We start from the raw sequence: 72,089 nt of genomic DNA on the forward strand, positions 1-72,089 counted from the left end.
GAACGCCACTGATCAGTTCAATAAGTTCCATGATTAGAAATGTCACATAATGGAGCTTCATGTCTATAGTTAAGGAAACTTTTATTTTTTAATTTTTTTTTCGCGCACCTAACTCTACTGTGTTTCATTTGAAAAAAAAAAAAGTATATATCCTTTTACCCGACGATCCGTATAACTTGGCTTATTTAAGCCGACTAGTGGTAGTTTTAAAGAGATATCATACACAATGAAATTGTATGCAACCCTTATCGTTTTCATTTGATTATCATAACTGTTTTAAACCTGCAATACAGTTGTTCTCTAGTTTTGGCATTAATGCATGGTCTAGAAAATAAATGAAGTTATTTTGTTATAGCTGCCTTTGTGCCTTTGTTCTTTATAGCAGATAATGCCTACTCTGTTGTAGCATCCGTGTTGAAAGAACCAACGACTGCAACGTCTTTTTCTGACCAAGTGGGTAATGTCTGTATACTACAGATAGTGACTGGGAGAATGACCAATCACACGTTTACGTTATCATAATATAAAATATAAGTGTTTTCTTGCTAAATTGGAATGTCCATCTCTAAATTCGTTCTATTTGTTTTTCAGTCACACTAGAGAGAAAGAAAGCTGCAGATTTATTCATTGCTCAAGTAGATGAAGTGTCCACTTGTCTCTGCAACTACGTTCCGTTTGTTGTCGTGTCACAAAGAAAGATTGTTCCACTTAATAACACACATGTTGGTTTGGTTATTTTTTACGAATTATAACATTATAACTATTCCATCTCAAACATCCAAACCCATAATTCCTTTTAGAAAATGGTTTCTGCGCATTTTGTAAAAGCAACGCCATTTCTTTTCAAGTCTAATAATGTCTTCTGGCAATTTAAGTGGTAAAAAAATCATTTGCATTTGAAATTTCTTGTATCAAAATATTCCAATCTTACAAAACATTTTGCTTTTCAAAGTTGAGCCCCCCCCCTCTAGTACAGCGGTAAGTCTATGGATTTACAACTCTAAAATCAGGGGTTCAATTCCCCTCAGTAGGTGCAGCAGATAGTCCGATGTGGTTTTGTTATAAGAAAAGACACATATTTATACTTTTCAGAAAAGTATAAAATTCAATTTATCAATATTTAATGTTGGAATTAAGATTTTTTTTTGGTTTTTTTTGGAATTTCGCACAAAGCTACTCGAGGGCTATCTGTGCTAGCCGTCCCTAATTTTGCAGTGTAAGACTAGAGGGAAGGCAGCTAGTCATCACCACCCACCGCCAACTCTTGGGCTACTCTTTTACCAACGAATAGTGGGATTGACCGTAACATAATAACGTCCCCACGGCTGGGAGGGCGAGCATGTTTAGCGCGACGCGGGCGCGAACCCGCGACCCTCGGATTACGAGTCGCACGCCTTACGCGCTTGGCCATGCCAGGCCTGGAATTAAGATCATATTAGAACTTACATTTAAGATTGAATCTTTTATCTCTTTGAGACTCGACGGGAGTATTCTTTACGTTTTATTAATTCTTTAATCATGTGTGTGTTATTATTTGTTACACAATTTGTACTTATCGGGCATTAACGTATGGTTGAACCTAACCAATAAATAAGCGTCGCCTCATAAAGGTTAGTTCAAACCGGAATAAGTGTAAATCGCACAATGTTTATGCTATCCGAAGTTGTTCCGGAGGAGTTTATGGTTGTAAGCATACGTTAGCAGCGTATGCAATTTAAATAGAAAAGCCATAGTATTTCGTGTGAGTACGATATTAGTAATATCGAATAGTTATTTTCATTACAATAATGTATAGTGATGAAAATATGTTTACTATTTTAAAACAGTATTTTAATTGTGGGGTAGGACTATGAAATTAATAATGAGTGATTTAGCTGCAAGTTCTAACCATCAGTTACTTCGTTTAATAACGTAATTAAGTTAATATTTCCAGTTTCAGTTCTAGCGTGATGATATACGTTTCTGCACTATTAATATTACTTTAGGCCTACAGCCGAGGTCCTTGTACAGCGTGGCCCGTAAGTCCGTCCCCATCCATATGTTATTATATTATATTCAATTACGCATGTATTATAAACTTGTTTCTTTTTTTCAGAGAAATATGGCCGATGTAAGCCCATTGTCTCACAGAACATGGCGTCGCATAATATTATGTAGCGAGAATGAGGGACAGGACACAGATACACTGGATACATAAGATATATGGATGGGTAGGAACTTACGGGCCACCTTGTACAATGCTGCTAGTGAGGTAGTACTAATACTAGTAATAGTAATACTGTTGTATCTTAGTTCGAAATTATTAAACTCTGTCATAATTATTACCAGGCTCGTTGGATGGAATTAAGCACAAAGTTATACAATGGGCTATCTGTGCTCTGCCCAACACGGGTATCGAAGTCCGTTTTGTAGCGGGTTGAGTCTGGAGACAAGGGAGGGTATTATTACCAGGAATCGACCTTCACCAAGATTTTGTGCTGAAATAAGTCATTGCAGGATACTCAAGTTTTAAGTATTAAAAATAGATAAACATAATTTTAAGTTCATCACCTTAAATCTTTTAAATTAAAACTAGGATTAGGAATAGATATGGGTGATATGTATGTAACTATTATAATTAAAATTCTTTTAACTTAGAAGATTTTATTCGGTCATTTCTGTTGTATAACTATTGATAATATTTTTATTTTATTTAAAAGTTAGGTCTAATCTAACCAAATACAAGCCTTGGTTTTAAAGTGAAGTTGTTGCATTAAAAATAAGAAAAAAAAATGGAGGCAAACAGTTTTGCTTAAGGTTTGATTATTTAAGTTTAAATTTAAAAGATGGATTTAGTTTCCTTCCATGCCCATTGGCCTGAATACATGGCTTTGTTATTCAGAATAGAAAATATGTCCATATGTATTATTCCATCAGTCTTCAACTGTGTAAACCGATTTAAATGATTGCTTAATTTAGGACTATCAATAAATAAACATCCTGATCATCTTGTTACATAGCTGATGAGAAGAACACATTGACAGTACAAGTATGCTGGGTGCAAATAGTGTCATGTGGTTATATATTTACACCAGACTTCCATTATATGGCCAGTATAAATTTAACAGCTATTGTATGTGACTCCTGTATAAAGTATTAGTCCATTTAGAAATAGAAGTAGACGAACACGAGACTGTTTTGTCCTTTTTTTAAAGCTGTCTCTACATGTATGGTTACCTCTGAGACAAAAATATAAGCCTACTATTTAATTTTTCAAGAAATTATTGTCTGCACCCTACCCAACTTTTTATACTTTTTAAGAGCCAGTTTCCACTAATGCTGATACCTAGCTTGTCTTTCAGATATTAAACTTTTGTCATATAACATAATATAAAATAACAGAATCATAGGTGTTTATTCTATTCATTTCAAAGATAACCATGCAAACTGCAATAAGATCATATTTGTTTTTTATGAGAAAATAATTTAAAGAGATCTCAACCCTACAAGGTAATCCTTCCTTGAAGTCATCTTAATAGCCTTATTGAACTATTTCCAGTAAGTCAACATCTGTTCTTGGATAAGGAGACCAGAACTACAGATGGTATTCCATGTGAAGTATAACTAGTAATCTGTGTAGAGAGATAGTTGCTTCATTTGAGTTGTAACCAGTATATTTATGAACAAACACCAAAATTCTGTTAGCTCTGTTACTAGGAGTAGAATGTTAACTAGATGGTTTGAGTGATTTATTCACCTTTGAGCCAAAGATGTTTTAACCGTTTGCACCATTGAGTGGATTCATATGTATATTAAATATAATCATAATTATGGTAATCGAAATGCATTATCCTACACTTAAAATAATTAAGGGTCATTTGCCAAATATTTGTTTAACTAGTCAATTTACCAGATTCATTTTGTATTCTCAGTGTGGCTAGAATTATACAAGTCTATAATGCCATCTTCAAAACATTAGTAACTTGTTAAGTTTGTTCATATCTGTATCATTAATATAAATAACAAAAAAGTAAAGATCCAAGTACCAACTCCTGAGACACTCCACTAATAACAGAAGCCCAGTTTGACTATATTCCCTTAATATCAACTTGCTTTCTCTTATTTAACTTGAAAATATATCTTCATCTCCCCATCAGTGGCATCTTATCAAAAGTTTTTTGAAAATCTAAGTGTACTGTTTCTGATAAGCTTGCATCCATTTCATCATTCAGATAATAAGTAACGTCCTAAACAAAATTATTAAGTTAGTAAGAATAGATTTCCCTTTTGTAAATCCATGTCGATTTTTTTTTTATAACATCATATTTCATTTGTGAAACTTCTTTTATCAGACTCTCCAGAAAAATTCCTCTCACCTCCTTTAAAAGTAGGAAAAACTTGAGAATCTTTAGGCATTTGCCTACTGACCTACCACAAAGTGTGCTTGCAAAGGCCAATTCAACTGCCATAAAATATTCATGGAAGAATTGGTGTAAAGTTCAATTTTTAAAGTCCTACACCTAAAACATGACTCAAAAAGGACTCATTTCAATTATAATCACATTCATTATACCTAACAAAACAAAAATCATTAGATAGATATTTCTTAATGGATGTAATGGTTAGAAAATTTGTTTCATTATTAAAATATGCAAGAATCTAAAATGGCAGACTTTTAATCAAACAGCAATATAAAATGATACAACAGGGTTGTGAGACATTTCAAGAACATTAATAAAATGATACAACAGGGTTGTGAGACATTTCAAGAACATTAATGAAATGATACACAACAGGGTTGTGAGACATTTCAAGAACATTAATAAAATGATATACAACAGGGTTGTGAGACATTTCAAGAACATTAATAAAATGATATACAACAGGGTTGTGAGACATTTCAAGAACATTACCAATATTACCAGTTGTTTCCTAATTACAAAAACATTAAGAAACATTGGTAATCTTGGTAATGTAATCAAAATTTAATAGGGAAGTAATAGCAGCTGCTCTAATTTTTTCTTTACTGAAGTTGAATGTTCATATTTTTTGTTTTGTATTCAGATAAAATTATTTTTGTGTATGTATGACTTGTATATTTCAATCATTTTTGAAAATTTTTAGGCTTTTATATTTCACTTAAAAATGTGTTTTATAATTGTTTTATTGAAATAGAACCATTTCTTTCTAATGAGATGCCAATTTTAAGCAACTAAGTGCAGAAAGTTTTGTAATAATGTGTAATTTCTCATCTTGCAAAATGAAAGGTATAATTACCAAATTACTTACATCATTAGATTCTCACTTTGAAACAAACATACTTTCAAGGTGTCTTGAAAAAAGAAAAAAAGAAGGTAGACTAAATGAAAAATATTTTTGGTGAGATGTTGTCCTTTTTTTCCTAAAATCTGGCAAGATATTGTCTATATTCACTTGGGCTACGTGGAGAATAACAATGTATTTAACACAGTGTTAGAATAACATTAATTTTGTAAAATAAAGAAGAATTATTAAGAAATGGAGGTTATCTGTCTGAAATAACATTATTACTATGCATATGAGTGAAAAGTAGAGTAAATCTGTAAGTGTTTTTATCTAGATTTATTTAGCAAGTCTCTGAAACCAAAAAGATATTTCAGTTTATAGGTGTTACATTAAAAGCTGGTTATGGCTAGTTTTGGAAAAAGGAAACGAACTCATGAAGACAGTAGCTCACGAAATGCTTCACTGGATCATCTTATTTCTGCCTGTAATTCCATACCAGTAAGTTTTTACCATGTTTTTTGTCACCATATTTGCATGTTTAGCTCACTTATTTGACTTGACCTTCTAAATTTTAGGTTATTGTTCTATGTATATGCCAGGTTGAAACAAGAGTAAACTAAATTTCTGACTTAGTACTGAATTTTTTTAACTATATATTAAAGACAGTTTTATAGTGGAAGACATCAAATTTTGTTATTCAAGTTCAAAAACTACAAGATAATTTTGAAAGACTTTCTCCTAAATTAAAGGACTACTGATATATTAGCAAAAGAAAATTAAGGTAAGATTGTTGAGAAAGCTGTAAAGCTCTTGTGTGAAAACTTGTGAATTATACATTTCTGAGCTCATTTTATAAGAAATTTGAATTCGGGAGTAAAATTATTAATCATACTAGATTAAATCTTTTACTACATAGTTCAGATATATCAAATAAACACCTATACCTACTGACTGTGAAATTGAGATTTACCCTACAGTTACCAAAAAAAGATTCCCTAAACTTGAAATAGTCACCAACCTGCATACATGCTGCCATGAACGTGCATGTTTACATACTTCATTGCAAAATTGCCAACTTTTCAGGAATACATATAGAATCTATATAAAGACAACTTCCATATGTCTTGGTATTGTTATTTAAATAATTTATTTTATATTTTGTAACAATTTTGGCTTCTCATTGACTTAGTTTTGACTATGTTTATTAGACAACATTTTTCTTCTAATTTTCCTCAATTGTTTATTTAAATTATTATTTTTTAACTATTCAGTATGGTTTTCAAGAAATATTACGGTCAGATATAAAATATACATCTTCTTTCAATTTTGAAAAAGTAATACAGAGGGTCAGATTTGTACTTTTAGTTTTTGGTAAATAATGTCATTTTTTGAGAACCAGCCTCTGAAAATTAGTTGTGCAGTAAAATGATTAATGAATCAATTTTAGCTTTTTTTCTTAGAAGTAAGTGACTAACCTCTTGGAATCATTGCAAAGCAGTACTGTAAGAATATTAATAGATTTACAAATCAGAAGTTAAACTTAAGATCTTTGAAGAGTTTGGTCTTTTAATTTTTTTTTTATTTCAGAGAGGGCTTGATTTACTTGTTCAAAAATTTTAAGTCTTTATAGCTGGTATATTTGAGTGGTGGAATGTAAAAGCTGAGAATACAACATGCATGCAAAAGCACAGAATTAATAGGTTTAAGCTTTGAAGCTTCAAACATAGAGTTGTTTATTGAGAGGTGTTTTTTGGTTTTTTAAATAAAATCCAATTTGTGGAATGATTTGTTTGATAGTGGATAAGCCTATATAGGTTATGGATGTTTTCATTTTGAATTATGTTCAATGGATGAACATATGGATGTAAAGGTCATATTTAGTTTGGTTTGATGTCTTGGTTAGTGAAGGGTGAACATTTGATTCATCCATTTTTATGTAATCTTATTGTAACAGTGTGTAATAATTTATTTTCCATATGTGAGTATTAAAGAACTTGTTAATAATGGGTAATGAAGATGTATTAAAGAAAAAAAGTGTATAATCTGAAAATAATCATTAATGCTCTAATATTTAGGATAAGGGTGATGGAAAGGAAAGTTAAACTTAACCCCTGAAAAAGCTGTAAGTAATATTGCATCATTCTACACAATTTTAGCTTTGATTTAATATATAGTACTGATCAAAGTTTGTCTCAGTATCTATATCTGCCATAGGTGGTTAGTAATACAGTATCATAACTTAATAAAACTTTAAAGGAGGAAAAAAGATGCTTATTAGCCCATCAAGGATCTTCCTTCCAGCCTCCAGGTATAACCACCACTTACTGCTCATGCATTCATCCAATATTTTATTGAACTTGGTTAAGTTTTCTGCCTCCACCACACTTGAAGTCAGCTCATTCCAAAAGCCAACCACCTTGTTTGAAAAGTAATATTGTTTAAACTGCACACAACTTCTACCCTGTCAAAATGTGAATTTATGACCTGCTGTCTTATTATTTTTACTGCTAAGCACAAAGTTTGATTGATCGATGTTACCAATACCCTTGACAATCTTGAACACTGCAATGAAGTCCTCTCTGGTTCGTTTTCTCTCCAGAAAAAACAAGTTTAGAGATTGTAGTTTCTCCTCACCATCCTAGGTATTATTCCAGTGGCTCTTCTCTGAATTTTCTCCAACAATTCAATATCCTTCTTGAGGAAATGAGCCCACAACTGTACAGAGTACTGTAAATGAGGCATTAAAAGTGGTATTACAGTAAACCAGTAATAATCCTTATATTGTATTCAATATTCCTATAGGTGCTACCCAAAACCCTTATTAACCCTATTGCTGATTACAATACACTGCTTAGATGACTTAAGTGAATTTTTGTTCACAACATTAATACCTTTTTCTTTAACCACAGTATTAAATGTATTCACATTTAAACTGTAACAATAACACTGTGTAATACATATTTTGTTCCTGGATAGTATGTGTTATTTCTTAATTGTTTATGTTGTAAAAGTACAAAAAAATAGCCATTATTCCCTTCAAACTTTGCTTTTGACCTGGATAATGAAATTTAGAAATTAACCTATTTTCTGTGTAAAAACAGGCCAATTTGCACATTTTCATTTACATAAGGTCTGAATAAAACAACATATGAATCAAAATTTACATGTATTTATACAAAAATAAAAAAATGTTTAGAAGTGAGTAGTTTTTCAAGATTTGCAACTGTAACATAAATCACTTTCACGTATAAGCCCCCAAATATAGTCTCCCATCATGTTTTTGTTATACGCTCCATGGTAGCTGTGTTCAAAGTCCAGTATATATCTCGGTGGAAGTGCTCGTCTTGCTCCTCTGATTGTGCTTCCATGTTCTCCTTGAACTTATCAAGAGGAGTGTCAAGGATATGGACTTTCAGGGACATCCTACAGCCCATTTTGCCATAGTTTTTCACCAGAGCCTCAACCAGTTCCACATAATTTTCAGCCTTGTGATTGCACAAGAAGCCCTGAACCACTACAACAAAGCTTTTTTTCCCTTCCTACTGGGCTCCTTGGGGAATTCTGTGCACTCCAGGATCTTTTTTATTTGTTGTCCAACAAAGACACCAGCTTTGATCTTTGCCTCAGACAGCTTAAGGAAGAAGTCTCGAAGGTACTTGAAGGCTGCAGACATCTTATTAAGAGCTGTGACAAATTGCTTCATAAGACCCAATTTTATGTGCAGTGGTGGGAAAAACACCTTCTGGAGGTCCACTAGTGGCTCACACTTGACATTGTGCCTCCCCATAGAGAACTTTGTCCGTATTGGCAGTGCTTCCTGTTGTGTGCTGCAGTGTCCCTGCTGTCCCAAAGGCAAAGATAACAGGGAAACTTGGTAAAGTCCTTGGATAGGTGTATATGTTCACTTAGGCAGCTAGAACTAAACTGAAGTGGTGAGTGGTGAGCCCTTGTATATATATTACTATGGAAAGTTCTAGAAAATTCTAAAAGCTTATTGAAAATCCTCGTAAGTTGTACAACATTCTAGAAAGTTCTTGAAAATTCTTGTAAGTTCGAGAAAAATTCTCTATTAGCTACTCGGCACTGAATCTACCTGGAATGTTCTGGAAAATGGGTAAATTTGAAAATTTAATTATCCAGGTCACAAAAGCAAAGTTTGAAGAGAAAAATAGATCTTTTCCATTTACTTTAGGCATAAGCAATTGGGAAATAACACTTTCTGTCTAGGAACAAGAAAAAGTAAACATTTTGTTACATAGTGTAATGTGAATTATGAAAACCTATATGTATCATTTTACATTTTAGATGGTAAAACATCATCTGCCACCTGTTGGCCCAGTGCATCACATGATCTAAATATCCCTGCAAGTCCACAGCAACTTTGATATAGTTAGCCACCCCAAAAATTGTAATGTCATCTGCAAACTTCAAGATTTTGTTAGTTATTCTAGAGGCAATATGATTAATATAAGTCATAAACAACAGAGGATGCAGCACAGAGCATCTGTATTCTGGTTTATGTACTGAGTGAATCATGTATATTAAAAGAGTGAATGTATCAGCATTATCTTTTTGTGTATTTGGTCTCAAAAAAATACTAGAAAGACACTTTTTTTAAATTCTCTCTTTCAATGATTATAAAAGCCTTGCCTTTCTATGTTCTTAGCACTATCCCATATTTTAATTGCACAACTATGATCATACAAAAATTTCTGCACCTAACGTTAAAATTTTCATTAATGTTTTATCTCTTCAGCCTTCAAAGATCATTTGAAATTGTCTTGAGCCTATTTTATATGGAAAATGCTATTTGCAATTAGTGCTTGTTGTACAAAGCATAAAGCTATGTGACAGAATTTTAAGATGTCAGTAAATTGATCACCATTCTTTATGCTAAGTTACTTTTACAGAAATGCTTAGTTTCTGTAAGTGTCTTCCAATATGCATTTGAACTTAGACCATTCATTTTGTGAAAAATAATTTTTGTTCAGTGCAAGCATTACTTCAGTTTGTGTTTTGTGCTAGCTTCATTTGAAACTTTGAGTTCATTGGTTCTATAAAAATCTGAAAAATTGGTAATAGCCTCATCTGATAGATCATCAAAAATAGAAGACAGAAGTGAGTGTTGTTTATGTAAAGAAAGCTATATATACAATGTTACCAAAGAATTCATTGTTTATTTAGAAAATTCTAGGGATTATGCAACTGAAAACTTTAAGATGAAAATAAGTATCCTTATGAAATTTACATTTCATACAATTATTTTGATTCTTTTTTTGCATACAAAATACTTTCACATTTACTGAAATACTGTTAGTTTTTGTAGATATAGTAAATTCAGAAGTATACTAACTCCAATTGTATAAGCAACACTGCTAATTGCAGATGTGATATACTGATTTTAGGCTTACAGATGAGTAGAAACCCTAAACCCAGTCTAAAGCAAAGGGAAAGTACTGAGAAATGGTTAAAGTAGTACAAAAACAATGAAGTGCACAAACTGTCAAAAACATCAATCATATACTGTTTGTTGAAATGGATCTCTAGAAGCAACTTTACTTTGTCTAGAGATGCTGTCGACCAGCTCCATTTAGTAATGAACCAGAGGCTATAAGGGAGAGACGAAACTGTGACTATTCCATTAAAATTACCATGGAAATGGCTAAAAGTGGAGTTGGTAAGTGCAATGCATGAATACTCTATTTATAAACTTAAAATTAATCTTTTTTCTCCATAGCTCCATACATTAGATATTTATTTTTTGTATTTTTCAGTGCCAAGAAAAGTTAGAGTTTATGCTGATGGAATTTACGATCTCTTTCACCAAGGTCATGCACGACAGCTTTTGCAGGCTAAAAGTGCTTTGCCAAACACTTACCTTATTGTAGGGGGTGAGTTATTTTAATTAATATGATAACTACATAGAATTTATGTATTTGAAATACATGTAAGAATTTGGCATGCTGTCACCTGCAAGTTATTTTTAAATTCATATCTATTGTTAAATACTTGTGAGCTCAAGCAGGTGAAATGTTTTTGTTTATACAAGTATTTGTTATTAAATTGATACTTTTATTCCACTATGGTATTCTCAGGTTAATGATTTCCCCAAAAATGTTAAGTAGATCCACTTTATAATGGGAGGATTGGTATAATAAATTTTGAAGTAAGTATATTTAATTACTGACTCAGTTGAAGCTAAGAACTACAAATTAGATTTGATGTGTAATACCAAATGACAACATCTCAAAGTCAAAAACAGTGTGTATATGTGCATTGAACTTTTACCTACTACTGAATTTGTTAATTCATTAACTGATTTTCATCCCATGAGATGTCTTTCAATCTGCAAACTCACATGGGATCCTGTATAGTGTGTTTAAACTTAATATTTCTTGCTTAATGGGAAAGGTTGGTTTTACCAGTAATTAATAAAGTTGAGGAATTAAGCTAAAACTGTTTTTTTTCTCCTTTCTGACAGAGGTGTCTGTTGCATGACAATCATACCATTACATACTATTACATTTTGTTCTACACTCAACATCTATTGATAATAAAGTACAAGTTTCCTACTTTGTTTTATGCAATGAATTTTTGTAGGCTTAAATTTCAGTATGTGATGTAACTCAACAGTTACACTATTTTTACATGTTTTTAATGCTTGTTATTTTATTTATCTTAAACATGTGGCACAGAAGTGGTTATTGTTGATTGGCTTATGTGACATGCTGTTATGGTTAGTATTGTAAACATATGACATCAGGTTGGATATTGTTTGGCTTGTGACATACTGTTATAATGATTATTGTAAATGTGTGATGAGTTTTTAGTGAGCTATTTGAGGCTAACAAAAGCAATCCACTTGCCATATTACTGTTACAGAACTAGATTGTCATCACAAACACCACCCACATAACTGTTCATTTTCATTCCACATTGGGGAATCTGTAATTTTTAGTTATCTTTCTTACCATCAAAAGACACTTGCATTCTTGCACATGATGTAGCATTAAAGCAACCCTCCTCATAGATGGAACAGATATTATTTCTTGAAAACAACAAAGTAACAAAAGCAGGTAAAATAAAGTAAGTTATTTTTTTAACATATTGTGCGAAAACCACACAGATTAAAAATAGAAAAATTGTAGAAATCTTATGTTCAAGTAAGATGGTACAAAATGTGCAGTATTTCTGCATACCATACCACTTGTTGGTTTTTTTTATTCTGATTATGAATATGGATAACAATCATCTTGAAAAATAATTTGTGATCCTTTCCAGATAGTCATGAGTGAAAAGTCGTGTCATTGCATTTATTGACTTGTATTCAAAATTTTATTGAACTACTATTTTATGAATTTGTTTCCTTAAGTTTAGTATCAAACCATATGTTATAATTCCGATTTTCATATTATACATTATTTAATTTTTTAACTTAAATATAAATATTAAATAAACACAGCTAAACATTGATTTTTGTGTGTCACATGGTTTGCAGCACTAGTTCAAATTAGATGTTTATGATGTCAAAATATAGTTCTGTACAAATTAGGAACTAAGATTACTGATATTGAGAAGCTAGAATAAAAAAATAACCTTTTTGCTAAACTATCACTACTTAGTGAATTAAACACAGTGACCCCCACTTACCTCTTACCATTTTTGGAAACGAACCCTTGTATATGTATACTTCTACATGTGACATGTAAATAAGCAATCAAAAGCTCAGAATGCCGTCTTGTTGATTTTTCAGCCATTTTGAAATATAATGGCATTCTCTTTCTTTTGAGACAAACCTTTGAGCTGGATAAGTTGTTGTTTTCGTGCATGTTATTTTCAGTCAACATTACTTGAGGCATTTAGTTTTAAAGATTCATTGTTGACATGTGATATATAAATATGCCCTCACTCCAATACCTTGATGGCTTGGTAATAAACTTGAGATAATGTATGCTAAGATTTGGGGTTAAAGCATAGACAGTACATCATATTGGTTTATGCTAAGATTAAAGAAATGTTAAGAGATTATTTTTGGAAAAATTTTCTAGGTTTCCTACACAAGTAAATAATAGATTTTTAATAGTTCAGTAATATAATCCAATTATGTATTTTCTGAGTGTAAGTTTTACTGTATGGCTTATTCATAAATATCTGTCGAAATGGTAAATGGAACATTAATTCTTTATTATTTTACATTTTAACCTCAATCTTCTTATTACCTCAGGGATCTTATTCCTGATAGTTTTAAACCACATTGGGATCCTTTAAATTAATACAGCATTTTTATGTGTTTCAGCTTGTTTTTGGTTATAACAAAGTAATATATACGTGTGCACGCGCACGCACGCACACACACACACACACACACACACACACACCTGCATGTGTAAGTGTGTATAGGTGAGAGAGAGAAAAAGATTTACGAACTTTGATCCTGTGTGCTTTTTACTAATATGGGACAAGTTTTAGGTTTTCATTTAAAAAAACAAAGAAAAGCAATTGTAGATACTTAGATGCTTGTTTCAGATAATTTTTATTGTTGTTAAAGTTAAACTGTATTATTTTACATTGTTATTTCATTAATATTACTACCAATGTTTAAAGTCTTTCTCATTCTTGTTGACAGAATTAAAAAACAAATGAGTAACATTGAAATATTTTTGTGTTAACAAAGCTTTTTTGCTTATTTTACTGTAGTTAATAGTGATACAATGACACATGAGAACAAAGGGAAAACTGTCATGACAGGTGATGAGAGATATGAAGCTGTTTCTCACTGTCGTTATGTTGATGAAGTAATCAGAGATTGTCCTTGGGTAATTGATAATGATTTTCTACGAAAACACAAGGTATGTTAAATGTGAAAAAAGGTAAAACACTACTTATTTTAACTTATCATTATCAGTGTAGTTGATATAGCCTTAACTGTTTCTGTACAGTTATTACTTTCTTCAGATTGTCTGGTAAAATATCTCATCTTTTGTTTCATTAATGGGATGGTTGTTTTACATTCTACTTCACCTTGTGTGTAGAGGACTATCTTGTGATCATCACATGAAGCACTGATATTTCAGCATCCTGGTGCCTATTTTTCAATCTGTCATCTACAGATAGAATGTATATTGTGAATTCAGTTTTGACACTTTAAGATTAAAAGAAATAGTATCATCTTATATACCAGAGAGACAATATTTATTGTGAAAGTCCCTTTGTCATCTCAGCACTTCCATACCTGCTAATTGTGCACAGTCATTTTTTTTTTCTTTTCTGATTAATCCTCAAGGAAAGTTTATATTCAATCTTTATTTTCTTTAAGTGCAGTTTTATTTAATTTCAATAACTAAAATGCTTATCTCTTGCTTTGATTTGAACACTGCATGTTTATTCATATATTTAACCTATTTTTTGTGGAGGCTGAGGGTTAGTGTTGTGCTAGTTTCAACATTGAAATTATTATATAGGTATTTTTTTCACTTTTATATTAATCTTCTTTATGATAAATGTTTTGTTACTGCTCTGGCTACGTTATATTTTTTAGCTAAAGTTAAATATATTAATGCTTATCATTAAACTTGATTTAGTAAACCCTTACAATTTATAAATGTTCTCTTGGCTGTTAACTAAATATTTTGTTTCCATTTTTCACATCTTTCAATCTTGCCATTTTGGTGAATATAACCACTGATCTGAAATGATTAGATAGAGAATAAAACTACAGCTACTTCTGATTCACAATTAACTAATAATTTCAATAAAAATAGAATGCACTGATTTACTGTCAATTTAATTATGTACCAATCCCCAATTTAATGATGCACTACTTGTTATGACCACAAATGTAAGTATCTGTACCTTTTTATTTTGTAACTATTGATTTAAAATTGAAAAACTTCTTACAGCTAACTAAAATAGTGCATTGACTTGGTTATTTACATTTCAGAAATGTATTTTCTATTTTTAATAATTTATTTTTAATGATTCAGTAATTCTTAAATTTCTCTGAGAAGTTAGTATTTGAAGTATCAAATATTTTTTTGAAAAATACTAGTAATTTAAGTTAATGTGTTTGAACTGCAGTAAACTCCTGAGTGTTTTGGGATGTCTTATTTAGATTGATTTTGTTGCCCATGATGACTTGCCTTACACAATAGGAGGCCATGATGATGTTTATAAAGAGATCAAAGCCAAAGGCATGTTCCTTGTCACTGAACGCACAGAAGGTGTATCTACATCCGATCTGGTGTCAAGGATTGTGAAAGATTATGATCTATATGTGCGAAGAAACCTTGCCCGAGGTTATTCAGCTAAGGAAATGAATATATCTTTTTTGAATGTGAGTTCTGTACTTGATTTATTTTATTGTTGTAGATACAGTAAACAAGTGAGAATATTTAGCTAATAATCTATTATAATGATTAAAGATTGCTTCTCTTTTGTTGTGACTACAAACAATAAATACTATATAGCAAGATCTCTTGCATCTGATATATGTAGCAAATGTTATATAGCGTATTATTTTTTTAAAGATACAAGCTTTAATGCAAGTAAAATACTTTAATAAGCTACAGTTAATTTATTGTGGAATATTTTACAGATATAGTTAAGTTGATACTTTTATTATTATTAGGAAAAATTTAGACACCTTATAGAATGAAACAGATTTTGCTTGGTCATGATAATTTTTTATTTTTCTTCTTTATATCATCTATAAAAAATCATATAGTTGCATTTAACTGTTCTGAACTTTTCATATGTATTTTATAATCAAGCACTACAAATCTCGTACCATTACGAGGGCCTTTGTCTAAGGAATTTGGATTGAATATTGGATTTCCATTTAGAATCACCTTACCTATATTTGGCTTTTCAAATTTTTAATATATATATCTATATTTTGTTTAGTCAGATTTTTAATACAAAGAGTATTGTATATGATGACTGGTTTTAATTTCACATTTAGTATTTTTTTATTTCCAAAGCATTTCACACCTACAATTATCCCATATGTATTTTAATAAAAATATACTGAATACAATTTCTTTGGTCTTTCTCAACATACGCAAGTCAAAAAATACATATGCACAGTTCATTCAAAACCATATGCTTATCACTTTGTGAAATGCATTCAGATGTTTCTGGATAAACAGTTAATTTTGTCTTTGTTACAACTTAACATTTACTCTAATTTGCATTAATTTGCTTTGGTTTGTTGTATAGAGTGCTATAAACACATTTTAGTTACCTTTTTCTTACTACAAGTTTTATTCCTCGTTTTTGTGAGTTTCTTCTTTTCAACTTAAAATTTAATTATTGTAACTGTTTCATAATCTGTATGCTTATAAATACCATTACTTTATTGTTTATTTTACATGCAGTTTTATTAAATAAATTTACATCTAAATGAATTTGTCTCACTGTGTAAAAATTTTTTTCAATAGACCAGGATTTATCAGTCTAATAAAATGTTTGTGAGAAAGCATAGCTTAAATTGCATGCATAAGAATGGTAGAATAAGAAAAATTCAAAGGAAGGGCATGAACACTATTGCAAATGTTTTGTGTGTCATGGCTAATTTTATTATAAATAGTTTGTATTCATGTAGTATATTAATATAAAGAAAAATGAAGGATAGTTAATATGCATTTTTTGAGAAGAATGAGGAATAAATGAATTATTTTATTTACAATTTGAAATGAAGCTTGATATTTAATGACATTTTTCTGTTCAGTATATACAAATTTTTCAGTCTGACTTTTTTTTCTATAGGAGAAAAAATTTTTGTTCCAGAATAAGATGGATGCTTTACGTGATAAAGGCAAGATGCTGGTAGAAAACATAGAAGGAAAGCGCAATGAACTCATACAGAAATGGGAAGAGAAGTCTCGTGATTTCATTTCATCTTTTCTTGACTTATTTGGTCGAGATGGAAGACTGGTAAGCAATAATTTGTCTTCAGACAGTAATCTCTCCTACTTGCAGAAAAAATACAAAATCTTAGGAATAGTTATTGACTGCAAAGACATTACATTCAAAAATATTTTTTGAGATTTTTTATACCTTTTTCAGAAGGGCTATTATTTTCAAGACACCTTATTTTTTGAGGTATCTGCTGTGAATTTAATGAAGTATATTACAGTTATTTAGTTTTGAAACCTTGAATGTAATATATTGTTATTGATCGAAAGTGCCCAGTGTGCTTACCATAACATTTTCATGATGGACTCAGTATAAAATACATAAGTTCCTACTCGCATTTGCACATGTTAAGTATTTATACTGTAGCTTTTAATGCAATATGTGTATCTTCACAAAATGTAAGTAAACTTCTAGTAAATATTAAAAGTTTTTCATACACAAAAAATCAAATTTTTTTAATGAAATGTATTTCATTAAACATTTGTTTCAGCATATATCAAGTATGTTTTGTTACTAGTTTAAGTGTGAAGTGATTTTTCATGTTATGATTGAAAAACTATTCTTTATCCCCAAAATCTCAAATATCATTTGTATAATCAGTAAAACTTTATATTTTATCTGTTATTTTCCCTAAGCTAATTCCATACAGGGTTGGTCAATTTGACAGATTTTGTAACCACCATAAAATAAATAAATATGCATTAATTTTTTCATTCTAGAATAACTACAAATTATAACACAAAAACATGAATGTTTAGTCTAAATAGCTTAAATCTCATAAAATTATATATAGTTATTATTTTTATTATACTGACTATTCAGCTGTGGCTGGCTATTATTACAGAAGTTACAGTGACATGATACACATGCACTTATGCCACTGTTTCCAAGAACATAAGACTGGTCTTTACAAAGTGGCCCATCTTTGCAGTATTTTATTAATATTTACAAATACATTCTCAGTTTTTTTTTTTTAAATGTAGAACAGTAAATAAAAAAGTATTGCAAACATTTATCTTTTCTGGTTATGAACTTTATACTTGTTTGCTGCTTTCTATAGGTCTCTAAGCCTTATTAAATTTTGCCTGTGAAACAAAATACTTTTCTTTTTAAAGTTTCATATATACATTTTGAAATAATCGAAAATTACAAATTTCTATCTCAATACCATAGAATTACAGAATAATTTATCAAGCTTAGTAACTAAGCTGTATTTGTGTATAAAGAAGCCTTCAAGCTCACTTAAGTGTTACCTTATTGTTTCAAATCTAGCATAAAAAAAAAAGTTTACTGCTTGAACATTTCAAAAAGACTGAGAAAGCCATTAGGGGGACATTGAGTTAGTTATTGATTATTCACACATTATAGATAGAAGTAAGTTTACATAAGTGTTTCCAAAAACAGAAAGGAGTGGGTGGGCCAAATATGTTTTATTCAGTAAGTGTAGCAATACCTCAGCATATAGAAAAGACAAAGTTTTTTATTTTAGCTTGTCAATTTTGGTGATTTGAGTTCCTAATTCATAAGAAACCTTAGACTCTGTGGGCATCACAAACATCTAATTGAACCAGTGTTGCATTCAACATACCTGAAACATAAAAATCAACATTTAGGTGTTGTTTATTTTAATATTTACTTTTAAATTAAGAAAGTAACTAATGTATAATATTAAAATTATAATTTACAAGTTAATACCAAACCTATTGAGATTAATTCATAAAATAGCTCAATAGCATTTTGAGTGCAAGTCAACAAATGTGAAAACATTGCCATTGACTTGTGTCAGTAGGGTAAAGACAGATTGTTATAATTGCTTGGCAATATATGATTTGGTTGTATGCTTTTATTTTTCAGAACAACTTATGGCGAGAGAGTAGTGGACGGCTTCTTAGAGCATTAAGTCCTCCAGCAAGTCCAAGCAGAGAATGTTCAAATTCACCACCAGTTAAAATGTTTAGGTTTGAGAGCAATTTTGACTTGTATGGAACAAGTAGAAATCAGTATTATAGGGATGAGATTCTTGATCCCAATGAATAATTCCATGTGTTATTAAGCAAACTTTGTTTCAGCAGTCAATAAAAAAAAAAAAAAAAAAAAAAAATCTGTTACTTTAGTTATGTACTTGTATGCTTATATGATTAGTATGGCATCTGGGTACAATTTCAGTATTTATTTGAATCATTTTGACATTTAAGTAATTAATAACAATGCCTGTACAGCAGTTGATTAGAAAGGATATGTTTAAGTAAAAGAGAAAAAATTATATTGAGGTTTAATTGGGAACATTCTAAAGTAAAATGTTTCAGTGTAATTTATAGACAAAGATTTGAAGTGGAGTACATTGAAACCTATAAAGATTCTGAGATATTATTCCCAGTAAGTGTTTCTCAAGTTAAATAAAACAAGATATTATTTTAAGTTATTTATGATATTTATAAAATTTTTGTAAGAGACAAAAGAAAGTTAAGTTTTGAAGTTTTTTAACTAATTAGATGTTTAACTAGGATGATCAGATTTCCAAGTAAAATAAAAATCCAGCCTATGCCCTTGATTTCAAAATGATTGTTACAGATTTGAAATAATTAAACTTTTGATTAATTTACTTTAAATGTACTAAATTGTTTCACAGTATTACCAAATATATTAACAGTGACATTGTTTTTAACTACTTTCAGCAACCTGTTTTTCACAATAGACATAAAACAAATGAACAAAAATAGTCAAATTCTATATCTCATTAATTAATATTCACTTTATCCAGTACAATTTAAAACAGGCTACTTCATACTAAAGATTTATTTAAGAATCCATAACATTTTCAAACATACTACTTTTATATTTTATCATTACTTTGAAACCTTTTTAAGACATATTTTTGCAAAAATTAGATTAACTCTAGAAGTTGTGTTTATTTCATTAAATAGCCATACTATTCAGAAGAAGACTGTGTAAAGTATGTTTTGACAATGAACACTACTTTAACTGTCTCCATACTGAGACCTGTGCAGGCCTAGGTTTCTCATCATATACAGATGGAACTTTTTGAGAGTTTTATGGCAGGAGAGTATGTGTTAGAACAATGAAAGTCAAGTTGACCTATTACATTTGTGAATTGATGTGACTGACAGCTTGATGATTTTATGATAAAACTGGGACATTGGGACAATCTATTAAAATTGAAAGATGGACATCTGGTCACATTTTTATCTACTTAATTGAACTGCATGGAAGATAATTTATTTTAGTGACTTTCTAAGGTGATTACAAAGTTAAGCCAGATACTAACAATAGTGAATTTAAAAGAGAATTGAGACATAGATATTAGTTATTTGAGAAAGGTTCAGGAGATATTCTTTGACAAGGATTATTGTTAAGGGGTTACCATGTGATTTTTAAATTAAAATACAAGTACTGTATTTGATCATTAATTAGAAGAAAAAATACAACAACAAAGCAACTTGAATCTAGATATTTATAATTTTATTACTTTGTTTTGTGATATTTTGTATTTTTGGGATATATCAACTGATCTACTGGTTAGATAAAAAAAGATATACAAATAAATTGCTCTCAGTGTTATTTATTGAACATTTTATTGTTTCATTTTTAAGCTGACTTTTATATAATTTAATGTATCCTTCTCATTGAAAGTATTCAAATGATTACTGTTTTTCAGATAAAACATTTTTACTGTACTTGTTTTGTTATTTGTCAGTTTAAAATGACCAAGGTGTTGAAAATGTTAACAGGTTTCTCAAGTAATATAAAACTGGTTTGAACACAGTACAGGAAGTTTTTCTATAAAGGTTCTTTTAAATGTCAGCTTAGTTTGCTTTTTAATCTCAGGTATCATACAGCTCTAGTAATGGTTTAGATTATAATAAGTCTTCAGGAGAAATTTTAAAAGAAATTCAAAATGGCCCTTGTTTTAACAAAAATAAGAACAGGTGGCATGGTGCAAAGGCATCATAAGAAATTTTTATTGACCCTTATTTAATATATGTTCTTCTGTTTACTGTATTTACTGTTTACTGTTACATTTATTGTAACTGACCTGTGTTAAGGCAGGATATAGTAATAGTAAATAGTAGTTAATTTGTATATTCAGTCAATATAATATGTAGATAAAGCTTTATTTTTTTATTAAAAAGGCTTAATGTTCAAATGCTGTTTGTTTATTGATACAGTATAAAAAATAATGTGGCTTTTAAACTGACAGTTAATATGGAGTAGAAAATGTTCTCAAAGCCCATTAATAAACTATTTACAAAATGAATTGGATATGCAGATGCAATTTTATTAGGAAAAAGAGTAAGTTAACACTTTTTGAGTTTTTCTCCCATTGCATTAAGATACCTTACATTTATTTAGTACAAAAATAGAAAGTGGTAAATACAGAATTAGGAAGAAATATTAGCATATTAATCAATTTAGTCTTTCTGGAAAATTTAATAATGAGACTATTGTAGGGCTTGGAATATTAGAATTTTGTATAAATTCTTATATAAATATTTAACAGTTTGACACAATACTATGCATGGTTTGGAAAAGTATTTTCTGCATTTTTTAAAGAATTATTTATAAGTACAGTGTTGTATTTTTTTAATTTTGAATGATGTTTAAAATGTTCTTTCAGCCAAGTAAATGAAATAAAGTTATTTTATATTTTGGGTATTTGTGAAGGATGGAATTTGTGTGTGATTACGTATTTCAAAAGATTACCCAATAAGATAAAACAATGTTTGGTAATCTGTAATTTACATGGTTTTTGTGTTCTCATTTGCTTCATAAGTTTTTGTTAAATTTTTGTATGTAAATAATATTTTTTTGTGACAAATTAACCTTTGCATAGGTCAGATACAGGCAAAAAGAGAGATTCTACTTTCATATATCTCTTTACTATACAAACAAATACTGAGTAAAGGATTCCCGATAATTGTCTGAAAATGCATGTAAATTCCAGAACATTCTCACCATTCTAGTAAAATAAACTGTTTGGCAATACATGTCTGCATGTACCTTTTATAAATTAAATTTGTTGCCTCTGTATTAATTTTTAAAAATTCAGTTTAATAATCACATGAGAAGTGAAATGGTCATTGACCATAAATAAATTACTTGTGGGGGATATGTTTTGTACCAGTTTAACAAGGTTATATTTGTATTTGTAAATTGATGAGAAATAGAAGACCAAAGCTTCTTGTCATCTATCTATTATTATTTTTTTTTTATAGTAACAAGAGATTCTGTGGTTAACATTAGCTTTCTTTGAATGTTGTAGTTGAGGCCAGTCAGTTATCATTCCAATGATTTTGTATATTTAACCTCACTCCAGGTTTGTTTCTGTGTGATTTCTATTCTGACAAGTCTGTGTAGACACATGGTAAGAATAAAACAGCTCCATTAGTGACTTTTTGATGTACAGCTTCACTTGGACAGTGTGGTAGAGAAAAAAGCAAGAACTGAACTGGAAACATATTTGCTTTATAACAGAGCTTGTTTTGATATTCTAGGGTTAAAATTAGATACAAATCCTAACTTTGCAGACTTGTGTTTGATTATATTTGTATGTGCAAGATAAACATTTAAACAGTTAAGTAAATGCTTACAACAAAAGGAAGGTAAAAAATGGGAAAACCAAATCTACAATGTAAAAGAATGTACTTATAAACTGAAAAAAAAAAGATAAAAGTATAATGTTGCATAACCAGAATAAATGAAATCATCAGGACAAATATAAAATGAGTTTTATCTGTTGGTAGTTACTGAAAAAAACTGGGATATATCATCTATCAGCTTTAACCTCCATTTCCCAAACCTCGCATATAAGTATTAAAAATTAACATATGAAGAAAGAATAAAATGTGAGCACTTAAACTCATAAAGTACCATTTTCATATCACCTTTCACTGTATGGCAAACAGTTATGTCTCCTCTAAGAATAATAGAAATGAAAATGTACTACCACTGGGAATGGTAAATACGAAAAAACACTTATCGAAGTTGCAGTTATAAGCTCAAATTAATTGGGTACTGTAATTAGTACAGCAAAAATAAACCCATTTATGCTAGAATAAAATCCCTACTAAGTTACTGAATTTGTGTCACACCCATTCTCTATTCATAAAGTTTACTGCAACAATTAATTTCTAGATTGTTTTTCATCTTTTTACAATAACTTGTATATTCATGCAGTTAATAATATTAATACATGTAAGAAATTAGTTCTATGATATTTTTTGTTTCAATGATCTTATTAAACATTTTGTTTTAAGGATTATGAACAGTTTCATGCCTTATCAAGAAATAAGTATATTTATTTAGAATATTTTTATATTCATTAAAAAATAATTTAATAAATTTATTAAATATTTTTTCTTCAAAATTTCAAAACTAGCAGTAAAATAATGTGTTTTATCACAACTTATAGTCTAAATATTTATGAACTAAAAATGGTTATATCAGAAGAATATGTAATAATCCTGTTAGAAGGTAGAGTATATTGGAAGAAGAAATATTCTTTTATCAAAAGTATTTAAATTATATCATTATTAAATATTTTCTTTTACAGACCAAATCAATGTAGTCTGGTGCAGAAAATGAAGTATTAATAACTTATTCTACTATGCAAATATTGTTAATGAAATTATTTATTTCAGGATTATTTTCACAGTAAGACAGATGCTTTCTGCCATCTATCTGGGAACCAACCACTAAATTTTAAGCAGTACTGCCTGCAAGTTAGTTGTAAATATTTTATTGGTGGTGACATCTATTTCATGTTTAATGCTTTCAGCAGTTCCAACAGAAGCTTGTTTTACAATTTCTGTTTCCATCCTTGTGCTACTTGTAGGAAGCTAGTATTTGAGCTGTAAAGAGTTAGTTGCAAATCTTGACATGGGATGAGATAAAGTACATCTCATGTTACAAAATATGCCCTTTTTATATCTCTGCATAAAAAAAAATTCATAATGTAGTATTATATTTCTTTATATAAAACTTTCATGTTTGAAGATGAAATTTTTGTTTAAAATTGATAACTTCTTATTAATAGAGATACAGAGGAACTAAATGATAAAATACATCACATTATGTGGGTGTAGAGTAATATATGGAAGTTCTAGAAGCAAACACATCCACAGCTTTTACTAAGCTGAGTGGTTTCTTACATTAAAAATCATAACTGTTATGACTTTTATGAGAAAAATCAGTGGACTGACAATTGTTTATTTTAACATTTTGTAAAGACAAAGACTACTGTGAAACACAGTGATAAAATAATCATATATAACAAATGTCAAAGTCAACCTCCCTTTCAATAAGGTTCATCATTATAATCACTAATTTAGAAAAGTTGACCATTGGAATATTTCTAACCTGTTTGGTCACAGTGTTAATTCAGTCACATTATTTTAAATGACATTTATAAAAATAAAATTATTGTATTATTATACACAACTATGTAATTTTTGAATCAGTTACTTGCAAAAGTGCCATTTTGAATTAAAGCATAATTATAAATTTAGATTGTTTACTCACAGCAGACTCCAATTTTATGAGTTTATTTGCAAGTGAAAAACGGCTGAAGGACTGTGTAGGTCTTTATGAAATTTTTCATACGTTCACTGTTCAATAGCGAGTTCATCTTTATCGTGAAATTAAAACCAATCATTTAAAAATATGTATGAACATTGAGTAAAAACACTACAGCATAATGCTTCCAAATATTTTAATATATTCACTGCATTGTAAATAAATACATCTTGTTGTCAAAAAGAGACAGTATCAAACACCTAAATGTTTTGCACGAGTACAGATAATATACATATCAAAATTACTCAACATACTTTACTGTGTACACTGCAACAAAAAACTCCACAAAATGCATTGTATTTATATCTAAACCATGACACAGCAAAATCAGTTTTATTATAAATACTTCTACTAATTCTGCCATGTATTTTTATATTACTACTATTATATATGTGTGTATATATATAAACACACCAAAATTCATTTCGCAAATTAAGGTAACAATAGCTCATTCAAAATGCGTATTTATGTAGAAGAATGTACACAGAATTTCTTTCTAAAAAATAAATTAGACGCTGAAAAGTTACATGTCTGTAAAAAAAAAGTTCACAATCTACAAACCATGTGCGATGTTCTTGCCTTGAACTTGATGATAGTTTTGAAAGCTTTTCAGAAATCTTTCTTCTGTAGTATATGCCTGCAGTATATTAAGGCTTGACAAAGGGCATTCCCACTGGATTTGCAAGCATTGTATATAATCTATGGGAAATAGTGTTTGGTATCCACGAAATTCCTGGAACGTAACTATTGCATCGGGAACTACCTATGTGTATGTATAAAGTGAATGTAATTAATAGGTTCTTATAACATGTTGACTATAACTGCAGGAATAATTCACTAAAAATCGTAAGAATGGTAGTTTTTACTGAAAGTTAGGTGACCTGGTAAAAAGATTACATCTTCTAATTATATATCAGATAGTCCACGTAGGATGGTTTATCTCCAGTACATCATTTGCATTTTACAAGCACACCACATAAAACACAATCACAGCACTATGCTTATTCATAACTTCACATAAAACATTCTTTAAAAATAAAGTAGCATGGATAAATATAAGATTGTTAACTCGCAAGGTATCAAATGAATGTTTGACTTTAGTCTTAGGCTAGTGTGGTGAAGTATATTGGGAGATGGGTTATAGGAAGACAGTGTGTACAGGTAAAGTTAGAATAAAACTTGATTTTAGTAAACAAGTTCCAAACTTTGTTCAAGTAGGTCAGTTCATTATCTTAGCATGCAAAGACTGTGAGAAATAAAGGAGTAAACAACATGGATCTTTCCACAATGCTTTGGGATGCAAATTGAATATACTTTTCAAATAGACCACTTGTCTGTCAGTATAGGGTGTTGCCATCGTGAATAACACTCTTCAATCATAATAATAATCTTACTTCTAATATGGTTATTACTCACTATATTAGATAAATTCAGTTCCACTACTAACAAATTAATATTGTTTTATAATATCTAAGTTTTTGGTACCTCCCAAAAAACAATGTTAGTAACATATGCAAACAACTCTTTGATCTAATTTTAATACCAGGCTAAGTATCTTATCCTTAAAAATGTAAAAGAGAAAAATATGTTAAATGCAGTTTGATATTCTTTGCAAAACGAAATATAACGAATGGCTTATGGAAATCCTAATATAATGTGAAGTGATATAAAACACTGCTAATTGTCATAAAATACTACAATGTCAGAAGTCAATCAAATAACAAAAGAAAGAATGGAAAGTTGCATCATATATATAAATGTATACATTAATTACTGAAAATACTTATCCACTGAGAACAAGTGTTTTTCTTCACATAAGAAAGAATATAAAAGGTTATAAATGACAAAAGTTGCATAAGATACAACAGGTACAAGTGTAAGTGTAAACTAGATGTTGACAATCTGACATCAAGTTGACACCAAATCAGAACACTAATATATGGTGCACTTTAAAATATTCATACAGTATTAGGATCAATATATGCTTTCAAATATTCTCTTCACACAAAATAATAACAAATCCATGGTTCTGCATACATTGTACAAATTAATATACTAATACAGTAACTGATTTAGCATCCACTACATCTTGTTTTCAAATTATGCTATTTTTCCTTCATATCGATAGTAGCCACAGCTTGTTGAAACGGCAGTATAGTCTTTGATGATTGCCCCTTTAGATATAAGAACCAGTTTTTCACTTTAACACTGCAATTAAAGATCAAATTCAATTAATTTGCCAGTAAGATACCAAGCCAAATTTCAAGATATCCACCAATGTAACTGAACAGCTCTAAATCCTATATAAAGCAGAAATGATTAAGTATAAGTAAAATAAATATTCAAGACACATGACCAATGCTTCTACTCCTTGTCTGTTTTGAGTAAAATGTAAACTTATCAGATGATTGTTGTCATAGTCAGTCAGTTATTTCTGACTATTCAACAAATTAATTAAATTATTGAAACCCTAATAAAAACATTTTACATAATTTCATTATGTCCTTAACACCTGTAAAACGTTTTATAATTGAAAAGTATCGTTTGCGAAGTCATAATACTTATTATTGAAGTTAAATAGTATTTTCAGTTGTAGCCATTAATTCTACGATTGTTTATTCATTATAAAGAATATACCTGATATTTTGGATGGTATTGGTAGGTCGTAACTTCTTTGTTGTGAATAATAAGAGACACCTTTACAGCATATTCTCTGGAACAAAATGTACATATAAATTAACATTACCATTTTAGAAATCTGTGAAAGTTAGTAATGTCATTAATCACAAATCCTCCATAAATGTATTCTCTCACATGTAATAAGTATTCTAGTTAGTTATTTTTCAATTTAATGAAAACCAACATCAGTAATCAGTGAGCTAAATGAAAGACAAGTTTTCTGGAAATCTCTGCATTCAAAATAACACTCATTTTAGTGAGAATGAAATTTAAAAACTACATTTCTGAACTTTTAACAGTGAGTAAATGTTACGATAGAAAATCATTCAGTAACAAATCCAAAATGATCTATTTAGTTTGCACTTAAAACTGCAATTGACAGATGTTGTTTGACAAATGTGCACAAAATGTTCCTCCTTTGATGCTGATTTGAGTAACATGTATTTAATGATAATCTAATCATTTTAAATAAGCAATGAAAATCCTTCCATAAATAACTAAATTAGAAGTTATGATTTTTCCTATATTGAAGATGTATTCCTGACACGTACATACTTCTGATTATATACATAGCTATTCTTGGTTACTCTTTATTTGCTAATGTTTTTTCACATGCCAAAAGCCTTACTTTCACACATGTTCCTCAATCTACAGTAGAAGCACTACACACCCACATGATTCCCTCTATGCTATTCTACCTTTATATCACTTTGATTTTTAGGCAGAAACTGAAAAACAGATTTAGAGCATGGAAAGAGATAGCAGAAGTATTTATCAAAAATTCATTTTCAGTACAGGAAAAGCATAACTTCTGACAAGGTACTTTACTGCTACTCACATACATAGTTAGAATCCTACAATGAACAGGTGTAATGATGAGAGTAAGGAAGAAACTAGAAGTATCCTTTAAACTATCCAAAAAGCTAACTAATATGAAACATGAGGGACTGCATCATTTCTGTTCCAAGCATACTTTTCATGCAAATGTGGAAAAATTGTGGTAGATTTTGGTGGAAATTTGTGAGGACCACATTTGAATGGGAGAGAACACAGGTTGGATGGTGGTCTGAAATACAACATAAAATAATTTCAATCTACCTTACAAACATAAGGTTAGTAAATTAATGGATCTACTCCAAGGTTTAGAGTGGCTGGGGTATCATGGACCTTATATGGCAATCCAACAGTATTCAAAAATCAAATGCTGGGAATTGACATCCATGCAAAGGTAGGACATATATAATACTCTTCGTAAGTCAAATACACTCCAAAACTAAACCACTGGAAATGCTGAAGATGCTGGAGCAGGAAAACGAATCGTACCATCTTCAGTATCCACCACCCCAGTATCTTGGAACTGGGAAATTGTAAGAACTCTTAATCCACTAGAAGAAGTTTGTAGGTTGAGAAACATGCAGTGGACAGTTCAGAAGAATGTTCACACTAGAGACACTGCAACAAGGGACCACGAAACCCTATTCTGAAAAGCAAATCAAACCTGGTTTAGTAAATCTAAGGAATGGCAGTGATCCCCTTCAGCTTTACCTGAAAATTCCATGAGTTAGTAGAGTTCAGGAAAGGCAATATTTAATAAGCAAATATATAATGAGACGTAATCAATAAGCAATGTTTTGGAACATCACGTCTCTAGTTTATGTGACTGTAATGAGCAATGTGCATTTTGTGGTTATGGAAATTTTGAAATGCTAAGTCAACATGGCCATACAGTATAGGGTTTGATCATACAATTATAAGAGAGTGAAGTATAGCTGAATAGACAACATTTGCCACAGAGCGGGATTCTAGTTGAAACATGGGACAGGCCCTGAAATAATATACATAACAAAAGAAAGAAAACTTACCCAGTTACAGTTGCACTGAAGTCTGAAGAATAGCAACAGATGGAAGATGATAACCTGACAAAGAAAAACCAATATGATACAGATAGTGAGAAATGTAAGTATGGTAAATAGAAGAATTTTTTTCCAAAGGGTGATTTATGAAAAAAGTAAGGTGTCTAATCTGATAGTAAGTCACCTGAAATGACCTGTGGGAAGAAGCAAAGGAACAATAAGTCAACCAGATTGAAAGCTGAAAACAATTTCTAAGTGTGAAAGGAGTGAGATCATAAATAGAGGAGAAATGCCAAGGAATGAAACGGTGAGAATAATTATTATTGAAGGAAACCATGCAGGCAGTATAACAGAGAAGAGCACGAATGAGACATATATGTCTATCTGGATCAGAATGGCTAATAAGAAATGGAAAAATGGGAAATTGGTGGGAAAGAGGAGTTTATCTCCTGTGCTGTCAAAGTTTTAATAAGGAAAGATTGATCTGGTCAAAGGAGAGTATAAGTATAATGGCACAGATTTTGCAAAATACTGAGGGGCAAACAAATCTAACTGAAGGTGTATACAGGCCAAAAGGAGAAGGAACTATGCCTTAATTGTTAAATGAGACATGGAACAAGATGACAAAGGTTCAAATGGAGGTAAAGTAAGGCAAAAAAAGATCTATAATAAGGTTGAAAGTAGCTGGTATATGACAAACAAGAAGATAAATACTGTATACATAAGTACAAAAAAGGAGAATGAGAACAAGTGTTGCTGTAAAATTGATGAAGTAATGAGAAATGTGAGAGGAAGATGAGGACAAGTCCCTGAGATAAAATCGGAAGAACCAAGAGATCCCTGATGAAATCTTACCAAAAAGGAACAAACTGAGATAAACAAGCCTGAACCCAGAGGGCAGTAACCAATACGGTCAGCAGTGTCACAAGAATTACTGAATGAAACACTGATTCCCTGGATGAAGGACATGTAAATTATGGGAAGGATTACGAAGGAAAATGGAAATATGAGATCGTTGAGGCTCAGAGCAAGATAAACTATCAACTGAAGATGAAAGAGCCATTTGTTGTCTCACTGATTACATTCTGGATTCCAAAGTTGCTGGAAGATCTCCAAATACCTACCTATGGGGAAAATGGGACACGTGTATGTTCATAAGATAAGTAGGTGACAAAGGATTTTGGGACAATACAGCATCTCTCCTCAAAAGATTCAAACAACAGAGGAACCACATGTGCAGACAAAGAGCCAAAGTTGACAAACATTCTAATATGAATGTAATTAGAGCAAATGCATTCCATGAAAACCCTTCAGGGTATTAGTGGATTGCCTCAGAGATAAGGTGGTAAATAGTTTTGGATAGATATGAGGGTAAGATGAAGGCAAGAAAAAATTGGATATGGGATAAATAAATACGATAACTTAAGAAAAATGGGAAACATCACAAAGGAGGTTGGTTCAAATCACTGTTAATCTCTTAAAATATTTTATGATAATTGATAGTTGAGGTTTTCCTATCCAAACCTTTCTAAATGTGTTAGTAGAAGGTATGAAAAGTATGAATGAATATGTAATTAACGAATAAGTTCAGTGTATGGGTAAAAATATAAATACATTCCACTTTAGAATAACTTACAAATTAGTATTACTGGATTATAAATAGCAAACATTATATGAATAAATCAGTAAGAAAATCCAAAAAGACTTGATGCGAGCACAAACTAAATATCCAAACATGACCACTGCAAAACAAGAAATGAAAGTTAGGTAGAACAGTACACTTCCTCTACGAAAAAAGTCTCAGGAATCAGGTGGGTGCATGACTCTTTGCTTTGTGAAGGTTTGTTGTATGATAGTTTGCATCTGAAAGTCAGACAAACCATGTCATTTGAGGGGTGTGTGGAAAAAATAGGTTTGTGGCATGCAAAGAAATTTTGCAAACAGAGAGCAACAACACTGAAAAAGAATAACTGGATGTGAAAAGAAGTAAGGCACTTAGTATGAAGTAATATTTAGTTGTAATAATCATAACATAAACACATCAAGACAAAATCTTTAGCATTACACATGAATGTACAAACAATATATAAATTTTAATCACAAGCACAAAACACACTGTTACACAGCTGAGTTATAATATAAAAACTGTGAGTAATATTTAGTTCATAAAGAAAACTAGTATTTACTATCATATAACATTCATATAACTGTACTGTCATGTATTTGTTACATAAAATAAATAAAACATTACTTTTGAAGTAATGGGAAATTTTGTAGTAGTATAGAAAACAAACACGTAACTTAACTGTTCCAAAGAAAGTGCTTTCTTTAAAACATGTTTGTATAATACCATTGCTGTATGCTGAAATATAAAATCATATTTAATTATAACCACATTTCTTTCTTATTTTATGCAGGTACATTAATATTAATTCAAAATGACTGACTGATTAAGAACACAAATTATACAGAGTTTAAACTGGAAATTTTTAAGCAGTGGAACTTGCTTTTCTGATCCACTTAGACATTTCATTTTGTTTTTTCAATTCTGGAACGACTCTTGTCTGCAAAACTTCGATGTACTGTGGTCCTCGCATTATACCTTTTACGATATCTAAGCCTCCGAAGCCATAGTAGCTGATAAAGTCCCAAAACATCTTCTTCAAGGGATGTTTTACGAACTGATTGATGTGAGATTTTCAAAGTTTCTTACCTGGAGATCTGCGAACATGCAGACTTCTTTGACCCTGTACAAAGAAATGAGTCTCGTCACTGAATAATACCTTCCTCGTTGTTCTTGCGTTAAGTTCTTGTAATTCAGACCCTATTGATACCGTTTTTTCTTCATTGAGTTGGTAAGAAGTTGATTTTTGACTGGTCTCCTTGCCCTTATAACGCAAGTTCGTCATATATCCCAAAAATAGATCGACCGTACTGCAAAACACAGGTAATAACGCCGTCTGTGTGAAAAAATGACTATTAAAGGAAATCAGCGCGTCCAGCGAGCCAACACCGGCCGCCATGCTGAAAATATTGTAAAATGACCATTTCTTTCATTTAATTTGCACAAGGGCGTAGTTTCAAAGAACATACTGTTAGGAAGTGTAGACAAAATCATGTAAGGAACAAGAACTCATCTCAAAGGATATCAGAAGGTGAGAAATATTATACACATGCAAAATATGGTTATGACAACCAGAGGCGTAGATTTTTTACACCAGATGGAGGGATGGTTTTTGCAACCACTTATGTGGACTGTTCAATTTCCAAATTGGTAATCTCTGATTACGTAAACCTGAAAACTGTTAACATGCAGTCACAGAGTAATCTTGTTGCCACGATACTTCAAGGTTTCCATGTAGGTTTGTATAAGTGAGGTGTTGTGAACAGTTTTCAAAATGTTAATAGAATAAAGACAAATGTGTCACAAATTAACTGCCACATGAATTTATTCCTCCACACTGCACAGTATAAAAGACGGCCATTATACTTGACAAGGTTACTAATAACTTTCATTGCATGAATTACGTTTTCAAATATTAATAAAATTAGTAATTACCCTTGATAAGTTTATATCTACTAAAAACTGTTCATGTTGTTTGATAAAAATAATTAAAATGTCTTTGCGAACTCTTGAAAATTACACATCAGTACAATGTAGCACGTAATTATTCATACTTTTCATTGAAGTAAGATTCATTTAGTCCTCTAGTCTACATGTTCCCAAAACGTAGATCTCCTTTGTGATTATCTGTTTATGAATTCTTTCATCAATTCTTTTATATTTATCTTGTCGACCTCATCTTTGTGAGTGTGACAAACTGCCACATGATTGAGGCGGCACTGAGACATAGTTTACCTTAACCATGTCTTCAACCATCTTAATGCAGAAAAGCTGCGTTCAGATTCGCAGCTGGATACTGGACATACGAGCAAAATTTTCATGAGAAGAAACACTTCACTAAACATCTGCTGGCTTGTTTCATAGATTTTACAGTAAGCATTCTTCGCACCTTTCAGAGATACTGCTTTCGTTGTTCCTTTGAACATGAGCAACTGAAGCTCGAGCCGTTGTGCAGAGATTTCTGGATAGAAGTTTATAACCGAGTTGTCAATCTTGCCAGATGTGATCATGTTCTTAAGTGCCAGATATTGCCTCAAGTTATTGTTGTCTGCATTGAATCTAGTGGTCAGATGTTCTATGACTGTGTCCACAAATTCAAAATATTGGCTTCTGTAGTAATTTCTAGCTGTTGCAGAATGGTGTGCTGAGCCATCACCTGTGACCATTCTGGGGGTCTGCGAATGCGTGGTAATTCAATAGGCTCCTGGTCCAGGGAAGTTACCTTTTTCTCAGCTTAATCAAATATCTTGTCGTAATTTTCCTCGTTTGCAATACCCACAATTGCTCAACTGTCATTGCAGATGCTTCAATCATGAAGCTGTCGCTGATTTTGCTTAGAATACACGGTTTAGTTCCTCCAATGCAGCTAATGGATGCTAAGCCATCAACAATCCTAAAAGTGTCTTTTCTTTGTCAATCTGTCCAGCAGACCTCGTGCTTTCACTGCTACATCTGATTTTTCATTTGTAATTCAGACAAAGAATCAGCGATGTCACTATAGCGAGCATTAGCACATGTTATTACAGAGAGGCGGCACAACCAGCTTGTTGGACACAGTGGGCGGATGTATTTAACTGGGCCATTGTGGCTGTCTAACGATACAATATTTTCAAAGATTGTCTTGAATTTGCCTGACCTCTGAAGCAAGACACCAAGTTCATGTACCCATTGGTTAGAATCTCGAACACATTCACAAGCTTCAACTGCATGTTGCATTATTAAATTACCCTTGTGTGGTCCGCAGTGAAAAAACAAAGCTGACGGTTGCTTCTCTTTTATTTTTGCCTGGCATCCACTGCACGCTCATGTTAACAGCTCCATCACAAGTTTGTGCTCTTAATCCTGACAGTGGTAAATTGAGTCTAGTGAGTACATCAAGTATAGTCGAGGATATTGTTTCACCTGTTGTATTGGAAACACTGTATAAACCAAGAAATGTCTCATGGACGTCAAGGTTCTCATCTACGTATCGTACACATATTGCTTCCTGTTCGGCACCTGTAACATCTTGAGTGCCATCAACCATTAATGCAAAGATTTTACTTTGCTGCACTTCGTGTGCTATGTTCCTCAATATTTGATAGCTGAACATCTCCATTATTTCACTCTGAGCCCAGAGTGATGTGAATGTGGTTTTTTCTTTGACAAGTAGGCCGTTAACTCAGGATCTTCCTCTTCCAGGAGCTTCATTAACTGCATGAAGTTCTCCTCCGTATCCGTGTGTCCACGTAATGCTAAACCTTGACGCAGTAAAAAACGTAAACTTCTGAATATTTTGGCTAGACTTCTTTTGCATTCTTCCTGCTGCTTCTTTTTTCCATCATGTAGCTGGACAGTCACTGGAGTTACATCAAGTGAACTTTCTGGAGATATAGCAAATCTGTGCTGAGAGGAAGATTGGTGTTCGTTGAATTTCTGTTTTGCTTTTTTCCAGTTGCAAAAACCGGTGGATATGAAGGTATACTCCACTGGCCTCTCCAATTTTCCTGTAAAAAGGCCTCTATTTTCCGCCTTGGCACAATGAAGGCATATGACTTTTTGAGTCTGATTGTCGAAGTGCAGCCATGGAAACTGATCAAACCACTTGCCCTGGAAGATGATATTTTGAGATTTTGCTTTCTGTCGTGGTATTAGTTGTGCATCTGGATGATATGGCTTTCCACACTGTATCAGTGGAGTGTCAGATTTTTCATTACTGCACAAAGTTGTTTCACAACTATCTGGTGGTTTATGATGTGCAATAGTTGCACAAGCATTTTTAGACTCGTCTTCTGATGAACATGGTGTTTCCTCTGTATGGCAAGTTTCTATTCCTTTGCTTGAGGTTGTTGGATTATCTGCATCTGCATTGTCACTTGTAATACTAGTAATTGGCTTGCAGAACTGTCTAATATTGGAAAGTTTTAGACGCTTGCTTGTCATAATTGGAATCTGTTTCCCAGAAAACTCAACAGTCTTTATTGAAAAACTCTAACGTACAACGAACGAAGATAGAACAGAATGGAAGTAGGACTGAACTGTACAATGCGAATATAACAAGTTATCCTTACTGTAAGAAGATTCTCTATAACTCATGATATGTGATAACTGTCACTGAAAAAGAGCACATGTTTGGAACTTACTTTGTGAAGAGACATTGAAGAAAATTTAATATAGCTTCAAACAGTTTCACAGTCTATGAACAGGAAGTCTTTGTACTCTACAAAACAATTATTATACTAGAAAATGAAGTTCATGTGATAAAAGGGAGGATCATTGTTGTATCATCAATAAGTAAAATGTTAAAATTATGGCTTTTTAGAAGTAAATCTTCACTTAATGTCTGAAATGAGTAGAACCAAACATTATAGAATATTCAGAGGGATTCACAGTAGTATGAGCTCACATGAGTTTCAAGAATAAAGACGTCATATTCAAATTTATCAAAAACAGACTAAAATAAAACAGTAATAAAATGAAATATCACCATGATATTAGTAAGATAGGTTTCCATTAAGGTGATATGACATGCCCATAAAACCTCTGTTACAAGAAAGAAAAACTAAGCAGGTGTTTGGGAAACACATATATATTATACCAAACATTTCAATGATGTAGTTTACATGATCCAAAAAATTAACCACAGTGTTTATTTTTAGAAGTACATTGGTGAGCAACTATCAAGATAAATCTGCAACTGGAACAGTTAATCTGATGACGATAGCAGAATACGAAAAGTTCCTGTTGAGACCACTTTCAGAGGATCACCAAGGATAGTGCTTTCACAAAATGGACTAAACTATTTACCTAGTAAGAAATCTACTAGTAACAGAGCAATAAGTGAGGAAAAGGGGTAAGAAGCCATGACATCTGCATACCATAATCTTCAGAAAAGCAACCCATCAAAAAGACCTTATGGATGAATAGTTTGGTGAAATGTTTTACTTTTTGTATTAGGATTGACCAAGAATCTCTCATTGTTTACAATGTCTGCATTTAGATTACTCTTTATTAAAGGGACCCACTAATCATAACAATGACTATATGACAATAATTAGAATTTTAATGAATTTCAGAAATTGAGAAACTTTGTGAAATATACAGAAACATGAATACATTTTCAGTAATGAGTAGTGAGTAATGAATAAAAGTTACTGAATAATGAATGAAAATTTAATAAGTACGTTATAAATTAAAATTCAATAAATTCATAAGTAACTGATTTAGCTGTGTTTGTAGTCAGTGTTATAACATTTATTCTGATACAACACCTTATGAAGATCACTGCAAATGCAAGATAAACTTCTACTTTTCTTCTTTGGAATGATATATAACAAATATATTTCATACAAATTAAAATATTAGTTTTATTAAGATTGTTTATTTGTTTTGAATTTTGCACAAAGCTGCTCGAGGTCTATCTGCTCTAAAAGTCTTTAATTTTGCAATGTAAGACTAGAGAGAAGGCACCTAGTCATCACCATCTACCGCCAAGTCTTGGGCTACTCTTTTACTAACGAATAGTGGAATTGACCATCACATTATAACGCCCCCACGGCTGAAAGGGCGAGCATGTTTGACGCAACGGGGATGCAAACCCACGACCCTCGGATTACGAGTCAAACGCCTTAACACGCATGACCATGCTGCACCATTTCCTTAAGAAACACAAAATATCTCCCATTATAATAATGTTCATGAAAGCATACAGCTATAAAATAAGTTAAACAAGATCCATCTCTATACAAGGAAAAATAATTCATACTATTTATTCTGCAAAGTTCATTTAACTTTTTTAAAGATTTATAAAAATCAAATACGTTTATTGAAATTACTATTTAACTTAGTTGTTGATACAACTGTATTACTTTGTTGTCCGTATACATTATGGATATACAATGCATAAAGATAAACCAACATTCAGAAATACTTGTTTAATTAAAGTGTGGACTGATTAAAACTACAAAACCACCTCCTTTTTCCCTAGAATGTTGACAGCGACAAACTAATCCAGGAAACTCGTATGAATAAGGATAATCATCATACATGCAATCACACATATTCAAAGTTAAGTTGGCTAAACACTCTTGGAAACAGGTCTAGAACATAAAAAAAAGTTATGACAGAAAGGAAATTACACACAAGACATGACAAGCTACAGAAAATAAATGTTACAAAATGATTATTTTTAAAATAGCTCAATGTAGTAATTTTCATCTTCTTTCAACATAAAAGGTTAGATTAGAATTTTGTGTAAAGCTACATGGGAACTATTGATACAGCTGTCCCTAATTTAGCAGTGACAGACTGGAGGAAATATACCTAGTTAATACCACCAACTGCCAACTCTTGACTTAATTTTTTTACCAACTAATACTAAAACTGGTCATCGTATTATGATAACCTGCGGCTGAAAGGTCAATCACTTTTAATGATAGTGATTCAAACCTGTGACTCTCAAATTGCAAGTCAAACACTCTAACCACCAGGCCTAAAAGTATTTGATTCAGCTGTAATCAAATATTACCTCTACAATGCACATTAACTTTAAAGTAATAACCAGATGGAATTCAGACAGTTTAAAGTGTAAAATAAATATAATGTCTAAATGTTTACAACAACAGTAATAATATTTAACTTCTTAGTATTGATTAAGTACTTACTGTAAATTTGTGGTGATGAAATATAAATAAATACAAATATTACTAATTAGTTAATTTTTTATCACTTCACACTTACTAAGTAGTTCATATTCTCCATTTTGGCTGCTGATCTACAACAGTTTTCAGGAAAGGGCCAAGTATACTGGTAGTGCCACAATATAGTTCTGGGTTGCCTTGTTAGACAGGCCAGTCTGCCCCATTAGGGCTTGAATCAACTATCAATTTAATGTTAACTGTCTATTATCATTTAGATGAGTGGAGAAGGCTCCTTTTATCTTCTTTCTCACACATGGTTTTAACCTATTACTTTAGTACTGTTTCAACTTATTGTGCAGTCTTCTCTGGCATGACAGTCTATTACTGATATAACAGTTTATAACACTTGTATGCTTGCTACAGAATTCTAACTAATACTTGTATTTTGTTCCTTCATTGTATTAAAATCTACATTCACAAGAGATGTTTAGTAAGATCTTTTACCTCTCCATTAGGTGTTTATTGAGAGTTTTAATATCTAAAAAGAATTTACTGCATATATTATTTCTGAGCACTGCTCTGACTTTAGGCTCTCATAAAAATCTATTGTATATAAGAATATAACTGCCTGTAATTTTCTTCCTGATTATTTTTTATGTTTATCACTTTATTTTATCGAGTGTTCAGGGTGCCCATAAGTAGGGTTGTAGTGATACATTTTTCTTCCTTTTTTCTTAGTATCTTCTGTGTTATGTTTTCGTTCTTTCGAAGTTTATGCAATTTATAAGCTTTGTTTTTACACTGATGGAATGATTTAATTTATGCTTAAGATATTTAACAGCATCTGTTGGTTTTCTTTAAACTCCTGTGATATATGAGTCATGGCCTTAGTTACCATCATGTCAAGAAATGGGAGTTTATTATCTTTCTCTCTTTCCCTTGTCCAGTGTATTTTGAGATATTATTTAGAGTGGAAGGTTTAGAATATCAAAAGTTCTACAAAGGTTAGTCTATGGAATTTTTTGCAAACTCATTAAGATCTATCTACTTTTAAAGTGGCAGATTAGAGGAAGTGCAGCAAGTCATCATGCTTCACTGCCAGCTCTTGGATATTATCATTTAAGTGGGTGCAGGAGGCTATTTTTTTTCCTTTTTCTTATATATGGTTTTAACCTATTATTTTAGTGTTGTTTAAAGTTATCATACAGTCGCCTTTGGAATTATAATCCCTTCACCACATACACATACAGCTGAAAAGACAAGCATGTTAAATGATAGGTTTCTATCCAAAAAAAGCTACCAAATTGTGCATCAAGTGCCTTAACCAATAGGCCATGCCAAGCTCTATTCTTCAAAGCTGTAACATTATCTATCATTGTACAGTTTTGTGTATTATTTAGTAAATATAATGACTTGACCAGTTCTTGTAACAATAATGAATTTTCTTTGCTGCAGGTTGCATATAATAATAGGCCAAACTTCAAAACCAGCTTTTAAAAATAAATTCTTAAACTAATAATATGCCTAACTTTAATTTACTTAAAATTCCTCTTCACTAACTTAGTTTATGCCTAACTTACTTGCAATATTCACTAACTAACTGTTCGATAGCAATCACACTCTTTAATTCACTGTCTAGTATAATGATTAATTAACTCAGTTTCATATTTATAGACAGTCTAGTTTTACCTTTGCTTCATTATTCTTCTGGATTCTAGAGAGGCCTAAACATTCATGAAAGTGTCTAGATGTTGTATAATTTTAATGATGAAAAGGCTTTCACCACAGAAAAAAGGTAAGGTCTTACAATTCCTGCTACAAGAGTTAAGTAGGTGTCATGAATGGCATTATGTTTTACTAAAACAAAAATCAATGATCTGGTTTACAGAATCTAGAAACATAGGCAATCCAAGCTGAAGATCATAACACATGACTGTCTCTAAAAGTACATAGGTGGGATAATGGCTAACAGAATAACTTCAGACAAAGATCTACAAGCTGTAGCATTCTGTCACGACCACTTCCAGAGGATTAACATGGGCAGTTTTGTCAAACGGTACATACACTCAACCATCTACTGAGAGAGATCACTCTCACTGACAATAACAGAAACAAAAAGTCATTGCATCCAAATACATAACCTTCTAAAAAGAAACCCAAAACTTAAAATTTATTTCCTGTAGACACCTCTATACACAGAGCTATTTTCCTCTTGAAGTCACATTATCTGCCTAAAAGACTTGTATGCCAAACATCCTCTTGAAAACTCCCACCAAACATTCATGTGGAACCACATGATCTATGCTACTCCATTACGATGCTTCATACAGCCAAACCCTTTATGAAAAAGAGTGTAAATCTCTAACTTGAAAAAGTCCTCATTCACTGATGAAGGAATAAAAAAAGATGTTCCAGGAAGTGGACAGAATAGGAGGGAACGTGTAAAAATATAACTGTTGAAAATACATTTTTAATTAAGAAAGAAGTTAACTTCTGAAATGATTACTCACGCTCATACACAGAGAACTAAAATCCCACTATGAAACAGAAGAAGGATCAGTGCAAGAATTATCCAAGTAAGCTTCCTTTCGAAAATATCTGAAAGAAGTCTATGTAGTATTATGTGCAACGGCAGAGGATCTACAGGAGCACACCTCTTGGAGAACACATTTTGCTTCACCCAGGTACTCTTAATCTCTGTATAAGAAGAGAAGAGGCAAAAGGCCTGAAAAGGGTCAATAGGACAGGTGTAAAAGGTACATGCTTATCAAAGTATTCACAAACACAAAGACTTCAGACAACCAATGACAAAAATGAAGTTGGGTTTATTCAGACTCCGTCATGTACATACTCCTCCTCAACCTTAAGTTTCTATACATCAAAATCAGCCCTCAAATGATACATCTATGGGTTTTTTGTTTGCTGTCAGAGTTTGGTGAGTTAGGAATACATTGCAGTTGTAACCTGTTCAATATCATTTACTCAACCATCTGAAACTAAGGGTTTATGCCCTTGTGGGAGTAGAAAACATGAGAGATAAATACATATAAAAAAACATGTCACAGCATTGCAGAAATTTCCACTTGGAGCTTGAGATGTATCAATATTATGTGGGGTGACTGCAAAATGTTAGAGAAACACTCTTATTTCACTTTTCATCATAGCTGGACACCTTGTTCTCTTAGGTTTTGATCAATGAGGATTCTCTGTGAGCCATCACTCCAGTGGTTGGGTGCTCCTAGTCATATGTGACAAGGGTTTCCTATGTCACACTGAAAGAAGAGAGAGGAAGGAACTTAAATTGTGTAGGGAAAACCTATTTAAATGTTCACTTTAAAAATTAAGTAATAATGACTAGACATCAACAGTTTGGGGTATGTAAAAGAAGTTGTTGAAAGTTAAGCACAAAGTTGCACAATGGGCTATCTGTGCTCTGCCCACCAAGGGTATCAAAACCTGGTTTCTGGCAGTGTAATCAACAAGCATACTGTTGTGCCATTCAGGTGCTGTTAAGGAGTAATCAACTATGTCTGACATACATAACCTTCTGTGTACATTTGAAGGATTGACTAACTCTGTCTAAAGTTTATCTTCAATTTTGTTTGTTTGTTTTTGAAATTCGCACAAAGCTACTCGAGGGCTATCTGTGCTAGCCATCCCTAATTTTGCAGTGTAAGAGTCAAACGCTTTAACACGCTTGGCCATGCTGGACCAATTATCTTCAATATGAACATATTAAGGAGTAATGAATTATTGCAAAATAATAGTTTTTTTTTTCATAGAAATGTTGAGGAATAAAAACTAGAACAAACCATTAACATTGATGTGTATATAGCAAGAAATACTTAACTAAGACTAAGCATTACCTTCAATGTGCACAAGTGAAGCAGTAATAAACTAAATTTAAGAATTATCTTTTCTGTAACATGCTAAGGAGTAATCAACCAGAACAAAATATTAACACCTGTGTGTTACATGTTCAAAAGCAACTAACTGTAAGTAGAAATTAATGCCTCAAATTACTTATTAAAAAGTATGTTAATGTAACCAAACATCAACATCTTTATTGTGATGGAGTGAAGAACTATGACTTATATATACTATGAGCTACATCTTAAGGAGTAACTAACTTAGAATTATACATTATATATTATGTACTATGTTGTACAAGTTAAGTAGCATAAAAAAGTGGGAGGGGAGTCAGACTCAAAGAAAATGCCAAATACACAATTTGATATGGTATTGTGACCTGTGTGTTCATCAAATCATTTAAGTCATGTGATAGGATGATTAGTTTGTCACAGTTCAAAGAGCAATGAAACTAATTTTATGTATAAACAAGTGTATACTGTTACAAGTTAGAGTATGAAAACCCTGATGGTTATTTTGTGACCCTTATCTCAGTCACACCAACAGAGAATATAGTGAAAAGATTAATTCGCTCTATCAATATATTACTTTGTCTCATTGCTGCCTCTCTTTTAAATGACATTTTGGGAGAAAATTCAGTTTCTCTCCCCAGACCCTTGCCACTATAAATACTTGTTGCAACATCTGTTGAATTTTTCCCTTCTGAGAAGCTTACAGTCTACTAAAAGGTTTCTGGAAGATCTGGAGCCCTCCTGAAAGAAAGTGTTATGGCTTCATTTCAAGAGGGATAAAAACATTATAACAATTAACTTATGTTGAAGTTCATATTTTTTGAAAGATGTCGTAAACAGGAGCTTTAGACTAAAGCCTGGTGGGAGTAAACACTTCTCCCAAAGAATACCAGTAAAATAAATTGTTATGAACATGGGAAGGATGGCCATTACAGTTGAGGCGTGAGGAGTAAAAGGCTGTTAAGAAGCGTATACCACAAAAAATGGGTCTATAAGCCAAAACAAACTGTAAAGCTTTACAATATGTTGATTGACATTGGTCTTTTACAACCACAAGTGTTTTGCCTAATTTGGTGATTCCAGGAGGAAACTTTCCTTCAGAGGTAAAGAAATAAAATGAGCTAATGCAAATAGATATGGACATAAGGTTCTAGAAGAGGAAAGTTGGAAGTTACCCTTACTGTGAAAAGCTTCTCTAGTAACTGGCTTCAAAGTGATATGGATGTGAAGCTATGGTAGCTAGAAATCATATGACAAGGAAATCCATGTACACCACATAACAATTATTACAGTAGAGGATGAACTTCCAATGACAACATGTACAGTTGTTACTGTATCACCAAAAACTGAAATACTCAAATCAGGAGTAATTAGGAATAAATCTTCACCTAAGGATTGGAATGTAGTGCAACCAAACACTCCAGTATGTCCTGCAATATTAATGGATGTAAGAGCTCTCATGGATCAGAAGAAATAATTTTTATAATTCGACATATTTGTGCAATAAGTAGACCTTTCATATGCAAGACAAGTCTACATGGAACATAATGTTGGATAAACACAACTGTTTCAGTTTTATGCAAGTATGACATTTTAGATAGTTTATATGGTGCATGTGCAGGGATGGATACAGAGGGGGGTGGAGGGATGCATCCCCCCACTGGCCATACCAAAATTGTGTAGGTTAATGAAAAATCAGAAATATAAAGTACTGATCATCTCAATTAGAATATTTTTGATTACGTAGACCACTGAGTAGGATATTTTAAAACAAAATTAATAAATGAGAGTTCATAGTCATATATGTTTCTTTTCTTTGTTTCTAAATTAATTCCATGAAATTTATGTTGCAGTAACAAGGAAAAGTTTACTTGGGGTCGGGTTTAAGTCACTGTTACTTAGTCGAACATACCCCCCCCCCACCAAAAATCCTGTAGCCACCCCTGTGCATGTGTCATACTTAGTTACCTTTAGAAGTTAAGTCTGTTTACATAACTGTTTATGAATCTTACACTGGGATTGTTATGAATTAGCAACTGTTTACACTAATAATATTATTGTATCATGTTGGTAAAAACTTTCCAAGTTTCTCTTTGATTCAACTAAGTACTATTACATCAAAATATCTAGTATTGCAGGAAATGTTCTAGTCTTCTGTTTGCTTATTATTATCTGACAAAATCATTATTTTATTCTACCGTAAATTACTTATTATTTATGTGGAATTAACTATTGCAATTTTCATGGTACTTGTGCTTCTATGAATGACAGTTTCAATGAAATAAAAAGCCTTTATGAGTGATAATGATAAATGAAACCCATATCGATATACATACAACCCAATATTATTTATTACTGTAATACATTTGTGAGGAATAGCATTGTGTATATGACTTGCAAGAGTCAATTACAAAATAGTAAGTCTTTAAACATACAACAATCATTGGTAACATACAAATGACCATCATTTGAAGCCTGCTTTCATAAAATTTGACTGTATCAGTTCATGTTGTTTCTAATTACTTCATGACTTTTAACAAGTCAATGTTTGTGGTTTACTTTCAAAATAATCATTCAACTGTAAATGGCCACATGCTTTTTTTCTCTACGTGTGCTGTCTCCCAAGAAAAACATAACCTTGAAGCACTTGCCATAACACATACAAACGAGTTCATTGCTTTCAATGGGTGGATAACCAACATATCAGAGATACAGAATGGTGTATATAAATGTTTTCACAATTTTTGTAATGCAAAATTTCTGTTTTATGTGTAAGTTAAAACTTGTGAAACAAGTTTCAATGTAAAAAGCATGAAAGCTAATTCCCAAGAAAATTAAATAAAGAACAGTATTTCTTGTCTGTGTGATCATGAGTTCAGTTATAAAGTGTGTATAGTGACAATTTTTGAAGTGAAATTTTCACAAATTGTACTGCAGTAGCAGGGTAAAGAAGAGACATCAAAATAGGAATGTCACAAACAATAAGTTTAAAGGAGTGTGAAATTGATGTTACATAATTAGGAATGAAGTACAGAATGAAATGTTTTGTTCCCTTTTAACCAATTAATTCCCAGTGTCCCATATATGGGAGTTGTAACGTCATGTGTTGCCACAACTTGGTTGTGATTTGGTCACGTTATACCATAACGCTGTCTAAACGTTGCGAAAACATCAGATTGCAACGTCACTTCCTGACGAATGATGGACATTGCTATGTAACGTTGTCACAACGTCGTAATTGGTCACATTTTTCTATTACGTTGTCTACACGTTATGAAAACGCCAAAATGCAGTCACTTCATAGCGAATAATCAACGTTGTTAGGTAACATTGTGTAAACGTTGTGAAATGTAACATTATATGCTGTAAATCAGTAATCAGAACGCACATTACACGGATACTTCACTGAACAAAGCCGGTAAACTGTCTATTATTTGATCTAATTTTCGGAATGCTACCATGGCATCAGCGCCCTGTCTTTCGGGAGTAACCGAACGGCTATAACAGATAATTGAAATAGGAGTTTAAATGACTTTACCAGACCCCCGCAAGTCTGGTAAAGCTGGAAACGAAGCCGAGGAAATCTGACTAAAGTATCTAAGCGAAGCCAAGAAAATCTAACACTGGACTAGACTGTGAATAGCAGATACGAGTCCGGGCTTTTCGAGCCTTTTCGGCATTGATCTTAAAATTAATTGAAACGAGTGATCGCACAACCAAACCAACGGCTGATTTGGAATCTGACTAACCAAGAGACCAGGTCGCATCCGAAGTGGTGGATGAATGGCACTCGTTTGGAATAATTTTTATCAGAAATTCGTAGATAGGTGCATCTCAGGTGCGTAGCTATTTTTGTAACAAGAATGATTTAGATGAGAGCAAAATTGCTCTAGATTTTAGGATAAGATTTTTGGATGCACCGTTATATGCCCAAGGTGAAAATTTTTGGTATTAAATCTATAATTCGTTTATTCGTTGCAATGTTCATGTATCGGTCATATCATTTCAAAAATACTCATAACGACTTCGCTGTTAATGATAAATGTAATGGGGATTTGGGTTTAAATAGATTTAATCTTTCCAATTTCTCTTACATTCTCCTGATTTCCTTTATCTATTAACTATTGATCGATCGTTTGATCTACCCACGCTGTTCACCCTAGCTGTTACCCCTAGCGCCCTAGCTAGCTTTTATCCCACCCAACTTCGGACCAAAGCGAAAGCGTAAACTCTTTCGTCAATAACTATTCTATTACTCATGGAATTAAAAGCAGACAAATGCGTAACAGTACAGTGATGTGCCAGGAAACATGATTCGATATAATGTAATATTATAATTTCTTATACAGGAGACAAGAAATTACGGAATCCTAATTTTAACAATGAGATATAAAATACTATAATTGCAGTGCTCAAAAAAGCTTCCCAGGATTTTATTCGTACGACAACGGTAAAAAATATCCGAAAAACCAAACGGTTCAGGCTTCTGGATCACATAACATTAAAGTAAGGAATTACTCGGCTTCCATAAAATTAGTCACACCTCAGGAGGGTTGTGAGTCCGACATGTTTAAGTCTTGAGGTGCGGGGGTAGAGTTACCGTTTCGAGATAGAAGAGGTGGGGGTTAGAGTGGGTGTGCGGGAAGTTATGAGTTTCTGGAATGACATGAATGGTTACGGCGTTGGGGTGGCCTGGTGGGGCGGGGCAAGGGGGCTGCGTGGCGTTCGGTGGTTCCAGAATTCAAATATCCAGGCACAGTAGGGGAGTGTTCCGCTTATAATGTTACTGTAAGAGGTCTATAGTCATATCTCAAAATGATAAAATGTCACTGGTCATTTCCGGTTTCATTCTGAAATGTAATGTTCGCCTATTTGTAGGTTAATGTATGGGAAAATTTTCAAATTATACTAGTTCGGATATTTATAATATGAACAATAATTAAGTTCCAACATGATAAGTTATTAATTTTATATTTCTATTTTTTTACAGATACTCAATAAAATGAAACGAGCACAACAGAGAAAATTAAGTGGGGCAGAAGGAAGAAAACGAAGGAAGGCCCAAAATGAAGTGTGTGCGATGTCAAGCAAAATTCTGACAGCATTTTTGAAAAGATGAGAAGATTCTGAACCATCGACATCAAAATCAGTAGAAGATGTAAAAGACACACATCACATGACTACGAAATGACTTGAACAAGAAGAGTTAGAAGAGAAGTGCAGCAGTGAAACCGGTTCAAAACAGACATATTTAGATAAAATGGAATACCAAGGTTCATCAAATTCTAAAAAAGATTCGGACGATGATTTACCTTATCCAGTTCAACAAGACAAGCCAAAATGTACTAAAATTGTAGGTAATGTGCTTCATCATCAAGGCATTAGGAAAAGCAATTGTGTCAGATGCAGTTCTCATAGAAAAAGTGGAGAGAGGGTCGATTTATTTTCAGAATAGTGCTGGGCCTTTTGAACAAAAAAATAATAGATCAATGATTTACATGGCTTACAAAACACTTAGAAAAGGAGGTACAGTGAATCGATCTTGGTTGGTGTATTCCCCGTCCATTTTGTTTTTCGTGTCTGCTTTTCCCATCGAAAGGTGCAGTCAGTAACTGTTCTTCTCTGGAAACTGAAAATGTTTTAAATAGTTAGAAAAAAGCAGAAAAAAATTATTGCACATGAAAATTCCCAAAGGCATCGGGATTCTCACAACATGGAAGGGAGTGGAAAGGAGGCTGATAAAAAAAAAAAGAAGGTTTAATAGATGCACAGCTTCAAAATCAAGTTGCTAAAGAGAAGGAAAAATGGCGACAAGTACTTAAGAGGGAGTTATGGTGTATAAAATATTTAGCCAAACAAAATTTGGCCCTAAGAAGCCACAGAGAAAGTACCACTGAAACAGAAAAAAGGGAGAGTCACAGAAACGCTGGAAGTTTTATAGAATTTCTGAAGCTAGTTCCAGAGTTCGATCCAGTCATGAAGGGCCACCTTTTGTACGTGCAGCAAAATCCAGAATCAACTACATACCTTTCACAAGAAATTTGTTTTTGAATTTTGCGCAAATCTACTAGAGGGCTATCTGCACTAGCCGTCCCTAAGTTAGCAGTGTAAAACTAGAGGGAAGGCAGCTAGTCATCATCACCCACAGCCAAGTCTTGGGCTACTCTTTTACCAACAAATAGTAAGATTGACCGTTACATATAACGCCCCACGGCTGGGAGGGCGAGCATGTTTGGTGTGACCGGGATTCGAACCTGCAATCCTCGGATTACGAGTCGAACGCCTTAACACGCTTGGCCATGCCGGGCCTTCACCAGAAATACAGAATGAGTTCATCCTGCTTTTATCATCTACAGTTAGAGAAAAACTTATGTGTGACATCCAGAGAGCCAAATACTATGGAATAATGTTTGAATCAAATCCTGATGCTGCTCACCAAGAACAAATGTCGGAGACCATTAGATATGTAGATATAAACTTGGAGAAAAAACTGTACTTGTGAAGGAGTCTTTCTTAGGATTCATTCAAGACCATAAAAAGATGCAGCAAGTTGCATAATGTTGCAACAACTGGAGAAGGATAAATTATCTTTTGAAGATTGTCGATGACAGTGTTACGACAATGCATCTGTAATGTCTAGCCATAAATCAGGATTGCAACAAAGACTTGCTGCACTCAACTCAAAGGCTACATTTGTTAACTGTGATAACTATACAATTAATTTAGTTGGGGTTTATGCTGTTAGTCATCAGGCACCAGGCGTGACATTTTTCAGTACTGTCCAAGCTATCTACGTTTATTTTTCGCGGTCAACTCTTCGATGGGAGAGACTGAAAACTGGTCTTGGTGTATCAGTGAAATCAAAGTCAGAAACTCGTTGGAGTGCCGGAGTAGAAGCTGTTAAACCGATACATGATCAACTAGAACAATGGGAAAATATTGCGAATGATCAGGAGGAAAATTCAGATACAAGAAGTGATGCAGTTCAGTTGTTACATTGGATTCTAACATTTGAGTTTGTGGTTCTTTTTTGCTTCTAGAATACTGTACTTTCCAAGATTGACCGGGTTCAGGACCACACCATGAATTTCCATAATGCTGCTTAAGATATTCAGGTTTTACAAGTGTATTTCCTAGAAAACAGTGATTCCATATGCAAGAATTCTCTTAAAGAAGCAAAGGAACTGTGCAGTTCTTGTGATGTCCAAATTGAAAAACGGCAAAGGAAGAAGAAATAAATGCCCAGAGAAACAGCAGAGGATGTAGGACTCACCGCAAAAAATGAAATGCTACGACTGATAAAGAGTATGATTGACAAAATACACACTGAAATGTGAGACAGATTCATCTATTGTTGCAACATCTATTGCCAGTTGTGAAAGGTCTTTTAGTAAGTTAAAACTTATCCTGTCTTATCTGAGATCATCCATGGGATAGGAAAGATGGTCAGCCTTGGCTTTGCTGAGTGTTGAGCGAGAGGTTACCGACAGTATAAATTTTGAGGAACTAATCGATAAATTTGCAGCAGCAAAGGCAAGAAGAATTTCTCTTTGAAGTTACATAATTACATCCAAACATTATATCAAACTATTTCTTTTACTTTATGTTAACTTTCCAGGTTACTATATCCATAGTAATGTTTTAAGTTTTCGCAATGTTATATATGACTATTATTTTAGTATAAAATAATTCTGCATTAATTTTTTTATATACATTCTTGTTTCTGATTCTGTACTTCTCTGTTATTCAATTATATCTTCAAAGTACCATTGTTGCCTCAATTATTTCACTTTTCTCATCTCTTCCATACCCTAAAAATACGCAGGTTTTCACGTTCTCAAACTCATAAATTTCCGGGAAAACATGACGGACCTCCTTATGGCTTACATTTTGTCACAAGGGGGCGCGAAAACTGACCTTGTCCCCGGGCGCTGAAAACCCTAGCTACGCCTCTGTCAGTACAGGCATTTAAGCCAATTTGAGCGGGTGTCCGTTTCTTGTCTACTGTGCTTTGATTTAATTTGACCAGGAGAACATATAATTATTATTTATTTTGAGAAAATAACCAAACTTAAAAATGAAACGAATTACAAGTTTCTTTTGATATTCATGAATGTGAAAACTTGAATAAGTGAGAAAGTGAACTAAGTAAGATTGGAATTAATGGTGTTAGTGACAGTTTTTGTTTTTGGTCTATCTGGTGTTCCCAAGCTATTTGACAACGACTGCCTAGCTGTTAGACTGCTGATAAAAAAAGGAAGTGCAATTGGCTGAATATTCAAAATAGAAAAAAATTAGCTATACATCTTGTCATAAAATTGGAACATTTAGAGTAGGAATTAAGGCAGCAATGAAAATTTCTAAAGAATGAGCCAACAATGAAATAACTTCCTAGTGAGCGTTGACAGCAGTTGTTTCTATCTGCAGAAAGTAGTTTTCAGTTATGAGGAAACAGTGGGACATAAAACTGTAGTAAAATAGTTGGCTGAAGCTGAGAAAGAGATTATATAAAATGTTAGTTTGAAAGCATTATCTAGCAAAAAGTGATTACCACAAGATCTTTCCGTATGGCACAAAAGGTAACAAAAACAAAACAATCATTTCATAATTTTAAATCTGAAATAGCTTTACAAGAACTAAATGGAATTGACACTGGCCATACTCTTCACTTAACAAACATATAATTACTAAAATAAAAAGTAGAATTTCGTTGATAATTGACGAGTCAACAACTTCTTTGAGTAAAAAAATCTACCTTAATTGCATATATTCGAATCTGTATCCTGGGTAATGGAATGAACATATCAGTAAATATACTTCTGGATTTAATTGAACTTGAAAATGTTAGTGAAAAATAAATTTTTGATTCTTTACTTGATTGTTGCCAGTCTGATGGAATAAGTGAAAACTACATAAAAAATTATTCACTTTATGTAGCATGTGATAGTGCAGCCATAACATTTGGCAGAAAATTGGAGTTAAGAATATGACGATAAACAAATTTATTTCTATGATTGTGTAGTATTGTGCTAATCACAGATTAGAACTGTCAGTTGGGTGACACTGTAAAATCAGTTTCAGGAATCAACAGATTTAAAGCCGACATTGACGAATTTTATGTCTTGTATCATGTGTCACCTAAAAATAGCAGAAAAATGAAAATGTGCTCAAATTTGCTGGAAATTCAACTTATAAATTTGGCCAAATTTTAAGCATTTGATGAGTGGAAACTAATTTCTGATCAATTTAGCTTTTTTTGGGAAACTATGAAGCGTTAGTGCAACATTTTGCAGAAGCAAAGTATGATTTAACAAGAAACAAAAACGAGTAAAGTGCGTACGAAGGTTTACAGTAAAAATTACAAGCACAGAATTTCTAATGGATCAAGGATTGATGTATGATACTCTCCAAGAATTAACTTGTAAATACAAGAGCATGAGCGAATTAGAACAAGGTGCATCAAAAGATAAAGGCTCTTGTTCAAATGTTTAAAAAAAGAGAGATAGACATATGATTCCATTTTTGGCACATTCCCTTCCATGCTTTGAACAGAAAAATTTATAGAGTCATAGTTGCTCTGAAAACTCAGTAGAAGACATCAAAGCAAGGAACAAAGTCAGGATATTGCATCAAATGAGAACATGATGAAAACTTGGAATTTTATATAAAAAGGTAATTCAAAATATTTTCATCTTGTAATTTCTGAAATATGAGTACTATCATCTTTTTTTGCTTACAAAATAAGGACTGGTGGTAACCAACAATGTAATGAACAGTTTTATATGTATTTGATTTGTTAATAATAAATCGTTTTGAAATGGACTATGTTGCTGTTTGTTTACAGTAACAATTTATCACCAAAAAGTTCCAAACACCTAATATAAAGAAAATCTGACATTTGGAAACTTGCCAGAATCTACAGTGGTAAATAATGTTGGGAAATGTAAACAACAGTGGCAAAGAAGTCGAAAAAACACACAGCTATAGTGAAGGTGAAAATATTGTATAGGTTACAATAATTGACCTTCATAAATGGACAGAGGGGAAGGGGATTTAGGCTCAAAGATGGTCATCTACAAAAATGACCATCTACAACAATTTTTTAAACAATACCTAGAGAAAGGAAAGCATCAATAGAAGAGAAAGGAGAAGTGGAAGAAAAAGAAAGATTAAAAGTAGAACATAACCACGAAACAAAAGCCCAAAAAGAGAAAGAGGAAAGTGAGAGGAATGACTAGAAATAGAAGAAATAAGAGCAGAATCTGAGATTTTCAAACACATCTAAATGAAAGATGGAAAACTCATGAATGAGAAAGGGATCAGAGCCAGCTGACACCAGCTGATTAAGACTAAAGAACAAAAAAGACAACATGGATACTTACTTTCCTAAAGAAGTATGAAAGACTTACCCAAAGTCAGAACCGGGACAAAGCCAACCCAACTGTCTGGTTTAGTTTGTTTGTTTGTTTTTAATTTCACATAAAGCTTCATGAGAGTCAGCTGTGCTATACAGCCCAAATTAATGATATGTATGTCATAAAATGAAGAATAAAGTAAGTTTGTGCAAGTCTGTCATCAACAATCAGCAGCAAAAATTTCAAAGCAGCTAGAGCTACTCGCAAAGATGGCGCTGATTTCTATTCTTTTCGCTCAAACAGTGTGGCACCCAAGCACCGAGTTTCTGAGCCTTGCCCATTGAATGAAGGTGGTTCACCACAGTTTTTGATCACAATCCATCTGCTAATTCTCTAGTCGTTTGACGTGGATTTTCGTGAAGAAGCTGGTTCAATCGCTCTTCATCAAACACAGTTGGTCGACCAGTGTGTGACCCGTCCTTCAGATCAAAATTCCCATTTTTAAAGCGCGAAAACCAACGGCGGGTGGTACTTTCAGGCATTGCTCCTTTGCCATACACAGAACAGATCTCACGAGTAGCTTCGGCGGCGTTAACACCTCGATTAAATGCGAAAAGCAGATGGTGTCGAAAATGCTCGATTTTGTCCGCTTGACATTCCATTTAATGAGCAGAAAATTAAAGCAAAAATTAAAGACATATGAAAATCAAACACACCATCTATTAGCGCAAAAAATTATCTACCAAATGACATGAAATATTTTGCGAAAGCGTTTCATTTATGAATATATTTTTTTAACTTGAAAAAAAACGCTCACGAATTATTCCTCAACCCAATATATTCTCTAGATAGGACATGTCTTAACACTGCCTTCATGCATGTATTTTAAACAAATGACCAGATTTTTATCTTATTTTATATCGCATGACTCGCCTGATACAACACATAAAAGCCACATCTTCACAACTGTTTTAGAATGTCGTTACATCAATATAGGTTAGTATTATGAATCATACTATAATGGAACTCTTGCTTGAATGATAATGGAAAAACGTTTTTTCATGTGATGTGCATGAAATTTATCGAAATTTTTATCCTGTATGCATGCAGATTTGCAATAGGAGTCACTATTTTCCTGTTTTACCTCTGTTTTCCATCACAAATAACCTTATTTTTATCCATTCTCAGGGTACAGATATGACGAAGGCTTGGCATGGCCAAGCGCGTAAGGCGTGCGACTCGTAATCCGAGGATCGCGGGTTCGCGCCCGCGTCGCGCTAAACATGCTCGCCCTCCCAGCCGTGGGGGTGTATAATGTGACGGTCAATCCCACTATTCGTTGGTAAAAGAGTAGCCCAAGAGTTGGCGGTGGGTGGTGATGACTAGCTGCCTTCCCTCTAGTCTTACACTGCTAAATTAGGGACGGCTAGCACAGATAGCCTTCGAGTAGCTTTGTGCGAAATTAAAAAAAACAAACAAACACACAGATATGACGTCATAAATACATCACACGTGGATCTAAAGCACTGGTGCCATCTATATAAATATAATAGTACTGTCTGTTGTATGTCCATGTAAATACTTTGCAGAGTGTGGATGGATCTTCACCAAAATTGGTATGGAAGTTCATTAGGACCATGGGAAAATAAACACAAATTTTCCATTTTTGCATTCTGCATTTTTTACGAGTGTTTTTTGTAGGTATTTTTACCACGACTTCACCCCTGTTGATAGGTCTTCTCCAAATTTGGTATTGAGATTTGTTGGGTCCATGAGAATATACATTCAAATTTACAGTTTCACATTTTGTGCTTTGCTGTTTTTATGTTTTTTTAAAAAAATTCTACATAGAAGAAACAACTTTTCAAGTCCAATGATAACCTTTCATTAATCATGATTTTACATAACTCCCATTCAGGGTATGAGTACTTGAACTAGTTTCATTAAGTAATGTCCAACTTAAATTTTTAATTGCAGTTTTAAAATAATACAAGTGACTTTTTAAATTTATTTACAGTTTTTACATGGTAATTCTGAAATTCTAGCTTATCACACTCACTCACTGAATACTCAAATGTAATACACTCATTACCACTGTCATTTAACTCTACACTTTCACTTTTTCTTTATACTGTTATTATTACTGCATTCAAGTGACTGCTGTTGTTGTAAATTTTAATTGTAGAAAGCTCAATATTAAGAGAACAGGTAAAACCAATCACGTTCTTCTTTCCAACAACTTTAAACTGATGACAAAAATGGATTTGAGTCTAGGTGCTTTTGTATTAGTTTCAAGCCAAAGGTATTTTTTATTGAAACTTTAATTGCACTGTTAATAGATGTACCACCATTGAAAAAAGTTACCAAACTGTACAAACGTGTTGTGACAATTAGCTTATTTTTTGATATTTTAGAATTTAATTTATAATATTAAGTTTTTATAATGCTGTAAAATTAATGTTTCTTTAAATTTTTATGGGTTAGACAACTAATTACAACTCACAACACTATATATAATTAATATTACATTATTTCAAGTATAACATAGCATTTCTTTTCCATCTGAATTGCAAGCAATGTTACTTTGTAGCTGCCACTCACATCCAACCTTCATTGATGAATTTTCTCTTTATTTATATCTATATATATTTATGTCTGTCTGTCTCTCTGGGGGTGGGTGTAGTACACACTTAATTTACCCAATACTTTATGCACCTTTGCAAAGTGTAATAGAGCCAAGATTAGCTGATTTGTTTTAAATTGGATGTTAAGGTAGACAAATAAGATTTTTCTCAAGAGCCAATTTGTTTTGTAGTAGTCTTAAACTTGACAATTACTTTTCATTGTGACATTTTCAGTTACCTTATCCAGTACAGAATTATCAACTAAGGTAGGTGTGGATGTAAAAAACTCAGCAATATCTATTTTGACAAGGACATTGTTCATTGTCACATGCACTATGTTGTGTGATTCAGTATAGTGCTGTACGATTACTTGTAACTTATTATTTTAGAATAAAATCAGTAAATGAGAGTTCATAGTGATATATGTTTCTTTTCTTTGTTTATAAGTTAATTCCATGAAATTTACGTTCCAGTAACAAGGAAAAGTTTACTTGGGGTCGGGTTTAAGTCATTGTTACTTAGTCGATCATAAATCCTGTATCCACCACTGGACAAAGTATGAAAACTGGAAATTGTGTTATTTTCAACTATGTTTCATTTTAACCTTAGTAGTAGAAAGAGCAATAGTTTCTTCATGCAAATTGATTCTGTAAATCAAAGAACAAAATAAATGCATCTACATAACAAAAGAGACTGCTGACTGGCTGATAACTGATCATTTAATGTTGGATGATATCCGTCCAAATGATTGTTGTGTTTAAGAGTGATTATTGAGGCAAGTTTTAACTGTTGCAATACTATTGTACGAGTATTAAATAACAGAAGAACTATATAATTGAATGGCTTTCATAAGACAAAATGAAAACAAAACAGAAAACGTTTTGAAAAGGGATTTACATTTAAACTACAACCGTAAATAACTTGTAACTTTATGGTCAATACATAAAAAGAAAGAACTGTGTCACTCAGATTATTTCATATTTTTTAACCATTCCTTTGATTATTCTTAGATGGTGTCTTTGATGACCCTGGAATTAAGTATATTGTTTGCGTAAAGAAATTCAAAAGTAAAATATGTAATGTTACTTTACAAATTTTGATATTTACTTAAAAGGTTCTAGGAATTAGTATGTTACTTGATCACATGATCACAGTAACAAAACTTCATTACTATAGTTTATAAGTAGTAGGGCAGTAGCTGGAGGCATTTATCTTAAAGAATATGTCTTTCCAAGTTGCTTTTGAAATATCTATTGTTTTGTGGTTTATGTCTTCCATTTTTTGCCACAGACTCTCCAAGTAATATTTTTAGTTCTTTTAGACTGCCATCAGGGGAGTTGAATTTTAACATTACTAAATTGCATGATCTTGTAACTTTAAGATGATGACTTTAGTTGCTTATGTGTGACATTAATGAATTCAAGTTACACTACCAACTGGGCAGATTTCTTTAAAGTTGTACACCTACTACACTTCTATCTAATTTTCATATCCTTATCTGCTATAACACCTGTGAATTTGTCATGTGTCAATGAATACATCACTTCACATGGAGCATCCATGCAAGTCTTGAGATCTTCCAAAAGTTTGTCTAAGTTTTCTTCATTTCTCCACAGCCCACTTAAAACTTTGCTCTAAAAACTTTCTTCTGGTGTGTAATTCTAAACAAGTTCGATGAAACAGCTACCAATATTTAACAGCTGTTGCTGCTTGGATGGAAGGTTATGCAATGTTGCTAAACCTAGTACTTTTAAATATGAAGCACGATGAATAGCCTTTTCTTCATCATTCAACCCATTCCACCTGGAAATGATTCCACATTGAGTTTGGTCTTACATAGTACTTTTCCAATATGCTCCACTGATTTGTAAATTGGGCAATATTTTTGAACTAGTTATCTAAATTCTGGATCTCAGATGAAAATACGAAAAGGGAAAATAAATATAAAAAACGTTTTCAGCATTTAATAGGGAAAATGTCAACACTATGAAATTAGCCTAAATACTAGCTGGCGAAATTTTAAGACCATACCAAAAAGAAGTCCTAAGCAGGGTACGAAATGCCCAATAAGAGGTCTCAATAGTGAGTTGCACAGCCGTCATTGCGAATAACTTCACACATTCCCTTTGGCATGGTCGATATTCCAAGTGGTGAAGATGGCTTCACGAAGATCAGGCACTGTTTGAAATTGACATCCATTTTTATAGACTTACCGTGCCATCCACCCCCAAACATTTTCAATGGGGTTCAGTTCAAGCGAATACGCTGGATGATTCAAAAGAAATCACGTTATTTGCCATGAAAAAATCCTCTGTCCTGCAGGCATTGTGGATTGCAGCATTGTTCTGCTGAAAGATCCAATCATTTCCACACAAACGAGGGCCTTCAGTCAATAAGGATGCTCTCTCCAACATGCCAATGTAGTCAGCTGCTGTTTGACGCTCCTGTATAACCTGAAGCTCCATTGTTCCATGGAAGTAGAAAGCACTCCAGATGATTTATCATGGAACTTCCTTCTCCGTATCGTGTAGAAAATGTCTCTGGTGGGATATCCTTATTGTGCCAGTAACGTTGGAAGCCATCTGGACCATTCAGGTTAATTTTTTTCTTATTATAGAACAAAACCTTCATCCACTTTTCTACGTCCCATGTTTGGTGCCTCCCAGCAAAGTTTAACCAAGCTGTTTCGTGGTGTGGAAGGAAGCGTGGCCTTTGAAACCTTTATCTCATATATGCCGTATTATTGTTCTTGAGCTGCATTCTGCGTTCATAAGGACCTTAATCTGGTTCGACAACCAGCTAGTGTCTTGCTAGACAACCCGTCGAATCCTCCTGCTTACTGCCGGCGAAACTTTCTTGGGCCGACCACTTGAAATTCTCGTTCCGTATCCCTCAGGGTCTTTCAAGAAATTTGCAACAGTAGGTTTACTACGCCCAATCTCACCAGCGATGGCATGTTGAGAGAGACCTTGCTTTTGCAGCTCGACAATTCTGCCACGTTCAAACTCTGTCAACATTTTAGCCTTTGCCATGTTTTTACCCAATGTAACACAAAAGCTTTCAGTGGGAGATGTTGACAACACGAATGCTTGAACACAAAAAACTAAATTTCGTTAAGTGTTTACCGATGAGCGCTTCATTTCAGTATGGTCTCAAACATTTGACCAGCTAGTATTTAGGCTAATTTCATAGTGTTCACATTTTCCCTATTAAATGCTAAACACGTTTTTTTATTTTTAATTCCCTTTTCTTATTTTCATCTTTTGAAGCTCTACTCAAATAAGTGGTTGAGTCTAACAACGCAAAATGCGTATTTTTTCTTTATGTTCGTTAGGCTTAAGATTTTGGCTAGCAGTGTATATATCTTTCAAGTCAAAGATATTTTGGCCATTATAAACATTAGTCTGAAACATAATAAACAGTTAAGACTTTTGAAAACATAATGAAAATGAAACGTTCTTTTAGTAGTAACTGATTATTCATTATACTTATATAGATTTGTTGTCATACCTCACTTTAAAATGTGAGCAGAAATCGATCAAGGACTAGCATGTATAGCGAAATATCAATGATTGCAGAAGGCGATATGAAATTTGGTTTGTAAAACTACTCTCAAACTGTTCCTTCATTCAAATAAATTCGAAGTCACTCTTTGCTTACCAAATATATAAATTGTGTGAAACTAGCACGGTGTTGTCTTGGTCTTTGACATAAGTTATGAATTATTCAACGAACTTCACATCTTTAGAGTCAGATATATTAATGTGTCGAATTGTTGAATAAACAGGATGAGGCATAATACATGATAAAATAATACTCATTATTTTAGCTGTGGAAACATTACAAAATGATATTTAATCAAATTATGAGGCTCAAACAACTGTATTAATCCCTAGTGAGGAGGAGTGCTGTATCTGATATTCTTCATTACAGTTAATAGTTTAAAATCAAGGACAGTTATTCTTTATTCCAAAGTTTAACAGAAGTAGGTATAAAGAAGGGCTACTTCTTCCACACAATAAAACTTTAATTTACACCCAAATCATCGCATGTCCAACTATGAATTCACTTTCTTTCAGTTATTTATAACCTTAATTAAATTTATACAGGAACCTAATAATCTGGTATTCATGCTGAACCTATAAGGTGATTGACTAAAAAATGCCACATGTTACCAACATTAGTTTTGGCAATATCTCGCTTTTATACTAGGGCATGGCATGGCCTAGTGGTTAGAGCCCTTGACTAGTAATCTTCGGGTCGCAGGATTGAAATCCGTTTGCAAATGCGCTCGTATTTTCAGCTTTGGGAATTATAAAGTAAAGCCAATATCAACCACTATTTCGTAGCCAAAAACTGTTCAAGGGCTGGCTTAAAATATGGACGGCTATCGATCCATCATCAATATTTTGGTCTTGTTTAGACCTTTGAGTGTGAGGTGCAATTCTGATCTCGTCCTCCCTCCTTGACTGTTGTTTTTAATAGAGGTTTGTTGGTTGTTCGTTTCGTTTGATTACATTTATCCTTTTCAGGGTTACGTCCATGAATCTTAACTTATGGCCGATGTAAATTAAGCTCTGGAATAGAATGATATTTGTTTACTTAATTGTAGGGTATGAATAGACAGATGATGTGTGGTATTACAGGTATAAAATAGTGTTTGGCTATTTCTATCAAGAGTATAAAATTGTCTGTACTGTTTTGGGGGATTCTGTTCCGTTCTATAAAATCCGTGAATGTCTTCTGGTGGCTTGAATGATAGGATTTGTTTCTATGTTGTATGTTTCAATTACAAATCTATTTGATTGTTAGTTTCCTGTTACTTGACTTTTGTTTTGCTGTTCTTCTCAAATATTAGTTTGTTTCTGTGGTGGTGACAATGCTGCCTCAACTAGAAGCATGTTGTAGTCTGTACAGGTGTGATCTTTGTTAATGGCGTTTGCGAAAGTGGTGTTTCTCTGTTTTTTATTAGAGTTTATTTCTGAGTGATATGTGTTTGTTTCTTTTTTAATACTTATGGCGTATTTTGTAGATTCTTCTTTATAACTATCTGTGCGTTTTGCTTTTGGCAGTTACAGCATAGAGAATTAATGTGCTATCTTGGTCATTCTGAAGTTTGTTTGTTTTCTGAATTTCGCGCAAAACTACACGAGGGCTATCTGCGCTAGCCGTTCCTAATTTAGCAGTGTAAGACTAGTTGGCTACTCTTTTACCAATGAATAGTGGGATTGACCGTCACATTATAACGTCCCCACAGCTGAAAAAACGAGAAAATTTGGTGCGATGGGGATTCGAACTCACGACTCTCAGATTACGGTTTAAGCGTCTTAACCACCTGGCCATGCCGGGCCTGGTCATTCTGAATTATTATTTTCTCCTAGGCCCGGCATGGCCTAGCGCGTTAAGGCGTGCGACTCGTAATCTGAGGGTCGCGGGTGCGCATCCCCGTCGCGCCAAACATGCTCGCCCTCCCAGCCGTGGGGGCGTTATAATGTTACGGTCAATCCCACTATTCATTGGTAAAAGAGTAGCCCAAGAGTTGGCGGTGGGTGGTGATGACTAGCTGCCTTCCCTCTAGTCTTACACTGCTAAATTAGGGACGGCTAGCACAGATAGCCCTCGAGTAGCTTTGTGCGAAATTCCAAAAAACAAACAAACAAACAACTACATTTTGACATAGTTTAGTGTGCGCGTGTGTGTTTTCTAATACTACAGCTACTTTAGGCTATCTGCTGAGTCTATCGCGTGTAATCGAATCCCTCATTTTAACGTTGTAAATCCGTAGACTTACCGCTGTACCAGGTGAGAAAACATTTAATTTGTCTTTTATTTATGTCTTTTGAATTTCGCGCAAAGCTACACGAGAGCTATTTGCGCTAGTTGTCCCTAATTTTGCATTATAAGACTAGAGGAAGGCAGATGGTCATCACAACCCACCACCAACTCGTGGGCTACTCTTTTACCAACGAATCGTGGGATTGACCGTCACATTATAACGCCGCTACGGCTGAAAGGGCGAGCATGTTTTGTGCGATGGAGATTCTAACCCGCGACATTCAGATTACGAGTCGAGCGCCTTAACCCACCTTAAATGTCCATGCCAGTCGGACATTCAGTATGCGTATGTAGTGTTATGCTATCAAAAATTATTTGATTTGGGAAGGACGTCTAATGTTTTGGCTTGTTTTAATCCAGTTACAAAATATGCATACACCCATTCACTCAGATCATAAATATGTATCTATATTGAGGAATTAGAACTCAAAAGTGGCATTGGAAGCATGTTTGGTGTGATGGAGATTCTAACCCGCGACCCTCAGATTACGAGTCGAACGCCTTAACCCACCTGGCCATACCAGGCCATGCACTTAGAAATTACAGCAACCTGGATCAACCAGCAACCACTCGTCTCCAGACGAAATACTGCGTTTTGTAACAGGTTAAAATAAACCAATACAAAAGTCAGTTGCAAAAGCCATACACATGCTTTAGACAAAAATACATAAAATAATAATCTATTTTTGGAAATGATACCAATGTAGTGTGGGTTCTCCATGATGAGGCTTCTAGCTGTCAAATACTTCAAGCAGCTAAAGAGCGAAACGTTTATTCCTACTCCTCCATACGAATGGTTACCATTAAGTTGCTAAACGTATTGCCTTTAAAAACTGGCTGGAAAATCATTGCCATTGCATGCTAAGTGGACTAGAAAATTTTCAAGGAGAAGTAATAGAATGAGTGGAGCCTATGGGGTCCATTTTTAATTTTACTTTTTAGCTGACTCTTCTTACATATATTACACAACGTTGTTTCTTTATATAATTGTCCCCCAGCCGGATAGCTATAACTCAAGGGATTTATAAAACTAAAATCTGCAGTTTTGATTCCTTGTGGTGGACACAACCGATATTCCAACATAGCTTTTCTCTAAAACAAAGAAACATGTTTATTTAATTTGTACATTTCAGTGCTTCAGTGATAAGTCTGAGAGCATATATTGCAAAACAAATGTAGTCTCGTCTCCCCTTGATGAGCAGAGTACAGATAACTTGTTTTATATCAAACAAATAATATCACATGACGTTTGAGCTACTTATATCCACAATTTTCTGTTTCCAGTTGATCTACTCTGATGCTGAGATGAATAACTCTTCAATACAGTCATGGCCACAGACTCAGACAAAGTTGAAAGTTTTTCGTACAACTTAAATAGTTCCCTACAACCTCGCGCCATTGGTGATACCATACATTTTCTGTTGTAGATAGCCCACACTTCAAGTAGTTTATTTCGGGCCTCAAATCTCGCTTTCAGACGCCTCACATGAAACATGTATTCAGTGCTTCTCTATAATGGAAGTAATTCAATTCATAATGATGCCAAGTGTTGCCTGGAAGCAGCAGATTGAGTATGTGTTTCAACGGATCTATGAGTAATTAAATGCCCACTGTCTTGTTTGATGTATTCTGATCCGATAAATTAACCCAAGTGTTGTATTACTGATCTTTTTATTAAATAGCAAGTGTTAAGTAATAAGCGACTGTCGACCATAACAAAGAAAAATAACAATTGAATGTATACAATACGATAAATCGTTTTAATAGCATGATACACGACTTGATCTTGTTAGCAAAAACAACACACCTTCCTTCAGCTCGTATATAAAACACATAAAGGCCACATAAAACGTATCAAAACGCAGTAGACGAAAATGCGGAATAGAATTGAGAACATCCCAATTTATGAAGAATTCAGAATAGCATCGATACATACTTTCTCCGATTACAGTTCATTGAACACAAAAATATCGTTTATGAACAAAATGGCAAATTCTATTATTAGATCCAAACCCACATGGTGAATCGAGGAAATTCCCACAAAAATCAATATTTTTGTTTATGATTAACAAAAGTTAAACAGTTGCTTACCGACTTTGGGGAGAATACAGTTGTAGTTTTAATAGAAAAAAACAGGGACAATCCAAATCTTGAAAGTTTTTCGTCTCTGCTTCGTGATAACGACAATGTTCCTTGTAACGTCTCAATCTCACGTGGATCTGATTCAGTACGGACGCTCAACTTCTTTATACAACACTGTATCACTATGTGTAGAATATTAAAATCGGTTTACAATCACGATCTAACACTCATACATAAAAATACACTGAAAGGATTATATTATTGATCAAACAGTAACCCATAGAACATTGTGATATATTAGTTTAAAATTGTATATAACGGAATCTGAAATAAATCCGGAGTTAGAATTAGTACTATTTTTAAATGCACATGATTCTCATTCCACAAAGGTGATTTGGCTCGGGTCATTTCTTGCTAATAGAAGTTATCGTTTGGTACTGAAAGCGCTTGAAATTCTGCGTAATACAAAATAGATAAATAGTGCTGAGCAAAACTTTACACTCCTCATCAAAATCACTTTGATTTTCTGAGGATCACTGAGAATACTGAGATTAACATTTAGACATAATACTGAGAGCTATGACAATCACAAATGCTCACCAACATGTCTAATATATTATCAATTCATCATACATTATCGATATACAATATTAAATCATTCAGTAATTCAATACTGTTCTCTCTCCAATAGCACAACCAGTTTGTGAATAATGAATTCTAAGATAGTTTGCAGAGATAGTCACTTTCCTTTCCCAAACAGACTAGGATCCGAAGTGATGAGCTTTACCTTTCTAACCAGATTGTCTTTGTCAGATATAGCTTCTACAACCTTTCCAAGTCTGTGATGACTTCTTACCATACATTGTCCTTCAACAGGATGATATCGCCATTTGCCTAGTTCTTGCATTTATTAGTTCATTTTCGTCTCTGCTGGAGATTTTGTAGATATTCTTTCTTCTATCTTGTCCAAATAGCCAGGAACTGTACTTTCCTCTATTGCTTGGTGGTATACAAATCCTCTCGACCAAATTTATCAGTGGGGACATCAGAATTTTTGACTTCATTGTGAGAAGATTATTAGGTGTCAATGATTTTGGTGCACTACATTCATTGAGGTTTTATAGAGTCCGAGGCCGACTGCCGACAATGGTCATTGCCTCATAGAAAAACGTTCTGAGAGTAGCAGGGTCAAGTCTGGAGCCGTGTTGTCTCAGTGATGTCGTCAGAATACTTCTCACGGTGCATATTTATCTCTCACATACTCCTCCTGTGTAGCTTGAAGAGGGTGGATTCATGAATAACTCTGCCTGGGATGCAACAAGGAAATCCTTAATCTTTGAAATCTCTATTTTGACGCTGCCTTTTACAATTCATGTGATGCTCCAATGAAATTTGATCCTTGATCACACCTAATAATTCGAACAGGACCTAGAATGGATAGAAAGCAGTGCAGAGCATTAAGGAAGGCATCTGTTGACATGTCATCAAGTAGCTGTATATGGACTGCTCTGTATGTCAGAGAAGTTATGAAAATACCATATTTCTTGAATTCCTTTCCACCAGTTTTCGTTACAAAAGGTCCAAAACAATTTATGGGAAGGCAGCTAGTCATCACCACCCACCGTCAACTCTTGGGCTACTCTTTTACCAACGAATAGTGGGATTGACCGTAAGATTATAACGCTCCCACAGCTGAAAGGGCGAGCATGTTTGGCGTGACGAGGATGCGAACCCGCGACCCTCAGATTAGGAGTCGCACGCCTTAACACGCTCGGCCATGCCGGGCCTAATGGACAAGATATGTGAGCTGTTTCTAAAACCATTTTAGTTTTTTCAAAATACTCTATGTTTAGCTAGGTTTACGTAGTATCGTCAGATGGATACAGTTGCATGATGGAACGAAACCGTTACATATTGTAATATCAAGTAATACTACGTCACTAGGCAACTAGGTAACAACAAATTAATTACAAATGTTAAATAGGAAAAATTAATAAAAATATAATCTTACACCTGAATACTGATTAAACTTGGTTTTTAATAAAGATAAGTTATTATATCTTTCTACTAATTATATTGTTTGCTCGCCCTTTCAGCCGAGAGAACGTTATAATGTGATGATCAATCCCACTATTCGTTGGTAAAAGAGTAGCCCAAGAGTTCGCAGTGAATGATGATGACTAGTTGCCTTCCCTCTAGTCTTAAACTGCTAAATTAGGGACGGCGAGCTTTGCGCAATATTCATAACAAACAAAACGAACAAATGACTCCACACACGAGCCTGACATATACCTTTTTTGAGTTATTTGACCTTTGATTCCGTAATTTTTTTAGAAAGAGATAAATAAAAAAATGTCTGGGTATATAGTACCTTTGTGTAATCCTACAAAGTTTCAAGTCAATTCACCGAGAAATGAAAAGATGGCAGTCGACTGAAGAGTGTTTGGAAGAAGAAGGAAAGAAAAACTATGGAAAAACAGTATATCTCTTTGTGGAGATATAATGATTTCAATAATATTGAATCAAATAATATTAAAAATAACTGTTACATTTTTGTTTGGTATTTCTGTTTTAAAGAATCTATAAGCGAAGCCTGGAAGCTAGTTTCAAACATTTAATGAACTCAGTATTTACTTTATCCTTTTTTATTCATACCTGAAACTACCAAAATGGACTATTAGAAATTAGAAAATAAACTTCATAACGAATGGTTCATACAGACTTGTTTGATATAATTAAGTTGGCATATAGGTAGACCAAGAAATAAACGCCTGGACAGTTCGTTGATATATCATTTAGCAATATTTAGATGCTCTTCATAAAACTTTTGTTCATAGACCATTATTTGTTATAATCGTTAGTGTAAATTGTATTATTGTTTCTATATTAAGATGTATTTACTATATATATTTTACAATCTTACAGACTATACTGATTCTTATATCCGGTCCAGAGCTGGATATTTTAATCTATGATCCAAGTCTATGAGGCTAGGCATGGCCAGATGGTTGGGCGCTCGACTCACGATCTAAGAATTATGGGTTTGAATCTTCATCACACCAAACATGCACGCCTTTCAGTTGTGGGAAGCGTTATAACGTGACAATCAGTCCCACTATGCGTTGGTAAAAAGTGACCCAAGAGTTGGCAATGGCCGGCGATGACTAGCCATCTTCCTTCTTGTTTTACACTGCAAAATTAGGGACGGCTAACGCAGATAGCCCTTGTGTAGTTTTGCACGAAATTCCAAAGAAACAAACAAATCTCAGTCTACGACGACCAAACTAATCCTAAATTGATATTGTCACACATCTCGATTGAGCTAGTTAGCCGTTGTTTTCTGATTGGCCTCATATCGCTTACCGATGAAAATATTTAATGTTCTGGTACAAATTCTAATATACGAAGTAATCCAGTGAAGTTGAATGGTTTGTAATGTTCAAAATCTGTAGTTCCCCGATTAATAGACACTAATCACTATTATACGTTCCTAGGCCTATAGCACATCAACTGTCCAATAATATTCTCTCTTGGTGCATAACGTTTTTCACAAATCCCTCGAGTATCTGAAACCTTCAATAAGGGTCGCTTGGTAACAATGATCTAATGCGCTTAAGTAAATAAATATCCTAGCTTTTTACTTTAAGAATTTTCTACAAGTTTCATAAACAGATAAGATTTACGCAATACACAGTCAAGAATATACGAAACATGTAAAAATAAAACTGTACTGAAAGAAGTGTAGGCACTAAGGTAAATGTACAATGGCATATTCTTTACAAAGTATTTAGCTCAAATTAAAATTCCGGTTATTTGAAGGAACGATACTTGACGTACATAACTTAATAAATCGGAGACTATTCCGAAATAAATTATAATAAGTAATATAATAAACTAGATGCTCGTGTTCGAGATCTGAATCAGAGACAAAATGTGATATAAATTCAAATTCAAATCTTAAATCAATATATATTTATCAGTGCTAACAAGATTTGATAATGTCTAATAATCAAGGTTACTTGAATCACCTTCAGTTGAACAACAGGAAGAATGTAATAAATTCAATTGCTTAAAGTTGCCAAAATTTTAGAACTAGAGGTTAAAATCAGTGAGAAAAAATGTACTAAAAGTGTACTGTTGAGTTACCAGTTGAGTGATAACGATAAATTACAAATCCAATTAAAACTAAAAAAAATCGAGCTTCAACAAACCCGCACCGAAGCCTAGAAAGAGGAAGCCCATATTTAAAGAGAAAGTGATCGTCTTGAGACTAAAATGCTTGTGTGGAAATCGAAAAGGAAATTAGGCTAAGAGAAATGGAAATTTGACTAAATTCTAATTATTGACCAAGACAAAATGACAACTCTGAACATAATTAATATATTAAAGTACCACCATTTAACGAAAATGAAGTCGATAAATATTTCCAACAGTTTGGGATAATTAACCCAACCATGGAATGATCCACAGGAAAATAGTCATTATTACTATAGAGTGTTTTGTGCGTGTGTGCGTTTTCTTATAGCAAAGCCACATTGAGCTATCTGTTGAGGCCACTGAGGGGAATCGAACCCCTGATTTTAGCGTTGTAATACCACATACTTTTGGATAAAACAATATAAGTTTATGCTGTTCTGTCTCTAAAAGATTGCACCAATCATTGTAAGGTTAAAGTAGCTATCCTCAAAGCTTATGAGCTAGTACTGGAGACCTACACCAAACCTACCACGTTATAATCACAAGCAAGATAACCAAATGTATTTGGAATTCGCCCACGAAAAAGAGCTTTTGTTGGATTGATGGTGTAATTCCGTACATATTGGCAAAAGTTTCAACAAATTAAGACAATTGTGTCTTATTGAATAATTTAAATGGAGCACAAATGAGGACCTCAAAACTTACTTGGAAGAAAAGATGATTAACCATTAACTCGAAAAAAAATGTTTTCCTTAAAAGAAATTATTGCCATTCCATTAAAAAAACAGTATTAGTACAATTCACTGAGATTAAAGATTCTTATAAAAATATCTAACTTCTCTGGTTCAAAATCTTCTGACAGGCAGAATAACGTTTTATCAAATCCTGTCCGTTATTTTTTCTAAAAAATCTGGTCATGTGATGTCTGATTGTTCGTGTTTGGAAATGAAAAAGAAACAGATGCAATATCCAGTGTGTTTGTGTTCACATATGGCCGTAGTTTCACCAGATCGCCCAATGTTGCTTATTTTGCCACTGATGAAGAGGCTGATGTAGTCAGGTAGAAATTTAGTCCTTTTGTGTCTGTTGGTTCTTTGTCTTTGACTGCCATTATATTTAGGTGTATTGCCTTTGGATTTGAGTTCTGTCACTCAGAGTATAGAGGGTGGTTTTATTCATGTCATAACATTTGTTTAGCATCAGACCTTGTTTCGGGATCAGTTGCAGTTGGAGCAAGACCTTTTTAAGGATGTGTCATTATTGCTAGGAAAAAGGTTGTTGCAGAACCTAAAATAGGTAGTGAACTGGTTGTTGTTTCGTTTGAGAGTGATGTTGTTGTTGAGGAGAATCCAGAAATATTTCTTTCGTGTGCTGTGACTGAAGCCCAGGCTAAGAAATTAAGCGAAAAAGAGATAATAGACATTTGTTCAGAGAATATTACAGATTTCTTAGAGACACTTTTTTGGGTCTTACATGAATCTTGCAAATAACTGTCCTACTGACAATTCACTAGTGAGCAGTAACGATGTACGTGATGAATCTAGCTCAACTGGTGAAGCACCGTTTGCTAGAAGCAAACTAATAAATGAGAAAGAAAATTATCCACAGATCGCATCATTAAATATGTATCCCGCAGAGATGCCAACTATTTCAAATGACTGAGCGTAATGATTGTAGACAGAGCCCTTTATCATTTACGGCTACTAGGCCTGACCAATGTCTCTAAGCTGTTTATTATTATATTATTATTATAACTATTATTATTTATTACGCTATAGATTGCTCATTTATGACTGTATTTTGTGTATTTAATAAATAAATTAGAAAAAAATTCTTTTGAAATTATGTCTTTTATTTAGTTTAGAGTAACAAATATACTGGCAAAACAACATTGAACATGTACAATCTGCATCGTTTTTGTCTTTACCTCAGCCTTTTGTTGGTGAGTTGCCATTTTGTATGTCTGGAACAATCGTTTATCCTGCCATGCGCCACAGAAAAATCGATGTGTCAAACTGTACAAAACGTATGACTGTCACTGACTTTTGATCCAATGATCGGATATTTTGCACTATACTCTTTCCTAACTTTATGATTCACAGTTTTAGTCCTTTTAGATTTGCCAGAAACAAGACAATCTGGTGAATGAAGCCTCTTTTTTCCATCTTGTGAACGATCGCATTGGTGTTTCTATGCCGCTTAGAAAACGAGAAATACCCATCTCCGTGAGCGCTGATTGACTGACAAGCACTAATGACGTACTGTGGATTTTCCCATGTACCCAGTATGGACAAGCACCGTACTCAAACTATTGGTAGACGTCGGAGATACAAATATTTTTTATTATTTTAAGTACAAAAATGATTATCACAAGTAGTCATTTGGGCTATGCCTTTTATTTATTATCAAAATTTATTTGTATCTCACTATAAATTTTTTCACCCCTTTCAAGCCCTGGGGGAACAATCTATCACTTTATTGTATAGGCCTATATAATATATAATAAATTGAGATTTGCAACAAGTCGTAATATTTGTCTGTATGAGCGTATAATCGTAATGTATACACCAAAATCGTAATGATTATGCTAAAATCGTAATGGTTGGCATCTTTGATCCCCAATGAATAAATTGAAGAAAGTTCCAGATGGTTAGTTTTGCAAAAATAGTGTGGTCGCGAAAAAATGGAAACCACCAAATGTACCAGCTTTAGAGGACCCGGCTTTCGTTTATCAAATCTTTGTTGCAAAAGCATATCATTTGGAAATATTAAAAATTGTTCATCAACTTCTCTTGGTAGTCATTTAATTTCTGAACAAGACATATGACAAAACTGAGACATTTATTTTGGCCTGAAATCAAGCAAGACATTTTTCACTTTTGTAAAACTTTTCATATATGTCAATTGACTAGAAAACCCAATAAGAAAACTACTGTTACTCATTTAAACTCTATCCCAATGTTCGAAGTCATGTTTCAGTCATGTAATAATAGATTGTGCTAAGCCAAAAATATTACACTTGTGTTAAGCACTTTCACATGATGTGTAATTTTAGCATCATAAGGTTAAGATTTTTGAAATTGTATGATGCTTTGACAATGTATTTAATGTATTGGTTGTAAGTATATGGGGCCTGGCATGGCCAAGCGTAAGGCGTGCGACTCCTACTTCGAGGGTCGCGGGTTCGCGCCTGCGTCGCGCAAAGACATTTTCACCCTCCCAGCCGTGTGGGCGTATAATGTGACGATCAATCCCACTATTCGTTGGTAAAAGAGTAGCCCAAGAGTTGGCGGTGGGTGGTGATGACTAGCTGCCTTCTCTCTAGTCTTACACTGCTAAATTAGGGACGGCTAGCACAGATAGCCCTCGAGTAGCTTTGTGCGAAATTCCAAAACAAACAAACAAATGTAAGTATATGTACATATACGTAATATCTTCGTTAAACATTCTCTGACAGTAATTTTTAATTTTCTAAGGAAGGAGGTATAACAGGTTTACTATTGTACATTTATTTTAGTGTCTATGTTTGTATTTGTATAATTTTCTTTTTTGCCTGTGGCGTATATTCTTAGCTGTGTATTTTGCAAGTTCCGCCTATCCTCAAAAGTCATATAACGTTCGTGTGTGTAAAATTCAACAATACTTGTTTGACGAAAGCGCGTGAGAATTTTGTCGAAATTTGTATAAAATTGTATGATTCTTATGAAGAGCGGCTAGCCGAGAGACAGAACATAATATTATTGAACAGCTACAGTCAGTACAATGTAGGTCTAAGAAGCTATAATCGTGATTAATGTCTAATAATAGAAAAAATTAAAGAATTTGATCAGGCAAGTTATAGATTTTGAACATTACAAATTCAACTTTAGTGTATTACTTTAGACGTTATTGTTTATATGAGGACATCAAATACCCTCTTCGGTAACATGTGAATTTGTACCTAGTGTGAGACTATCCAGGAAAGGCGTCGTTAGTTTAAGTGAGGTGCAACAATGTCAACTCAGAATTAATTTATTTGGCGTGGAACTGGACCATAGATGAAATATTCAGTTCAAAATGGATAAAAGAGTCAGTGTTGTCTGTAAGTTCGTAAAACTCTTGTATATAAATCATCATTTCTAATAACTATTAGTAATAACCGCTGTTATAAATTTATTCTTTTTATACTTGTATGTTAAAATATATTTGTGTTTAAAAAGGAAGTTGTGTGTATCTATCTTGTTGACAAATATTATAACTTTAATACATATTAACACTTGATTTACTTCTAAGCTCAAAGTAAAAATTCCAGTTATTTAAACTAATAAATGTAATAAATCGGAGACTCGTTTCAAATGATTATAACATGTGACAATTATTGAACTACTTGATGAGATAGCATAATAAGATCCAAACAAAAACTGAGGGAAGCACTTCAAAATAAGAAATATGGACAATACGGATCCAGGACAATGTCTCACCACATAAAAAATTACAGAAATAAAAACTAAATTTTGATGTTGCATTCCTATTGATAAGTACAGTTTTGCAAAAATTTTGGGTTACTTTGATAAAACATATGTATGTTTTCTTATAGCAAAGCCACATTGGGCTATCTGCTGAGTCCACCGAGGGAAATCGAACCCCTGCTTTTTGCAATGTAAATCAGCTGTACTAGGGGTGGGCACGTATGACGTATACTTTGTGAAAAATTATAAGACTTGAATGTGGTTATAAAATGAATTTGATCATCAAAGTTTCTCTAATTTTTATATATTAAGGAAGTTTTTTTTAACGATGTTTCAGTTGTGGGTGGTAGCTCTAAATTTTTCTCAACATAAATCGTATCGTCAGTGTTTTTTGTTTTGTGTTCAGACAATTTTATTTGTATGTCTTTTGTATTTTACAGTCATTTTTAAAAAAATTTAGTCTCTTATATTGAATGGAAAAAACTAGTTGACAATTGTTTTATTCAAATAGGACCAAGAGTCGCTAATTTTGTGTAACAAAGTGCCGAATTTTCTTAAACTGTAATTTCTCATCTTGAAAAATAGAGCTATAATTACCAAATTAGATTTCCAATTAGAAACAAATACTCTTTTGAGGTAA

The 72,089-nt window shown here is 33.1% G+C and overlaps 1 protein-coding gene across 9 annotated transcripts; it reads left to right on the forward strand.

Moving 5' to 3' along the window:
• Positions 1–1,153: 1,153 nt before the first annotated feature.
• LOC143253350 (choline-phosphate cytidylyltransferase B-like) lies at positions 1,154–21,836 on the forward strand. Of its 9 annotated transcripts, none has more exons than XM_076507094.1 (9): positions 1,605–1,741; positions 2,096–2,512; positions 5,619–5,742; positions 10,813–10,921; positions 10,995–11,135; positions 13,942–14,093; positions 15,356–15,577; positions 17,011–17,178; positions 19,015–21,836. In XM_076507094.1, exons 3-9 carry the CDS (start codon positions 5,647–5,649, stop codon positions 19,195–19,197), a joined length of 1,071 nt encoding a protein of 356 aa, XP_076363209.1. In that variant the 5' UTR covers positions 1,605–1,741; positions 2,096–2,512; positions 5,619–5,646; the 3' UTR covers positions 19,198–21,836. The 9 variants fall into 9 exon arrangements, with proteins under 9 accessions (XP_076363214.1, XP_076363208.1, XP_076363215.1 ...); XM_076507096.1 differs by having other exon boundaries at positions 2,096–2,251; XM_076507095.1 differs by having other exon boundaries at positions 1,610–1,741; positions 2,329–2,512.
• Positions 21,837–72,089: the final 50,253 nt, after the last annotated feature.

Source organism: Tachypleus tridentatus, chromosome 6, assembly GCF_004210375.1.
Source record: "Tachypleus tridentatus isolate NWPU-2018 chromosome 6, ASM421037v1, whole genome shotgun sequence".
Taxonomy (NCBI): Eukaryota; Metazoa; Arthropoda; class Merostomata; order Xiphosura; family Limulidae; genus Tachypleus; species Tachypleus tridentatus.

What these genes read in the sequence shown, in the direction of transcription:
- LOC143253350 (XM_076507099.1), top strand. Translation starts at nt 5,647, where the DNA reads ATGGCTAGTTTTGGAAAAAGGAAACGAACTCATGAAGACAGTAGCTCA. An exon ending in CTGCCTGTAATTCCATACCA is followed by an intron (nt 5,743 to 10,812) that starts GTAAGTTTTTAC and finishes TACTTTGTCTAG; the next exon opens with AGATGCTGTCGACCAGCTCC. An exon ending in ATTTTCTACGAAAACACAAG is followed by an intron (nt 14,094 to 15,355) that starts GTATGTTAAATG and finishes TGTCTTATTTAG; the next exon opens with ATTGATTTTGTTGCCCATGA.